The sequence below is a fragment of the Myxine glutinosa genome, chromosome 7 (assembly GCF_964187855.1).
Source record: "Myxine glutinosa chromosome 7, kmMyxGlut1.1, whole genome shotgun sequence".
Taxonomy (NCBI): domain Eukaryota; kingdom Metazoa; phylum Chordata; class Myxini; order Myxiniformes; family Myxinidae; genus Myxine; species Myxine glutinosa.
Window position 1 is genome coordinate 21,331,721 of NC_136267.1, and position 72,089 is coordinate 21,403,809.

Genomic DNA, 72,089 nt, shown 5'->3' on the forward strand with positions numbered 1-72,089 from the left:
GCCTCTTTCATTGAATTGGCAACGGATGGTGCGAGTTGAGACTGTTATACCTTGTGTCTGAAGGTCAGCTTGAATCCTTGATCGAGGGTGCTTTCTCCACCATTCGAACAATCCCTTCGCTGCAATCTCCAATCAAGTTTTCTCTTGTAGCCACATCCAGGAAGGTTGGCTACAGTGCCATGGGCCTTAAAGGGCCACAGACACAGAAAATCATGTTTGGTTTAATTAATAGATATTGCTTCACTTAACACTTAATCGTCCTTTTTTTTGAATAAATATCACTCGATTGGCCCCCGCCACCCAAAAAACGGCGATTTGATTGCTCATGTGACTGGCTACGTCATCGAGGGAATTTTTGTTGCTGCTGGTAGTTTTTAATAATGATTTTGACTATCAGAAGATTCTTGGTCAGGCAGTTATCATTGCGTGCTGAGAAACCTTTCCCTCGATTACATCACACAGGTGACATCATGAATGAACATCACGATTTTAGGGGAAGTCCACTCCACTCTACCAGCTAAAAACTACCAGCAGCAACAAAAATTCCCTCGATGACGTAGCCAGTCACATGAGCAATCAAATCGCCGTTTTTTGGGTGGCGGGGGCCAATCGAGTGATATTTATTCAAAAAAAAGGACGATTAAGTGTTAAGTGAAGCAATATCTATTAATTAAACCAAACATGATTTTCTGTGTCTGTGGTCCTTTAAACTTCCTGATAACATTGCGTATGGTGTACACAGGAACATCAAGGCCTCTGGAGATGGACTTGTAGCCTTGAGATTGTCCATGCTCGGCTACAGTCTTGTGTCTGACCTCCTCAGACAATTCTCTGGCTTTCTTTTTTTTCTCAATGCTCATTGGGGTACACACAGTGACACAAAACAGCAGAATGACTCCTATTCTCCATTGAAACTGGTTGAATGAATGATTTTTATATTGCAGGCACCTGCAACTCACCATAGGTGAGTTCAATTCCAAAGTAGAGGACAATCACATGCTTGAAATCTAATTATTTCTAACAACTTCTAAAAGGTGCCAATAATATTGTCCGGGCTATTTTAGAATTCCTGTGTGGAATAAGCTAGGATATAGTAATTTTTTTCACCTTTTTTGTTTTCATCCACTGCAAACAAAAGAAATAAAGATGTGGATACCAAAATATTTTTTAATTTCAACAATTTTCTGGAAGAAATGGTGCATTATTTGAAAAAGGTGCATGGGTGCCAATATTTTTGGCCACGACGGTATCTAATAAGTAACCCTACCCTACCCTCTCCCCTTCATCCCCCACCCACAACATGAAAAATGATTATGCTTGTGAAATATAAATAATTTAATGGCACAAGACAACAGATACAGGAATCCCGCATGAAAGCGCACACTACATCTGGCAAATAAAATACTGTTATGTCTGTGGGGTAGGCAGTAATATGTAGTCAGGTAGATTTGTATAAATTAACATGCTGCAGATGTCGGGTAAGAACCATCACAATGTAATAAGTTCTGTTTAGCCGGTTGTCGGATAAGTGTATATCTGTCCCCGTCACGAGGGGGCGGGGCATGTTAACTAACTTCGGGCATAAGGATAAATTATCCCTTGTACGTCTTACCCTTGGTGATTTATCCTTTGTCCCTTATGGCACCGCAATAGACACGAGCACAGGAATTGGCCATTAAACCACACATAATAAGAAAACCAACCGGAAGCCAGGCATCGGGCACTGGGGCTGACAATCCCGCCTGGCAGGCACACATCGCTCGGGCAGGCCGAGAGCCACGCCCAGAAGGACGGTGATTGGGCGGGAGTTGACCAACAGGAAGGCCGGGGTAAGAAAGGACTCGCTGATTGGCCAGGGCGGAGCAAGAAGGCACTCATCGATTGGTGAAAGAAGGGCGAGCAAGAAGCGGGGCACTGATTGGTGGAGAGCTGGGCAGGCAGTGGTGGCCTGTGGGCTGATTGGTGGAAAAGCGCCGATGAAGTCACGACCCGACGTTAAAAGAACTCTCGGACTGTCATTTTCTCTCTTGCCCTGCTCTTGCCCTCCTCTGGTTCCCTTGTTCTTCTCCCTCACGCTCTTGTGCCCGTTTTCGTTCTGGACCTCGGGACGATTGTGCTTGGACCGGCCATGTTCAGAGACACCACTGGGAGATGTGCAGAGTTTTGCAGGTGGAAACGACGTGCAGCTTGCCGCTGCAGCGCGAACGGGCATAACGTGGCCTAGTTCCCACCTACGAGCGCGCCCCGCCGGCCGGACCCATTCGCAGACCCTGACAAGACCTCACCAGTGATCAGAGCTTAGCGCACACACAAACACACACACACACACACACACACACACACACACACACACACACACACACAATTTATTTTCCAGTTCTTTCACCTCTTTTGTCTGTGTTTGGTTCTGTGTGCGGGAGCGCTCCATATCGGACTTTAGTTTACCATCGCGTTTCTTGTTATCGGCATTTCTTTTAATAAACCCTTTTGTTATTTTTGTACATTTCTCAATCCATGTTTGTTTGAGTTTATTTTCCGCAGGTTTGAGGACTGCGGCGGGACCACAGGTAAGCACTTCAGCTTCCTTTTCTTCTCTTTCTTCCTCCCACGCATATATAGTAAAATCCGCATTTGATCATCGCCTTTGGAGTTAAAGCTCGCTATTGGTCATTTGTGATCCCTGTGGTGTTCACCTGGGGAATCACACGACAATACATTCATGTCTTCATGCAGCTGTATGAATCAAATTGGCGCCCCTTTTATGAAATTTTCTAGAGCATTATTTGGTTCCTCCTAAGAACAAAAGGGTAGTCCAGCATGCACACCAGATTTTTTTAATGTCCCTTCTTTTCTATAGTTTGCCACATGGCACATTCCATATAAAGGGGCCTTTTCTATGCCCCTGGCATTTTTCCCAAGAGTGTCCCTTCTTTTCTATAGTTTGCCACATGGCACATACCATATAAAGGGGCCGTCTATATGCTCCTGCATTTTTCCCAATTATTACTACCGGGGTCGAAATTTTTCTATGTCCAACTTTTGGGGATCGCCTCTACAAGGTAATCAAATAGGATCGCAGGTCTTGAAGCTCATCTGGATCAGAAGCACCAATCCACCAATCACTCAAACCCCCACAGAGCACGATATTTTTAATGCCATGAACAACCTTTGGTATATCATGGGCGATGTAGGTTGTGATCAAGTTTCATCAAAATTGTGTGTGTAGTTTCGGAGAAGAGAGCAAATACCTATTTGAAGGGAGGGAGTCAAAACCCCCCATATACCCCTCACAATGAGCGCAGATTTAGATGCGGTCAATACACCTTTGTTAGGCATCAGATGTGCAGCTTGTGGCCAAGTTCCATCAAAATCGTGTGTGTAGTTTCAGAGAAGAGAGCAAATTACTATTTTGGGTGGGGTCAACCTCCCCCTCGCCCCCCCCCCCCCCCCTTCCCTGTAGACCCTCTTAATGAGTGCAGATTTTGAATTCGTTTTGAAAGCCATTGATTAGACATATCGGCCGATGTATATTCCAGGTTTCAGCTAGTTTAAATGTATAGCCTTTGAGATATATGAGCGCAAACACATTTCGGGCAGACAGATGGACGGACTGACAGACACCAACGTTGACTTCGAGGGTTTTCGTCAATAACTCAGGAATGCAAAACAGACGTTAATGAAATTTGGACATATTACTTCGACGTACAAAGCATTTACTTTTGAAATTTGCAGCCGATTTCGTCCAGTAGAAACCGAGAAACGAATTTTCAGTCCCTGTATTAAAGTTGCATACAGAGAGATCGTTCCATATAAAGGGAGGAGCGCTTTGCGCCTCCCTTGATTGATTAGTGCTCCAACATATGATGAACGCCGTGATGTCACCGTCACAACGTCCGCACTGTCTGCGAAGCTCCTGAAGAGCCATCCCGCAGAGACAAACATAAAGATGTTATTTCAGATACTGTCACAAGTGCATGGAAAACCCACAGTTACCGACCTGGCACAATTACTGGTTTTTAGCCGAAACGTTTTCAGTCACAAGTGTGTGGAAGCAAGCTATATGTTGCCCTGATGATGCCCCAATAAGGGCGAAACGAGAAGGCAAAATTTTTGGTCTGGGGTCGCCCAGATAATTCGGATGGCAGAGCACTGGTAAGGTTCACCAGAAGTCCTGGATTCAGTTCTCGGTCTGGGTGTGTAATTTTCTCTCACTCACACTCCACACACAGAAACACACACACACACACACACACACACACACACACACACACACACACACACACACACACACACACACACACACACACACACACACACACTAGCTTGGCGTCGATACTGAGGAACGGGCTTATTTTAGCTGAGGATAATGACTGTACCTGAGTTGCTGTGTTGTCATGATTTACACCAATCATAATACAAACAATTATTTTGCACAAATGTATTTGTTGTGTTTGTGATATTACATTTTTATAGGCAATTTAGGTTGAAGATTTAGGTTGAATGTTTTTTTTTCAAGAAAGAACCCCTCAGCACACACCTAGGGGAGGGGTAGGTGCAGACTGGAAGTTTGGGACGATTACACCTCACCACCAAGTAATTCAAAACACCTCACCACCACGTAATTCAAAACACCTCACCACCACGTAATTCAAAACACCTCACCACCAAGTAATTCAAAACACCTCACCACCACGTATTTCAAAACACCTCACCACCACGTAATTCAAAACACCTCACCACCAAGTAATTCAAAACACCGCACCACCACGTAATTCAAAACACCTCACCACCAAGTAATTCAAAACACCTCACCACCAAGTATTTCAAAACACCTCACCACCAAGTATTTCAAAACACCTCACCACCACGTAATTCAAAACACCTCACCACCAAGTAATTCAAAACACCTCACCACCAAGTATTTCAAAACACCTGACCACCAAGTAATTCAAAACACCGCACCACCAAGTAATTCAAAACACCTCACCACCAAGTAATTCAAAACACCTCACCACCAAGTATTTCAAAACACCTGACCACCAAGTAATTCAAAACACCTCACCACCAAGTAATTCAAAACACCTCACCACCAAGTAATTCAAAACACCTCACCACCACGTAATTCAAAACACCTCACCACCAAGTAATTCAAAACACCTCACCACCACGTAATTCAAAACACCTCACCACCAAGTAATTCAAAACACCTCACCACCAAGTATTTCAAAACACCTGACCACCAAGTAATTCAAAACACCTCACCACCAAGTAATTCAAAACACCTCACCACCAAGTATTTCAAAACACCTGACCACCAAGTAATTCAAAACACCTCACCACCAAGTATTTCAAAACACCTGACCACCACGTAATTCAAAACACCTCACCACCAAGTAATTCAAAAGACCTCACCACCAAGTAATTCAAAACACCGCACCACCACGTAATTCAAAACACCTCACCACCAAGTAATTCAAAAGACCTCACCACCACGTAATTCAAAACACCTCACCACCAAGTAATTCAAAACACCTGACCACCAAGTAATTCAAAACACCTCACCACCAAGTATTTCAAAACACCTGACCACCACGTAATTCAAAACACCTCACCACCAAGTAATTCAAAACACCTGACCACCAAGTAATTCAAAAGACCTCACCACCAAGTAATTCAAAACACCGCACCACCACGTAATTCAAAACACCTCACCACCAAGTAATTCAAAACACCTCACCACCAAGTAATTCAAAACACCTCACCACCAAGTAATTCAAAACACCTGACCACCAAGTAATTCAAAACACCTCACCACCAAGTAATTCAAAACACCGCACCACCACGTAATTCAAAACACCTCACCACCAAGTAATTCAAAACACCTCACCACCAAGTAATTCAAAACACCGCACCACCACGTAATTCAAAACACCTCACCACCACGTAATTCAAAACACCTCACCACCATAAAACACGTAATAAAAACACCTCACCACCACGAAATTAAACACCTCACCACCACGAAATTGAAAACACCTCACAGCCATCAAGCACGTAATAAAAACACCTCACAGCCATAAAACACGTAATAAAAACACCTCACTACAACGAAATTAAAAACACCTCACAGCCATAAAACACGTAATAAAAACACCTCACAGCCATAAAACACGTAATAAAAACACCTCACAGCCATAAAACACGTAATAAAAACACCTCACCACCACGAAATTAAAACACCTCACAGCCATAAAACACATAATAAAAACACCCCACAGCCATAAAACACGTAATAAAAACACCTCACAGCCACGAAATTAAAAACACCTCACCACCACGTCATTTAAAAACACCTCACCACCAAGTAATTCAAAACACCTCACCACCAAGTAATTCAAAACACCTCACCACCACATAATTCAAAACACCTCATCACCAACTAATTCAAAACACCTCACCACCACCTAATTAAAAACACCTCACCACCACGTAATTATAAATACCTCACCACCACGTAATTCAAAACACCTCACCACCACCTAATTAAAAACACCTCACCACCACGTAATTATAAATACCTCACCACCACGTAATTCAAAACACCTCACCACAATGTGATTTAAAAACACCTCACCACCATGTGATATTAAAACACCTCACCACCACATAATTCAAAATACCTCACCACCACGTGATTCAAAACCACCACAACGTTTTTAAAAACACTTCACAACCACGGAAACAAAAGTTTGAGGGAGTCTTTAAGTGACAACACAGACACTGCCCAGATGTGTCAATATATAGATAAATGACTATACCCGAGTTGCCATTTTTTCATGGTTTAAACCAATCATAATTCAAACAATTATTCTGCACAAATGTATTTGTAATATACGTGATATCACATTTTATAAACAATTGAAGTTGGAAAAAAAAGAATTCCTGAAAAAATTCCCAAAAAAATAAAAATAATAATTGCAATTTTTTTTTTTTAAATACCCTTAGGACATACCGACGGGAGAGATATGTGCATACCAGAAGTTTGGTACGATTTCACAAAAGTTTGAGAAAGTAGTTCGGTGACAACACAACACAACACAGGACAGGACAGACGCTGCACAAATATATATATATATATATATATATATATATATATATATATATATATATATATATATATATATATATATACATATATACTAGTGGGGTATGCTTACATAAGGTGCTTCATACATAATAAATATAAGCTTTATGATTATAGGCAAGCATCACCGACCTGCTGCTAGATATAAATTTAGATTTTTTATTATTATTATATTTGGGTATGTAATTTTCCCACATATATACATATATATATATATATATATATATATATATATATATATATATATATATATATAAGTTCAAAACACACCTGGTCACAAGTGTGCCGCACTGACCGGGTCCTCAGTCGACGTCCTCAGCATCATCCTGCTTCGGCCCTTCAACCTCACACACATAAAGCCTGGTGTTGGGCTAGCGGCTGGGGTGCCAGATTAGGATCCAAGGATCCTGGGTTCGAATCCCGGTCGATCGCTGAATTAACGCCAGGGGGGGTTGACTCAGCCTGTCATCCTTCCGAGGTCGGCAAATTGAGTACCAGTTCACTGGTAATTCCCTGTGTGTCGTAAAAAGGCGACAAACAGGGTTGGCGGCAGGAAGGGCATCCGGCCTTAAAACATTGCTTCAAAAAGGGGAAAAAAAACAACAACAACCACGGTCCCCGAAAAAGGCCAACCCCCGCTTTGTGGGGGAAAATGGCCTCTAAACGGTGGTTATGGTATGTAACCTCGATACGGTCAGCTAAGGTGGGCCAGCAGGGGCACATACACATCCACATGCAGTAACTACACCTGGATGCGTACATACCCCCACCCCCAGCCAGGGCGAACGCAGAATACAACAACAACAACACCTCCGCATCCAGAATCCACAGCACCAAACAAACATGGTGGAACACTCAAACACCCACCTTTATACCCTTCACCACTCACCAACAAAACACACTAGATCATTCATACACACACACACCACCACCACCACCAACCCTTACAACATACACCACTCAACATGCAAAAACACAAAGATGCAAAAATTAATTCATGCAAAAACACACACCCTCACCCACTCACTCATAAACACAAAATGAGAAATAATAGTCATAACAAAAAAAAAAAAAAAAACCGACGTGGTACTTCCTCCATATCCAAAATGAGCCTTTCAGGGCAACCTGGGCCACCTTGTCACACATCCTCCTTCTTTCTGTCTCACACACTCCCAGCCGAGCAAGAAATGCAGAAGAGGAATTGCCAATATACCCTCTGCACCCCACCTCAAATGGCTGACACGAAACTCGCCAACCCTTCTCCCGGCACTCTGCCTCCAGCTCAGTGTACTTTCCTCTCTTCCTCTCGTGCACCTCCTCCATGTTCTCTTCCCAAGGTACCGACAATTCCCCTAAGATGACCTGTCTTGTTGCACCTGACCAAATGACAATGTCAGGCCGCAACCTTGTCACACAGATCTCCTCTGGGAATACCAACATTGGCTTCAGGTCTGCCACCACCTGCCAATCACAAGCATGTGACAGCCCTCTTGCTTTCCACCTCCTCCTCTTTCCACCTCTTACCACTTGGTCCTCTTTGACAAACCACACCTCTCCCCCATCAGTCTCCTTCTCCACTCTTCTTTCTCTCGACCTCAGCACCTCTTGTTGCACCATCTGCACCACCACTGCCAGCACCTGATCATGTCGCCACCTGTATTGTCCTGCTGCCAATGCTACTGAACATGCACTCAGTGCATGCTGCACCCTTCCCACACCTCCACACAAATAACATCTGTCCTCCGACAACAACCCCCACAATCTCAAGTTTACTGGTGACGGAAGCACATCATATGTTGCCCGCAACAGGAAATTCAACAATATTGGCTCCATCCTCCAAATCTCTTGCCACTTCAACATCCTCACCCGCACACCTTCCCACCTAGTCCAAGCACCTTGCTGTGCCTGTGTGACTGCTTTCACATATCTCTCCTCCTCTTCCTTTCTTCTCACCTCCCTCTCAACGATCTTCCTCCTCTCTTTCACACATGCCTTTCCCCATCGCTGATGCTCTATCCACCCCCAAGCCATGCTTCCCATGCTGGACCATCCCCATGACCTCCTCCTGTTGCAACCGCTCCTCCATCTCGTCCACCTCTGCTCTTGCAATCCACTTCCGACTTCCCTTCATATATATATATATATACTAGTGGGGTGTCCTTACATAATGTGCTTCGTACATAATAAATATAAGCTTTATGATTATAGGCAAGCATCACCGACCTGCTGCTAGATATCAATTTAGGTTTTTTATTGTTATTATATTTTACGGACACATTTTCTAGCTGTTTTTACATAAATTTTCATTGAGATTTTTATTTCACAGTTTACCGTTATAGAAATTGCAATTTCAAATGGTAGATATTGATTGAGGTTTTTTGTTTTGTTTTTTACATATGCGTTTACGGAAAGGTTGGGGAAGGGTTTGCTCCACCCAGAGATTGAGCATGGGCCAATGGTGGCCATGCGGGGAGGGGTTAAATGTGTTATGGATGAAGGTGGAGGCCATACCTATAAAAGGGTGTAAAACAAATGGCAGGAAGCCTGATGCACACAGATCCTACGGCGAAGCCTGCGAGTGAGTTGCCACAGGGTGTCTTCCCAAATTGAGGCCTTGTTTGTTACTGCCTCCAGCCATGCCCCCACTACTTAGGCAAAACCATTGCTCAAAGAGCTAAAAGTAGGGATGGTTTCACATGATAATCTCTTGTGACCATCCTTACCTTGTTTACACAATTTTGGCATACCATTGGGTACATCCTATTACATTAAAAAAACACTTGTTATAATAATAATTAATAATAATACAAAAAATAATTAATTAAATTAAATTAATAATTAATAATAAATAATCTATATAATTATAAAATTGAAATCTTGCGTGTTTGTATGTAACATTCGATCGGTCCGGGGGCGTGGCTTACCCCTTTGAGAGAGTAGTAATATCCACCATTTTATTAACTCGCATAGCTTTGAGGCCTGTTTTGTAGGCCCGTGGTGTCTTGCGCTCTGTTTTATTTCAAATCAAATTCGATATATCATTTCATTTTTCACAGTCGCTAACATAGTTTTAGACTCAGTTGAAAAAAAACGGGAAGAAAATCCGATGAAAGTTTCCGTTTATAGAACGAAATGAATTCTGAAAGGCTTGTATCTTCAAGGCCATTGAGTCTGTTTCACGCCTTTATCTTCAATCTAAGTCGCCATCCGATTTCATTTTTATTGATGGTTTTAGACTCGGTAAAAGACATAATTGAGAACATTCATGCACACACGGGAAATTGCAGAGATATATTTTAAAAATCGCGCCACGTTGATATACGAAAATACACCGCCTAAAATAACAGGCATACAGTATATATCTTCGTCATTTCATTCCACATTATTACCCGGAAGTAAAATATGTTTCAGGAAATTACCGAGAGATATTTCTTCGATTTTTTTTATTATTTATATGTGCATACACTTTAAATAGGTTTATTTGAAATCTTTAATTTTCGCAATGTAATTTATTTGTCATTTGATGATCGGCAAAACGATAGCACAAACACAATACTATTTGCAGGAAGAATGTCGTATCAACCCTCCGACGGCGCTACGGACGCGGACAACGAATCACACCTCACGTCTATGGACGCGAATAGCAACATCCGCACGAATCAGTCATCAATGATTTTCATTGACGCGCCTGGAGGCACAGGGAAGACGTTTCTTATTAACCTGATTCTCTCTAAAGTGAGAGCGAGTGGAGAAGTTGCCCCCTGCGGTGGCCTCATCTGGCATAGCTGCTACCCTCAAGCCTGGTGGAAGAACAGCGCACTCAAGGTTCCAAATCCCTCTGACACCGAGGGAAGATGGCGTATGCAACATCGATAAAAATTCCACTATCGCAGACCTCTTTCGAAGTACAAAACTCATCGTGTGGGATGAGTGTCCTATGATCAGGAGAGAGAGTTTCGAGGCTGTGGATCGCACGTTGCATGATGTATGTGACAAAGACGAGCCTTTTGGAGGGATCTTGACGATATGCTGTGGTGATTTCCGTCAACGTGATCGGAGATAAGGGCCGAAATCACGTGTCACAGGTAAGTGATTTAGAACGCTGGAGAGGTGAGCCTTATGGCTTGCTGGCTCAAATAATCTCCCTGATGATGTCCAGCGTTCGCTTTAATTCTATTCTCATATCTATTCAAACTGACATTGACCCAACGGGTCATGGGTCGTCTAGGGGTAGCATCATCATCATCATTGGTTGAGGGGTAGCATCATTGGCTGAGGTGTAGCATCATTGGCTGAGGGGTAGCATCATTGGCTGAGGGGTAGCATCATTGGCTGAGGGGTAGCATCATTGGCTGAGGGGTAGCATCATTGGCTGAGGTGTAGCATCATTGGCTGAGGGGTAGCATCATTGGCTGAGGGGTAGCATCATTGGCTGAGGGGTAGCATCATTGGCTGAGGGGTAGCATCATTGGCTGAGGGGTAGCATCATTGGCTGAGGGGTGGCATCATTGGCTGAGGGGTGGCATCATTGGCTGAGGAGTAGCATCATTGGCTGAAGGGTAGCATCATTGGCTGAGGGGTAGCATCATTGGCTGAGGGGTAGCATCATTGGCTGAGGGGTAGCATCATTGGCTGAGGTGTAGCATCATTGGCTGAGGGGTGACATCATTGGCTGAGGGGCGACATCATTGGCTGAGGGGCGACATCATTGGCTGAGGGGCGACATCATTGGCTGAGGGGCGACATCATTGGCTGAGGGGCGACATCATTGGCTGAGGGGCGACATCATTGGCTGAGGGGCGACATCATTGGCTGAGGGGCGACATCATTGGCTGAGGGGCGGCATCATTGGCTGAGGGGCGACATCATTGGCGGAGGGGCGACATCATTGGCTGAGGGGCGGCATCATTGGCTGAGGGGTGGCATCATTGGCTGAGGGGCGACATCATTGGCTGAGGGGCGACATCATTGGCTGAGGGGCGACATCATTGGCTGAGGGGTCTTCTCCTCACTGCTCATTACTAAAAACTACTCTTCTATGTGAGGATTGATAAATAAAAGCAATTAGAACCAGTAAATTTAGTTTTATATGGCATTTTGCCTCTCTATTAGAAAGTGTGAGAAAATTATATATCTTCGCCATAGGTTGACCTTTGACCCCCACTGTAACCATGGTAACCCCTTAATTATATATAATAACATTGACCCAACGGGTCATGGGTTGTCTAGTAAATAATAAACAAACATATACAATGGATGTAGTCTCCATGGGAGTGGTCGCAGGCTCCTGTATGAGGTCACACAAGGAAATGAGGCCAGTTGGCCTGTCATTGCCGTGTTGCACTCCCGAGTTCATTTTTATTTGCTGCAGTTTTAAACAACAATCTTCTTGATATTTTACTAAAGTCTAAATAACCCGATCTTCATCGAGTGACCCAACTTGTAGGTTATATGCATCAGGTGAACATGCCATTATTCCCCACTCCCGTGATAACCTTGACGTGGAGGACATTTATGTCAGAAAAGGTGTAATAAACAGGTTTTCTGAAAGAAATAAATAGCATTGCCCCGAAGACTGAACCTATGATTGAGTGTTATCGCTTTCAAGCGAGTGTATTCCTGATGTTGCATGTGATTTAACGTGTTGTGATGGCATCCCGCAGAACATTAAACAGCACTCCTTGAAGGCACTCAAACCACAACCATTATGAGAAATACGTCTGTGTTTGCTTCAAATGTGTCCAAAAGTAAATGTTCAATGCCATTCATCTTGTATTTCGAGGTGTCGTTTTGCACTTTAATAGTGCGATGATCAAAAACGTTACATGCACAATTGGAACGACCCTCCTTGATGTTTGAAGCCTATGACATCCAACTGGATTTGATGATTTAATGACCATTTGCACTTTTCGGGAGCAGTTGTACGCAGTGTGCTGGCTGCGGTGATGGTATCGGTAAATGAGTCGTCTGTTATGAATGAAGTTATTTTGGGTAACATCATAGAAATGAGCTAATAACAGCCGAGTCTGAGGTTATCTTGGTTCTGTTATCGAACATTTATTTCGTTGCTCATTTTTTTGGGAAATAATGTTGCTTTGGAAAAAAGAAAGTGAGCACTTCTCATGAAGGAGAGTTTTCGGAGAGCATACCAGTGCCATTCAGAGCCTGGTGTTGGCTTAGCGGTTAAGGTGCCGGCTTGGGATCCGAGGATCCTGGGTTCGAATCCCGGTCGATCGCTGAATTAACGCCAGGGGGGTTGACTCAGTCTGTCATCCTTCTGAGGTCGGCAAATTGAGTACCAGTTCACTGGTAATTCCCTGTGTGTGGCAAGAGGCGACTAACAGGGTTGGTGGCAGGAAGGGCATCCAGCCATAAAACATTGCCTCAAAACAGGTGGCAGGAAGGGCATCCAGCCATAAAACATTGCCTCAAAACAGGAAGGGCATCCAGCCATAAAACATTGCCTCAAAAAGAGGACCACGGTGCCCAAAAAAGGCCAACCCCTGCTCTGCAGGGAAAAATGGCCTCTAAAGGTGGTTTTATACCAGTACCATTCTGGCCCTTTATTACCCTCGCCATTGGAGAAGGGTTGGCGAACCTCAATAACTTTGTCTAATTTCTAAATTCATTACTTTTCATCCGATTGACTTGAAATTTGAAGAGGATTTGCATATTTGATCATTGGATTCAACCACCAACTCTTTTTAAGATCAAATTTGTTTTACGGATTTCACAAGTATCGTGCTATGCACAACATCTTTCTTGGTTCTTTGTCTGACTGTCTGCAGACAAGGTGCTAACGCAGGCCACAAATGCCACCTGGTGGTATCCAGTATTACATGTTCTTTTAAAACCAAGTAACTCTATAAAGTACGTGTTATTCAATATACACTACCGGTCAAAAGTTTTAGAACACCTCAATTTTTCCAGTTTTTATTGAAATTTACGCAGTTTAATGTCTCAATGTACTCTAAAATTAAGCATAGAACAAATAAACAATTGGAGATAAAAAAGAAATCATAGAATCATTTTGTTTAACAAAATTTAATTTCAATTTTTGCCTCAGCAAAGCAGACACCTTTTGCAGATATAACCGCCGAACACACTCGTGGCATTCTTTCTACAATGGAAATCAAATATTGTTCGGGAAGTTCTTCCCAACACTGTTGCAGCAGTTCCCACAAATGTGTTGCACTTTTCTTTCTTTCTTTCTTTTTTTTTTTTCTTTTTTTTTGTATACTGAATCGAGGCTCGTGAAAGAGCTAACATTTATTTCACAAACAAATCAACCAGACAAGCAAAATATATAAAAAGAGGGAGCGGAAGACAAGATGGGGAGAGAAGGGGAAGCACACAAACACAACATTTGAGAGCAGGGAGATGTGTGGAAGGGAGAGGGCTTGGGGGGAGGAGGCGTGGGAAGAGGGGGGGGGGGGAGGTGGGAGAAGTATAAAACATAAGGACACCAAGGACTTCAGGACAGAAGTTGGTATTTCAAAAAAGTGGATTTGGGGTGAAATTAGCGGGGGTAGAAAAGATCAAGGTTTTGGATGAGGGAAGATAAGAGATGGTGGTGAACAGCCGTTTTAAAGACCTGGAGGGTGGAGTGGGATTGAAGAGAGTGAGGGAGTTTGTTCCAGAGGTGGGAGAAAAGAGGATGAGGAGTGAAGGTGAGCAGAGAGTCTTGATTTTGGCAGTTTAACCATAAGAGGGTTGCAGGCAGATCTTGTGCGTCCTGTAGGAATATTTGGGGGACAGAGCCCAGAGAGAGCTGGGGGGGCAAGGCCAGAGAGGAGTCGGTAGAAGACGGAAAGACCACCAACCTGCCTGCGGTGAGTGAGTGAAAGGCCCTTGGAGTTAGCTTCATCGCGGGAGATTCCAATGATTCTGAACGCTTTGGTTTCAACAGCGTGAAGACGAGCTAGGTGTGAGGCAGGAGCACCAGCCCAGAGGGGGAGAACAGTATTCCATTGAGCTGCGGATGAAAGCCTTGTATGTGGTGAGGAGCTCAGGTGTGCCAAGGAAGGACTTTGCACGACGGAGGATGCCCAGTCGGCGACTGGCTTTGGAGGCCAGATTTGAAATGTTGTTTTCCCAGGAAAGATCATGGCAGATAGTGAGACCCAAAAGCTTGAGTGACAGAACTTCTGGGAGAGGATTATTCAGAAAGTGGATGGGAGGGTAGTCCAGTCGGTCTTTTCGGAGAGACATCGTAAGAGTGTGAGATTTGTCAGGATTGAAAGACATGTTCCACTTGTTTGCCCAGTCTGTGATTTTGTCCAGGTCTGCAGAGAGTGAGGAGGCTGCAGACTGAGGAGATCTGAGGGATGAGGAATGGAGCGGCAGAGAGTGGAGTCATCAGCAAAGATATAGAGAGGATTTTCCAGAGTCGGAGAGATCATTGATGAAGCCATAAAAAACACAGGGCCCAGAACACAACCATGGGAAACTCCAGCCAGAACAGGCAGGGGAGATTAGAAAAACCCATTCAGGGCCACACGTTGACTACGACTAGAGAGGAAGTCTGCAAGCCAAGCATGGAGATTTCCATGGATACCATAGGAGAAGAGTTTGGTGAGCAGAGCGGGGTGCCAGACCGTATCGAAGGCTGCCTCTTCTGGTGAAACGGCCAAACTGGCCAAAATCAAGACTCTCTGCTCACCTTCTCTTTCATTCCTCTTTTCTCCCGCCTCTGAAATAAACTCCCTCACTGTCTTCAATCCCACTCCCCCCCTCCCCCCCCCCCCCCCCCACGTCTTCAAAACTGCTGTTCACCACCATCTCTTATCTTCTCCCATCCAAAACCTTGATCTTTTCTACCCCCGTTAAAACACCCAAAATCCGCCTCTTCCAATCTCCAACTTCTTTCCTGAAATTCCTAGTAGTGTTCATTTGCTTTATACTGTGTACCCCTTCCTCCTCCCCCAGCCCTCCCCCTTCCACAGATCTACCGACATCCCTGTTCTCTAATGTTGTTGTGCTTGTGTGCTTCCCTCTCTCTCCCCCTCCCTTCATTGTATGTTTTATGTGTCTGTGCATGTTTTCATGTTCAATGTGTTAGCTCTTACACGAGCCTTGATACTGTATACAAAAAATAATAATCATAATAATAAAACGCCACATTAATTTTCTTCAAAAGATAATTAAGAATTAAGATATAATATTCAAAAGATAATTAAAAAGGGTGTTTACATTTACCCAGTTTTCATTCATACACTCCCTCAGAGTTCCCTTAATATGCTTACAAGCTTTTGGGCCATGAGATGTCATGGTTTTGGAGTTATGTAGTAGACACACACACTGAGATATATTATGAGAGGAAGGTGAGGGAGTGGAGGGGGGAGGGGGAGGGAGTGGAGGGGGGGAGGGAGAGGAAGGGAGGGAGGGAGGCAGGGCAAGTGGCAGGGACAGAGGGAGGGTGAGGATAAGGGGAGTGGGGGGAGGGGAGGGGCAGAGGGGCATGGAGGAGGAGGTGTGGGGAGAGGTAAGGGTGGGGAGAGGAGGGGAGGGGATATTTTGGTGTTTTTTGTTCTCTTTGTTTGTCTTTTGGGTTGTTTTTTGTTTGTTATATAAACCCTCGAGTAGCCTGAACTTTCCAATTGATAATGTTGAGTACAAACCACTTCAAAGGGACACAGATAAGACTAAATATAACATAAGCAGGGGAAAGAAACATTTCATTTTGGTGTGTTTAAAAAGACAATCAAGGATTCCCAGAGACAAGACGTGGTTGCCTTCACAGAGGTTACTGGGAATTTCACTAAATTGCATTCACTGCTTAATGATACATTTCCTAAGAGCATGTGAAGCGAAACATTCAATAATGAACAGATTTAGCACATCTCAGTTTTTCAAATGTGTTTTGTCTCCAACTAGAGACTAGGTAAGTAACCTCAATGGATGTCTCCAGAGAATTTCAGCAACATAGGAAAAAAATAGATGAGACCTTTAGTGCTAAAAACCCGGACAACAGGCAAAGTCAACAATCTTATGATTTAAAAAAAAAAAAGAGAACAGAAGAAAATGGTATTTAATCTAACTATAATTCACCAAATGTCCGTCCGTCTGTCTGTCTGTCCATCCATCCGTTCCAAGATACCGCAAAAACGGCTGAACCGATCGCAACGATATTTTGGGTGGGTAATCCTGGGATCTCCTGGAGTAAAATAGGGTATATTGTTTTTCCAATTTCAGCTTTGGCCTCCAGCATTCTCAGGTTTGGACTCCCGCATAACGTTATTTTCCCGGGTGCCGCACAAACGGCTGCACCGATCGCTGCATGTCTGCACCAATCGAACTCGGTGACCTCGGACAAAGACCTTTTATAAGGACATGGGTTGAGAATCCCTGCTTGAGAGAATGCCAACCCCCTCCCTGCCATCACTGTCGTCTCTCCAACTCACAATCCCACGAGATATGCGGAAAGGACAACCCAAAACCAATTATCTTCTTTTTGATTCGTATATAAACATCATTAAAAGTAAATAATGACCTCGGCCAAAGTTGAAACGACATTTAGTCTCTACATGAGAGAATTCCACGTAGCTATTTGGGCAGTGAATACGCTAACAGATCGCTGTCTCCATCGATCTTGCCAAGGCCGTAACACCTAACGGCTCAAAATCCTTTTAACTGTTGACTTGGTAGTTTTTACAATGAAGGAAATATTAACAATGTTGTTAAAAGTTTATTTTGTGATTAATTGGAGTTATGTTGTTTGGAATGAAAAAAAAGATATCGAGTTCAAGTAAATGACGACATGCCATGACGGTTTCTACTTTATGAACGTGAACTCCGCGGATCGCCATATGCACATTCGCCACGGACCCACGATCGATGTTTCTGTACGTGAACGTACCCGTTTGTTTGTGAACGGGCACGTTTTTCATGGAAGTCCTTCACGAACTTGCAGTCCATGTCTGATGTGCGACTGAGGGTGCTACACGAATGTGGAATTTATTGGTTTCATGTTTTAGCATTCGCCGTATCTGCATTGTTTGTTTGCTTCTGGCCTCCCACCTGTGCGAAGCAAGGGTACCTCACCCGTTTATTTAATTGGGTGATGCAACCACAGATGTCTGGTGAGCATGTCATCATTTTCTGCAGGTATGGTGGGTGCAGCAGGCAATAGCACATAGCAGCTGTTTAATCAAACATTTCTGAAGAATATTAAACCGTTTCCATTATATAAACTAAGCAGGGTTTTGTGTTGTGTTGTTTGTCTGTGTGCTTGAGTGAAGAAAATGGCAGTCAGGATAAGTGGTATGATGAATCTGACAAAACTAGCCAAGGGGAAAGAAAGCTGTGCAAAGAAAATTTGAAAGAGACCAAAATGGTAGCTGGAACGGAAGACAACACTTGACTTGGTTTATTTGCTGGACACGCGAAGAGCGCACTCAGCACGTCACGAGCCAGAAGCCCACGTGCGTAACAGTTGCCGTTTCCATGAGGTTTGTTTATGACAAAACTCATGAGAGGATTGCCTGGCAACTGGGAGTTTGAGTTCAGATTCATCCAACAGAACGCGAAAAAATGTGTTGTATAATATACAAACAGATTGGAATGATTAATCTAGATGTGGCAAAATGGTTATTACGATCAGCACTTGATTTTAGGCTGGCATCATAGCTGAGCGGAATGTCTACTCCCTTAGAGCTGTCAAGCCTGGGTTCGAATCTCTACCCAGATATAAACTGTCGCCCGATAGTGTTGCGAAGGCAAGGTGATGCATCTTCGTTAGGACTTCAAGGCCAGGGGACCGTCTGCCAGCAATGGGCGATTTGTTTGTGCGCATATCTCTAGGACCAAGATCTCGCCAAGACTAGAGTTATCGCCGGCACCCTCAACAAATTCCAAATTCCTATCCGAATCAGGAATAAGATCCGCAGTTGAACGTCAGGACCGACCAGCTGTTTCCAGAAATCCTTGACCATATCAGTTCCCCTCGGACGACCAAGTAAGAAAGAGGGAATAAATAGGGACGTAATTAAAGAACATCAACAGTGGATGCCAAAGCCAATGCACCAATATCAACACATGTGTTGTTATTGTTAACAAAATGTATTGTTAACCAAAAGTATGAATTGCCTTCCCATCCCAAAGGGGGCAAGCTTCGGCAACAAATTGGCGAGTCCATTTATAGCACACTGTACTTGCATTGGTTTGGTGATTAAACTGGCAATATTTCGACAACAAGAAAAGAATACTATCCGATACCATCACTCCCATGAGAAAACAAGGCTTTTAATACATTTTAAACCAAAACGTGTTCATCAAAGCTGTTACGAATGTACCATTACAACAATAAATGGCACATATTCAAGGTCATACACAAGGTCATCGTCACAATTCGTGTGAACCAGAGTGCTATATGTACAAGAAAAAGAGATAATCGTACAAGACAAAGAGATAATCGTACAAGACAAAGGGATAATCGTGCAAGACAAAGAAATAATCGTGCATGACAAAGAGATAATCGTACAAGACAAATAGATAATCATACAAGACAAAGATAATCGTGCAAGACAAAGAGATAATTGTACAAGACAAAGAGATAATCGTACAAGACAAAATGATAATCGTACAAGAAAAAGAGATAATCGTGCAAGACAAAGAGATAATCGTACAAGACAAAGAGATAATCGTACAAGTCAAAGAGATAATCGTGCAAGACAAATAGATAATCGTACAAGTGTTACGGATTCGTCACTTCCGTTGTTGTGGTTTTCATCCACTGTAACCATTTTTGATTCCATGTACTATTATTGTTGTCGTTTAAGGGAAATAGATATTACTATTTTCAAAAGGTAAAAAAGTTAATGTTTTAAATGAAACCGGAACCGGACGACGACGAAGAGGAAGAGGAGGAAAAAAAGGCGGAGCGAGTGGGTCGGAGAAGAAGCCTAGCTGCTTCGAGGTCTGGAGCGAACGATTGGCGAACGAGAGTCACGAGTGAACTTTGGGTTTCCCAGGAAAGGGATTCCTGCAACAGAGTTGTTATCGCTGAGACAAATCAACCTGCGTGTCAGGTTTTGCGGTTGATTCCGAGGAGAATCATCGTAGTGCCGTTACGCCTCTAGAACGGGCATTTTGACTCGCGCGCTTTGCGCTTCGCTCAAGGTTTTTCACCGCTTCAACCATTTTCACCGCATTTAGACGTTAATCTGGTGTGTGTGTGTGTGTGTGTGTGTGTGTGTGTGTAACGTGGCTTTTGGAGTGGGAAATCTGCGGTTCGCCGATTGAGAGCCGTCAAACGTCCATACCTAAAGGTGTGATTTCCCCGTCGCTTCTCGAGGACACCTTCGCCCATCTTTGGCAGTGTAACTGTCAACCCAACGGGATTCTGGTCTCGATACGACATCGTACGGACGATCACTGGAGTGGATCGACTTTGGCTTGATGCCGGAATACGACTTTGGCTTGATGCCGGAATATGAATTTGGCTTGATGCGGGAATAGAGACATTGGGAATGTTCTTCTTTTCGCTCACTTGGAGCACAGTGAGTTATATTGTACGAACCTGATGGTACCATCATAGGAAATATATATTGGTTGTACAATTGATTACTATTGTTTTTGTGTTGTTATTCTTGTGTGACCGTAATACAATATTTGTTTGTTGGTAACAATTGGTGTGGTTTCACCATTGATCTTTGACACAGAATAACACATCTTTCTGCCGTGACTCCTCTCGGGGCTCGGAGGTACACCGTGACCAGGGGGTTTGGGGAGGAGCACGTAACAGAAATTGGGGGCTCGTCTTTGCTGATTAAATTCCCTAACATCCTCGTCCGGGATTAAATTCGCTAACATTCGTCTGGGATAGAATTCCCTAACATTCCCAAAATTCCCAAATTTGGAATTTTTCTAACATTCCCAAATTTTTCAAAAAAAAAAAAATTTGAAATTTTTTGTGTGAAGGTTAACAGGTGTTAACTGATAGTCACCATGGTGTTTGATGCAGAAAAGTTTGCGGCGTCCCCTAATGAGGCACAGTTCCAAGCGTTAAAAGATCGGAACTCTTGATATTGGCCAAACATTTCAACTTGGAGGTCCGAGTTAATATGAAGAAAGCAGAGATGCAGACATTGGTGGTAGAATCTCTGGTGGGACAAGGAACATGGAAAGAGGTAGCCTTGGATTGGTTACCCGAGGAAAAAGAAAATGTGGAGCTCCGGAAAATGGAGATGCAACTGCAGAGCCAGGAAAGGTTAAAAGCAGAGGAAAGGAGAGCTGAAAAAGAACTCGAGGAAAGAAGAGCAGAGGAAAGGAGAGCCGAAAGGGAGTTAAAGGAACGTGACATGGAGTATCAGAAGGAACTTAAACTCAAGGAGCTGGAATTAATGGGAGAACGGAGAGAAGTAGTATCCATGCCGGCTAGTTCGACAACTAGTCAGAACACTTGGGATGTTGGTAGGCATGTGAGGCTGGTTCCACCCTTCGATGAAAAGGAGTTAGCCAAGTTTTTTTTACACTTTGAGAAAGTGGCTCAAATGCTAAAATGGCCTGTGGGGTCCTGGACTATGTTAGTGCAAAGTGTTCGGGTGGGTAAAGCTCAAGATATCTATTCGGCTTTGCCGATTGACCAATGTGCAAATTATGAGATAGTGAAGAAAACCATTCTCAAAGCCTATGAATTGGTCCCTGAAGCTTACCGGCAAAAATTCAGGAATGCCAGGAAGAGGGAAAGTGAGACCCATGTGGAGTTTGCCAGAATGAAGGAAACCATGTTCGATCGGTGGTGTGACTCGAAGGGGATTGGGAAAGACTTCAACCTGTTGCGACAATTGATCTTGGTGGAGGAATTCAAACAGTGTGTCCACGCGGACATTAAAGTACATCTGGATGAAAAGAAAGTACCAGAGTTGTATGAGGCAGCAACCGTGGCAGATGACTGTGCCTTGACACACAGGATGGGGTTCCACAAACCTAACTTCCCGCCTAGAGTTAGCCAGGGTAGTTATGGTAAATCAGGGGCGGAGAACAAATATTCATGGAGGCGGCCTAGAGATGACTATGGGGGAAAATCTGATACGGCGAATTTTAGGGATCAGAAGACTACAGTTCCAAGACAGACTTATCTTCCGGGGGGCCCGAGGCAGACCATGAGTTTTAACTCCGGGCCTACTTGCGCTTTTTGCAAGAAACCTGGGCATTTGATGTCCCAATGTTACGCCCTGAAAAGGAAAAATCAGGAGCGGAGTCAAACTAGTGCAACTCTGAATGCATTGGCAAATGCGAGAAATCGTCCTTGGAGGACAGTGCCTTGTGAAGGTTCCCATGCCAAAGTTACGGCATCACAGAACGACCTTGTTCAAGAGGGTTACAAACCTTTTATTTCAGAGGGGTTTGTGACACTGGATGGAGACTTAACTAACCCGAGACCGGTTAGGGTATTGAGGGACACAGGAGCACATCAATCTTTGATGCTTGAGGGCATTTTGCCATTGTCAGAGAAGACGGCAACTGGTGTTAGTGTTCTTTTACAGGGGGTTGGTGGCTATGTTAAAGCTCCACTTCATGTCATCCATTCGAAGTCTGATTTGGTGTCAGGACCGGTCACTGTTGGTTTACAAGCCACTCTTCCTGTAGAGGGAATCTTTTGTTTTCGGGAATGATTTGGCCGGTGGTCGAGTTTCTGGTATTCCGATGTTGGTTGAAAGGCCTAGTATGGAAAATAACACCGCACAGTTAGAGCAGGAGATTCCGGGAATCTTTCCATCCTGTGCCGCGACTCGTGCTATGGGTAGGCAAAAGTCAAGAGGGTTTGGCTTTGTCACGTTTGAAAACACAAAGGACGCCAAAGATGCAGAAAATGATTTGAATGGCAAGGATTTGGATGGCCGGACCATAACAGTAGAGAAGGCAGGCCATGGGCGTCGAGGGGGCTACAGAGGAGGAAAACGTGGAGGTAGTTTCAGGGGTGGCTATGGCTCCCGGGGTGGGAGTAGTAGTTTTGGTGGCGGCCGCAGTGTGTTTACTAAGGAGGCTCCCAGCAGCAGCAGCGCAGTTTTGGCAACTCTCGACGGGATGACTATTACGGTGGTAGCCGAGATGGGGACCGCTACTCACGTGACTACAGCACCCGACTCCACAACTGTGATTATGATTTTAATGATCAAGAGAAGAGTTGGAAGCACTGAGTGCTCAGGAGCAGCCGAGCCAAGATTCCTACAGGGATTAACCCGTGAACTCCACGTTCCTAAATGCATCCATGCAGTGAATACTTCCAGGCCTCACCACCCAACCACCATGAAACCTGGCTCTCAGCTCAGCCTCCTTCAAAAAGTGCTATAGATTTGTTTTGCTTTGGATTTCTGATCACAACCCCTTAACCTTCATTCAAAAATGAAAAATGAAAAATCAGAGGTTGATGAGATGGAGTTTGGCTTTGCAGGAAGTCAACTTGGAAATTGAGCATGTAAAGGGCAGGGACAATGTCGTTGCTGATGCTTTGTCCAGAGTGAACTAACTTTGGAAATCTCTGTAGGTTGTTTGGAAGTTTTGTTGCTTTATTTTGGGGAATATTAATTATTGTTGCTCACGTGAATTGATAATTTGGGTGTGAGTTTTACTTTGGTTTGTTAAAAGAGTTTTTGCCTGCAAAGAAAGTTTTCACTATGTTCAAACTTTCTTTCTTGAGGGGGGGAAGTGTTACGGATTCGTCACTTCCGTTGTTGTGGTTTTCATCCACTGTAAACATTTTTGATTCCATGTACTATTATTGTTGTCATTTAAGGGAAATAGATATTACTATTTTCAAAAGGTAAAAAAGTTTGATGTTTTAAATGAAACCGGAACCGGACGACGACGAAGAGGAAGAGGAGGAAAAAAAGGCGGAGCGAGTGGGTCGGAGAAGAAGCCTAGCTGCTTCGAGGTCTGGAGCGAACGATTGGCGAACGAGAGTCACGAGTGAACTTTGGGTTTCCCAGGAAAGGGATTCCTGCGACAGAGTTGTTATCGCTATGACAGATCAACCTGCGTGTCAAATTTTGCGGTTGATTCCGAGGAGAATCATCGTAGTGCCGTTGCGCCTCGAGAATGGGCCGTCAGCCATTTTGACTCGCGCGCTTTGCGCTTCGCTCAAGGTTTTTCACCGCTTCAACCATTTTCACCGCATTCAGACGTTAATCTGGTGTGTGTGTGTGTGTGTGTGTAATGTGGCTTTTGGAGTGGGAAATCTGCGGTTCGCCGATTGAGAGCCGTCAAACATCCATACCTAAAGGTGTGATTTCCCCATTGCTTCTCGAGGACACCTTCGCCCATCTTTGGCAGTGTAACTGTCAACCCAATGGGATTCTGGTCTCGATACGACATCGTACGGACGATCACTGGAGGGGGATTGACTTTGGCGTGATGCCGGAATACGACTTTGGCTTGATGCCGGAATACGACTTTGGCTTGATGCGGGAATAGAGACATTGGGAATGTTCTTCTTTTCACTCACTTGGAGCACAGTGAGTTATATTGTACGAACCTGATGGTACCATCATAGGAAATATATATTGGTTGTACAATTGATTACTATTGTTTTTGTGTTGTTATTCTTGTGTGACCTTAATACAATATTTGTTTGTTGGTAACAATTGGTGTGGTTTCACCATTGATCTTTGACACAGAATAACACATCTTTCTGCCGTGACTCCTCTCGGGGCTCGGGGGTACACCGTGACCAGGGGGTTTGGGGAGGAGCACGTCACACAAGACAAAAAGAAAATCATGCAAGACAAAGAGATAATCGTGCAAGACAAAGAGATAATCGTACAAGACAAAGAGATAATCATACAAGACAAAGAGATAATCGTGCAAGACAAAGAGATAGTCGTGCAAGACAAAGAGATAGTCGTGCAAGACAAAGAGATAATCGCACAAGACAAAGAGATAATCGTGCAAGACAAAGAGATAGTCGTGCAAGACAAAGAGATAATCGCACAAGACAAAGAGATAATCGTGCAAGACAAAGAGATAATCGTACAAGACAAAGAGATAATCGTGCAAGACAAAGAGATAATCGTGCAAGACAGAGATAATCGTGCAAGACAGAGATAATCGTGCAAGACAAAGAGATAATCGTGCAAGACAAAGAGATAATCGTACAAGACAAAGAGTTAATCGTACAAGACAAAGAGATAATCGTGCAAGACAAAAAGATAATCGTACAAGACAAAGAGATAATCATACAAGACAAAGAGATAATCGTGCAAGACAAAAAGATAATCGTACAAGACAAAGAGATAATCATACAAGACAAAGAGATAATGGTGCAAGACAAAGAGATAATGGTGCAAGACAAAGAGATAATGGTGCAAGACAAAGAGATAATCGTACAAGACAAAGAGATAATCGTACAAGACAAAGAGATAATCGTACAAGACAAAGAGATAATCGTACAAGACAAAGAGATAATCGTACAAGACAAAGAGATAATCGTACAAGACAAAGAGATACTCGTACAAGACAAAGAGATAATCGTACAAGACAAAGAGATAATCGTGCAAGACAAAGAGATAATCGTACAAGACAAAGGGATAATCGTACAAGACAAAGAGATAGTCATACAAGACAAAGAGATAATCGTACAAGACAAAGAGATAATCGTATAAGACAAAGAGATAATCGTACAAGACAAAGAGATAATCGTACAAGGGTCGTCCAAACGAGACACTCACAGTAGTCCAAGAATAATCAGTCGACCAGGAACGAATAATCACTTCGGTAAGAGATTTACAAAATGGACGATTTATTGGTGCAATCATCACTAGGCCTTGATAAAGTCTACATGTGCACCTGCACCAGTGTGACCTGTTACTGTATTTTACATCGTGGAGAGGCAACACTGCTTTTGAAGTGGAAGTTTCCTGGGAAATCTTCAGACTCAATTCAGTGCAACCAAGTCATTGCAATGATACCCATTTGAGTCGAGAGCCTAAGGTGGTTTGCACACCGAGCCGAGCTCAACACAAGCTCACACAAACGACCTGTATAATTAGTGGGTTGGAGTCAACGCAGTGTGGTTCCCAGATGTGATGATTAAGAATATTGAATATCATACAAGTAGTAGCACCAGTGGTAGTAGTAATAGTAGCACCAGTGGTAGTAGTAATAGTAGCACCAGTGGTAGTAGTAATAGTAGCACCAGTGGTAGTAGTAATAGTAGCAGTAATAGTAGTAGTAATAGTAGTAGTAATAGTAGTAGTAATAGTAGTAGTAATAGTAGTAGTAATAGTAGTAGTAATAGTAGTAGTAATAGTAGTAGTAATAGTAGTAGTAATAGTAGTAGTAATAGTAGTAGTAATAGTAGTAGTAATAGTAGTAGTAATAGTCGTAGTAATAGTAGTAGTAATAGTAGTAGTAATAGCAGTAGTAATAGCAGTAGTAATAGCAGTAGTAATAGCAGTAGTAGCAGTAGTAGCAGTAGTAGTAGTAGTAGTAGTAGTAGTAGTAGTAGTAGTAGTAGTAGTAGTAGTAGTGTCGCACATCTATTGGGCCTGTTTTGTATGGGAACCCCTCTTTTGAGATCACACCAAAAAATATCTTATTCATGCAAAAACATCAACAGCCCATGTGTGTGTATGTGTGTGTGTGTGTGTGTGTGTGTGTGTGTGTGTGTGTGTGTGTGTGTGTGTGTGTGTGTGTGTGTGTGTGTGTGTGTGTCTTAATCTAATAGGTTTATGCGTTTTTCGTGTCCATTCAATCCCAGCCACCTGCCGATGCTGTCAAATAAATAAATAAAACTACAGCGGTCATAACACACCTTACCCCACGCAGCTTGAGCAAAATAACATGGAAGGGTCTTTTCAACTCTTGCTTTGTGTTTCCAAACACAACCTATATTTGCGAGCATGAGCTGCCATTTTGTCAATCTCGATATCCCCACGCTGGGAGAGCTCAAGCAGCAAATTTGATTGATCATGATGGCGTAAAATGGTGTAATATTTTGTCGAAGTGCTGCAAAACTGTAGGTTTTGAAAGTACCAAAAAGATGATTTGTGTTCTTCGGTGTTCAAGAATATAATTCAATTGAAATAAAATAAAGGTTTTAAAGGTTGCATAAAAATAAACATTCACAAGTTTTCCACCAATCTTTTACACCTCCCTACCTAACACGTTACATTAGTTATTCGTGCCTGTTTGTGTCCTCAGACGTGGCTAAAAACAGTAAGTTTCATGTTTGGAATGATTGTCAATTTTGTTTGACTGCAAGACAGGTCGACAGAGTAAAAAAAATATTATCTTACCCCTCTCTGCTCATGCACTCGGGACGAGATTCTTTACATTTTGCCAAATTCAGAGCCAAAGTACTGCAGTCTACAGGTTTGTTTTCCGATTAATGGACAAAATATGACATTCATTTGATTTAATAGTTCCTCGATCATTGACTGATGTCTGTCAGAAAAACAGTGAACCAATCGCTTAACCCCGCTTATCACTTCGCGTGCGGGGTAATAATCCCTCAACCCAAACCCCATATTCTATGCTGTGAAGTGCATTGGCTTGTTTGTCGAGTACGTCCGTCCTCGCCCTTCCGAACTATTCCCCTTCCATTTTACCATTCTTATATTCTCCTCCCTCTATCTACACGTCACCCTTCCCCCTACCACCTCACAACATGGCACATGCTATATCTACAATGAATTAAAAGGCAGTGTCCGGCCATCCGTCCATCTGTCTGTCTGTCTGTCTGTCTGTCTCCTCCATAACTCCAAAACCATGAAACCTAGCAGCCCCAAACGTTGCATGCATACACCTGGACCTCCAACAGATTGCAAGAATGAAAACTGGGTGTTTGGGTATGTTATAACACCCTTTTTGAAGATGATTAACGAGGTGCATATAAGAAAAAAAACCCGATGTGGTGGCTTACTATGGCGGCCCGCCATCTTGGTCAGCCCACTGCACCTCGATGGGTTCTTAAGCCGCCATTTTGTTTCGGCCTACTCAAACGTGCCTTGCCTTGGAAACAAGATCGATACCATTACATAAATGAAGCATATCATCAAAATCTGGATTCGGATATGAGGATTGGATGCTGTAGACTAAATAATGTCCAAATCTCGAGTTAAATCTGACCAAATTTACCATATCTAGCGATTGGTGAACGCTATTCAGGCTGCTTTTGCAAGTCATGGCGTTACAGTAGACAGAGCTCCCTTTTTGTTTTTTACTCACAAGGCCGGGGAAGTTCAGGTGTATTATAACACCCTTTTTGAATATGCTTGAGGTGAACCACCACTTGGTGAACACTATTCAGGCTGCTTTTGCAAGCCATGGCGTTACAGTAGATGGAGCTGCCTTTTTGTTTTCACTTGCCCATTTTTTCAATGACGAACATTTTTGTGTGATATAGTCACTCTCCCCCTTTCCCCTTCCTCCTTCCTCTCCCCCCCCCCCCCCCCCCCACCTCGCTGCATCCTCCTTTCCCTTCTCTCTCTCCTCCCTGCTCCCCCACCCCTCTTCTAGAGTCCCTTTATAGAGAGAGTAGCGACAACTAACGATTTGACGCCATTTTGAGTCCATTCAGTGCGGAGCCACCGTATGGCGCTAGTGCATTGAACCGTGTATTCCATTATGTTCTCTATGTATGAGAGATGGGAATGGTCTTTTCCATGTTGATAATGAACAAATTATGTGAAGATGACAAAATAGAAGATTTATGACAACTAAGAGCCATATGATAAAGAAGAAAATCACAGAGCTGGTTGTGATTTAACAGTCACAGACATTTAGAACCATGACAAAGAAGGAATGAACTAGACAGGTACACGTGCTGCTTATTTCAGCCTCATTTTAATTTCAGGGAGGCGAGAGCGAGACTCGAACTCTCACCTCCCTACTTATACATGTACATGTACAATACAATACAATGTTAAGAGTTATCTTTGTATTTCTGCAGTTGTTTGACCTTGTTTATCGTGTGTGGGTATATATTTGTGTTTGTTTAATTTTCATATTTAAATTATTAATCTAAACTTTGCTGCATGTTGCCGATCATATATTAATCCCACCAAAAATTGATTAGCCCCCCCTACCCCCGGCCCCCTCTCTCCCTCTATCTCACACACACACACACACACACACACACACACACACACACACACACACACACACACACACACACACACACACACACACACACACACACACACACACACAATCTCTAATACATATACAAATTACATATTTACAATCACACACACACACACATGTGCTAATGCACACACATACAAATTATAAATTGAAAGTCACACACACAAACACAAGTTAATGTCCTCACACATTCAAATCAACAGAGACAAATACATACATTCAATGCATGCCCCCCCCCCCCCCCCCCTTTCTCAGTTGTGGCATACAACTGTATCACTGGCATGAATTGGTTTCTAGCAAATTCTTTCTGAAGCATCATTGAAAATTTTGAATGACAATAATCTTATCTTCCATGTGAAAGTACAAAAAATAAAACTTATTTTATTATTTGTTTTACAAAAGTCTCAGAGACCATTGTGAAAGGCTTTGAACTCATTTATGATTAATACTCAAACCGAGAACAAATATACGCATATGGGACCATTACCACCATCACACTGACCTGGCAGAGAACTGACGAAGAAGTTACTTTCCATCCAACACGACTGACTCTGTTCTCCCAGATTTTCCGTCTTTTAGCATCTGATGGAAATCTATACATCTTGAATCCCTTCTCCGTTCTATTTGTGCACCCACAGGTGCTACAACCTGTCATTTTGTCGTAAAATCGATGTAAAACACGAATGAGAACGCTGCGTACAGCGGGAACGTTAAAACGCTGACCGATATGCGTCCGATCCTGATCCTGTCCGCGATGGACTCAAAATGGCTCCACGCAATCACGTGACTAGATTTTTCCGGACCCTCTATGTCGCAACTCTGTATATAAAGGGACTCTACCCTCTTCGCCCCCTCCCTCCTCTCTCCCCTCCATCCTCCCTCTGTCCTCTCCCCTCTCTCTCCCCCTACCACTCCACTCCCTTTCCTTCCCCCTCCCTTCCCTTCTCCCCACCATTTCCCTCCCTCCATCCCCACCCTCCCTCTCTACCCCCTCCCCTCCCCCTTCCCCCACCCTCATTTCCCCCCTCCCCCTTTTCTCCCTTCACTTCCCCCTCCCCCCCCCATTCTCCTTTTCCACCCTCTCCACCCCCTCCCCTCTCCCTTCCCCCCACCCTCCTAATTTTCCCCTCCCCCTTTCCTCCCTTCACTCCCCCCCCCCTTCTTATTTTCCACCCTCTCCTCCCCCTTTCCCTTCCCCCTTCCTTTCCCACCCTTCGCCTCCCTCACCCCTTTCCTCCCGGCCCCTCCCCTCCTCATCATCGTCCCTCCTTTCCTCCCCTCCTCATTCATATTCCCGTCAGGAAGCGACTCATTGTTACCCGGCAACGCCGGGTACTTTTGCTCGTATCTAATAAATAAAGAAGATATAAGCACATCTGACACTAGGCTCAGGCTTGAGACTTTGGCACGCTCACGCGGCTGCACCGTCAAATAAACTGTACCAACCCGTCATTTTTGACGGGCTTTATACTCGTGTGTATATATATATATATATATATATATATATATATATATATCACATCTTCGGTATGAAGATTGCAGCCGGGACAGGGTTGAGCACGGGTGAGATGGGCTGAATGTCCATTTTCTGTACTCATTTAACTCGTATATTAATCACTTTGTAATTTGCTTTTTCCTATTTGCAATCCAATCCCTATTTGCTTTTTTATCCAACTCTTCAAAAGCCACTATCAGCGACTGACATGATCAATACTCATTCGTCTTAATTTTCCGAAACAGACTAATTATTTCCACCTTCTTGTGGTCGTCCTCGGAACGTTTTTAGCGGGTCTTTCACAAACCAGCTGTCGAGACGAACCAGCGTTTGACTGAAGGTGGCAGGAATATTTAATTTAGCCAGGGTGCTGGCGATAACTTGCCTACTCTTCGCAAACGATACAGTGGGATCTTAAATGTCTACCAAGGACCAGTTCTGGGTAGTCGGGGTGCACGGGTTAGCATCCCTCCAATGAACAATGCATGCGTAGATGTATCGCCCAATATGCGAGACACCAGGATGACGGTTTATAGCTCAGTCGGGATTTGAACCCAGGCTGGACATCTCAAAGGTGAGTGCATACACATCTAGATTCTAGGCCATCCTGCAAAATCTTGTGGTTAAATTTCAAAAATCCAAGACGACAGCACATCTCAACTATTTCATCCCTCGCTTCTCCTATACATCTTCTCCTATACAGACCTGTGATGAGGAGCTATCTTTTGATCTCACATGCTCAAATACGCCAGAAATTCTGACCCCAACTCACTCTTTGAAGTACACATTGGAATTTCGTTTTGACGATTTAACAAGAATAAGACATAAAATGTCACGGCCCCCGTGGCTAAAGATGGTGGAAGAAGAAATGCGGGCAAGGGGGTTAACAAGGAGAGATGCAGAAAATAGGCCAAAATGGAGAAGATCGTCATGGGGTCATCGTCAAGATCGTCATCAAGATCAAGATCGTCATCGTCAAGGCTAACCTCCGCTCTAGCAGGGAAAATGGCCTTAAAATGCATGTTGTTGTTGTGTGTTGTTGCTTCTCCTATCTATGGAACCACCTTCCAGAGGCCATTGTGTCTCACTCTTCCCTCCATAAGGACTTCAAGCAAGCACTGCACCATCACCTCTTGGCATCCCCAATTGTGACCCATGATCTTCATTACCCCCAAAAACCTTAACTAACCCAACCGACTTGCACGTTTCAGTGCTCATTCATTCCCTTAATGTTTGCCACAATGTCACTTCATTTTTCCTTTGTATACTATACATGGTAGACGCCCGTGGAAAGGGGGAAACAGGCAATGGAAAGGGGGAAACACCAACCAACAGCAGAGTAGAAGTGAGAGTGAGATCAAGGGGGGGAGGGAGGGGGGAGAGAAGGACACATGGGGGGAACAAGCGACACACAAGCTGAATGGAACATGACGAGAAGAGGAAAGCGGGGATAAAACAGAAAAAGGAACAAATCAACTGACAACTAACAAACGAAGTGGAGGGAGATGGAGGAGAATCACAATAACCTGGAAAAAGGGAGTGCTTGGGAATGGGGTCATTCGGGGTAGAAGATTATGAGTACAGATGGGGGGGGGGGGGTGACCCGACATAGTGGTGAATGGCTGTCTTGAAGCCTTGGAGGTAAGAATGGGACGATGGTTCGACAGGTGAAAAAAAAGAGGAACAAATGAGTGGAGGTAAGCAGTGAGCCTGCATGTTGGGAGTGTTACGGATTCGGCCCTTCCGTGGTGGTGGTTTTCATCCACGTGAAACATTTCTGGTTAGGCATTATTATTCTTATCGGGGTTGGAAGGAAACGGCGATTATTGTTGTTTAAAGGAAATGGTTATTGTGATTAAAAGGTTAAAAGCGCTCATGGTAAAAATCAAACAGGAAATCGGATCGTGCACCGGAAGGCGTCGAGCGAAGAAGAAGAGGTCATGAGGCAAAGGTCGGGGAAGACGCGTGTCGAAGCTCCGTTACGGGTGTGGTCGAGCGAACGTCGCGAGTGAACTTTGAGACCTTGAAAGGAAGTTCGTGCGATAGGTGTTATCGCCGGAGTATTGAGGAACCTGCGTAGTCTGGTATCGGCATTGAGGTTCCGGAGAATCCTTGCCTAGAGGCTCCGGCTCGAGTGAGAGCCGTCCTCCATTTTGCCCCGCGCGCTGCGTTCATCGGAAAAGGTTTTTGTCGCGTCGGCTGTGTAGTGAAATCGTATTCGTATTAATGCTGAACCCAGGTGATGCTCGTTGCTCGTTGACACCGCTAGGGGCGTGGCTATAAGACCCGCTGCGGCCGGTGCTCAGGGGACTTCTCCTGTGACATGTTACACCTCGTAGACTCGCTAACGGTACGCCTGCATAGAATATTAAGCTTGCTTGCATTGAATGTTATGGATTGACCTATGTGATGCCAAACCTTATTCCTATTGCATTTCCTGTATTTACAGAATTATGTCAAAGGTCTTAATGGAATTAAACCAACAGATGGACTAATGTTGTGAACTCGATTGGTTTTTCACAACACTTAATTCCATTAAAGATCTACGGACATGGCTGGCAACAAGACGCTGTTGGTCACACAATTCTGCGCCGACCCGCAAGCCTCGGATGGTGGATTGCAACTGAAGCACTGGCTGAAAACGTTGGAGAACCATTTCGCTGAGCCTGAGACCGAGCCGACGGCTGCCTCGAAGCTAGCAACGCTGCACTCCAAAGTCGACTACAAGGTGTACAACAGTATTGCACAATGTGCAACGTACGACCTCGCTATTGCGGAGCTCAAATGATTGTACATAAAGGAAAAGCGCCCGGTGTATGCTCAGCATTTGCTCTTATCACGACGCCAGCAACCCTACGAGCCGAGCTCGGAACGCGGCGCCTTACCCGGCTTTGATGGACAGGGTCCCTCCTCGTGGGCCCCTGGTCGCTCAATCGACCTTGGCGAGAGACACCGAACAGCCACAACAGTCTCATCCTCAATCGGGCACGGCACATGCGTCCTTGACCAGACTCCGGGCCACGCGAGGGGCTTTGGAGCCTCGCCAAGCCCCAGCGGTACGTTCTCGTCGTGTCTCTCAAGAGCGTACAGCGTCCACTGGCGGCGACACGGGTTCGGTACCAACTACGGTGGCCCACACTCGTCAAACGGCGATTTCGAATACTACGGCGGCCCATACTCATTAAACGGCGATTTTGAATCGTCAAACGGCGATTTCGAATACTACGGAGGCCCATACTCATCAAACGGCGATTTTGAATCGCAAAGCAACGGAATGCATGGGAAAGCTCTCTGATGGCTTTAACGGATTCCCCATGAACAACGAATACTCCGGCAACGACCGCAAAACTGCAGATTGCATGGGAACACACCCTGACAACTCATACGAGACTCCACGGGCACCCTCTGATGCCCGGACAACTGCCGCTGGCATAGGATCCACCCGCGAGGCGAGGCCGACCCACTCGGGAGGTTCGGTCCCACTCCCAGCAGGCTCGTCCGGCCTGGCTCAAGCCCTTATTCCCCTCATGGTCGAGGGCCATTGTGTGCGTGCTTTGGTGGATACAGGGTCTACGGATAGTTTTATCGACCAGCGACTAGTGCACAGGCATGGTTGGCAGGTCTTGAGGTCTACGAGACGGATCTTCATGGTTTCCCAGGGACTTCGACTCAGCACGAAGGGGGGAATGCCGATTGAAACTCATGATAAAGGGACGGGTTTTCCCAGATGTACACCTTATGGTCTTACCTGCTTTATGTGCTGATATTCTGTTAGGACACGATTTTCTTAAGCGACATGGACGTCTGGAAATGGAGTTTGGTGGGCCTGACACGCTTGTTGTGGGGGCTGACGCGCTTGCTGTGTGTGCCCTAGCGAAAATGGAAATCCAGCCGCTTTCGCTGTTCCCCAACCTAACCTCCGACTGTACCCCTGTAGCGGTAAAATCACGGCGCTACCCTCGAGCAGACATGCAATTCATTGCGGACGAAACGGCACAGCTCTTGAAAGACGGTATCATAGAACCTAGCCGGTCGCCGTGGCGAGCCCAGGTCTTGGTGGTGCGAAGCGATGCACACCGCAGACACATGGTAATCGACTATTCCCAAACGATTAACCGCTTTACACAGCTGGATGCCTACCCCCTTCTGGGGATGGACGTGCTGGTGCGACAAGTGGCCCAGTACTCGGTCTACAGCACTCTCGATCTCCGTAGTGCGTACCATCAGATCCCCATCTCGGGCAGTTCGTATCTATACCGCGTTTGAGTCACGGCAACGGTTGTACCAGTTTACTCGATTGCCTTTTGGGGTGACGAACGGGGTCACCCGTTTCCAGAGGGCCATGGATGACCTCATTGCGAGGGAGAACTTAACCGATGTTTTCGTCTACCTAGACAATCTTACGGTTTGTGGGTATGACCAAGGGCACCATGATGCTAATCTGAAGCGCTTCCTCGAGGTCGCGCAGAGGTATCACTTAACCATGAACGAGGCTAAGTGTCAATCCTCTCTACGCAAGATAGATCTTCTGGGGTACACCGTGACCCATGGCTCTGTCGCTCCGGATAAGGAGCGTCTGCGACCTTTGCTCGACATGGCCCCTCCCAGCGATCGGGCGTCCCTGAAGCGCGCCCTCGGGCTATTCGCCCATTACTCAAAATGGGTCCAAAATTTCTCCGCGAAACTTCGCCCCCTTGTGGCCTGCGACACATTCCCTCTGCGTCCGGCCGCATTAGCGGCCTTTGGAGGCCTTAAGGCCGACATCGCCAGTGCCGCTGTGGCGACGATCGACGAGAGCGGATCTTTCGTCCTCGAAAGTGATGCCTCGGATCAGGCCATCACGGCGACCCTCTCCCAAGGAGGGCGTCCGGTGGCTTTTTCACGGACTCTTACCTCCGCTGAGCGGAGCCATTCGTCTGTCGAAAAGGAAGCGTATGCGATCGTCGAGTCTATTCGGCGATGGCGCCCGTACTTACTCGGGCGATGTTTCCAAATCATCACGGACCAGCAAAGTGTTGCGTTCGGGGAAGGATAACCAGGCCGCCGACGCCTTATCGAGACCGGTTACGTGCGCGGGTATCGCCACTTTGGAGGGCCTACGCACGCTGCAAGCCACTGCGGGGCATCCAGGCGTAATGCGTTTCGCTCATTTTGTGCGGCGCGGCAATCTACCATACTCGATTGACGATATCCGCCGTATCTGTCGCGACTGTGCTATATGCGCGGAAATCAAACCGCGTTTCTATAACCCTCCCATGGGGACTCTGGTTAGGGCTACGAGGCCGTGGGAACGCTTGGCGATGGATTTCAAGGGCCCATTGCCGGTGTCGAGTAACTCTCGCTATCTGCTCACTATCGTCGATGAGTACTCGCGATTTCCCTTCGCTTATACGTGCGTGGACATGACTGCTGCCACGGTAATGCGATGCTTACAGAATTTGTTCTCTATGTTCGGGTACCCGGCCTATGTGCATACTGATCGGGGTGCGGTCTTCTTGTCTCAGGAAGTGCGAGGCTATCTGCTCCAAAATAACATCGCTTTTAGTTACACCACGCCGTACAGACCCCAGGCAAATGGGCAGATCGAACGCTTCAACGGGATTATATGGAGGGCCGTCATGCTCAACCTCCGGACCCTCGGCCGGGGCCTCGATAAATGGGCTTGGTCACTACCTGCGGCGTTGAACTCGATCAGGGCTCTACTGTGTACGGCCACCAACCAGACTCCCCACGAGAGACTTTTCCACCATCCAAGGAGCACGGGGTGTATACTGTCTTTACCCAGTTGGCTCGCTGAGCCCGGGCCGGCCTACCTCAAACGGGCGGTTCGCACGAGCAAGTACGACCCCTTAGTGGACAAAGTGCAGATACTCCAGGCTAATCCTGAGCATGCTCGTGTGATGACGGCTGATGGACGTGAGACCACTGTCTCCGTACGTCATCTTGCCCCATGTGGGGTCGCCGACCCTTGTAGGGAATCGGATGCACCGATCGAACCAATCTATGAGACTATGGACTCTTCCGTCGCTGACAGTCTGCCGACCCTCCCTTCGCCACATCTACCCGTGCCCGAAGGCTTGGCGGTACCCCCTTCGTCCCCTGACTCCGGTAGCTCCTCCGACGCCGGGGTCTCTGGGATACGTGATGCCGTACCCGGGGAATTTCGGACGCGTGCTGGCAGAGAAATTCGCCGCCCGGACCGGTACGGTTGGGTCGACTGATACCATATTCCGCACCCTGTTAATGCTGACGCTCGCTCGATTCTAGCCGCTCTGCAGTGTAATTCTAACGGTGGGGAGAATGTCGTGAAATCGTATTCGTATTAATGCTGAACCCAGGTGATGCTCGTTGCTCGCTGACACCGCTAGGGGCGCGGCTATAAGACCCGCTGCGGCCGGTGCTCAGGGGACTTCTCCTGTGACATGTTACACCTCGTAGACTCGCTAACGGTACGCCTGCATAGAATATTAAGCTTGCTTGCATTGAATGTTATGGATTGACCTATGTGATGCCAAACCTTATTCCTATTGCATTTCCTGTATTTACAGAATTATGTCAAAGGTCTTAATGGAATTAAACCAACAGATGGACTAATGTTGTGAACTCGATTGGTTTTTCACAACAGGCTGGTCTTACCCTCTGGTGGTCTGCCGGGGAGGGCTGTGCACTAAAGCGGCGTTTGAAGATTACACGGCGGTTTGCTGATTGAACGGCACGTCTTTGGGGATTGTCCATTCTACCGCGAGTTTGCTGGGTGTTGGAGCACGTGACTTCTGTGTCGCTTCGACCGCCTACGCCTCGATTGATCTTGATCGGATATTGTTCCAACGATCGCTGGAGCGAATCAACTTCGCCTTGGAGAGTTATAGAGACATTGAGGACTGCTCGGTTCCATTCCCTGGGAGTGCCGTGAGTTTGAGTTAAGTTACTAGATAAGATGGTACCATCTTAAGATATGGATTGTATGGTTGATTGCTAGCTTTGTTGTATCATGATTCCTGTGTACCCTTTAATATATTCTTTGGTTGTGGATAACTCTTGGTGTGGTTTCCATATTGATTTCGACACGGAATAACATATATTTTTCTGCCGTGGCTCCTCCCGGGCTTCGGAGGTATGGGGTCGGGGAGGAGGAGAGGAGGTCGGAGGAGGAGGTCGGAGAGGAGGAGGAGGAGGTCGGAGACCAGGAGGTCGGGGAGGAACACGTAACAGGAGGTTAACAAGAGCGTTACCGGCAGACCGTGTGCACCTTGTAATAACCTGTGAGGGATAGAGCCCGTTTTACCTTCTTCTTTTTTTGTACGCAAAGTCGAGGCTCATGTTTGAGCTAACACATTGGACACAAAAACAAACGGACACATAAAACGTATAATAAAGGGAGCGGGAGAGAAGAGGGGGGGAGAGAGAGGGAAGCACACAAGCACAACAACAGTAGAGAGCAGGGACATCGAGAGATCTGCGGGAGGGAGAGGGCTGGGACAGCAGAGGAGTGGGGGGGGGGGGCGAAGGGGTACATGGTACAAAACAAGTGGACACTACTATGAATTTCGGGAATGAAGTCGGAGATTGAAAAAGGTGGATTTGGGGTGTATTAACGGGGGTAGAAAATATAAAGGTTTTGGAAGGGGAAAGATAAGAGATGGTGGTGAACAGCTCTTTTAAAGACCTGGAGGGAGGAGTGGGATTGAAGAGAGTGAGGGAGTTTGTTCCAGAGGTGGGAGAAAAGAGGAATGAAGGAGTGAAGGTGGGCAGAGAGTCTTGATTTTGGCAGTTTAACCATAAGAGGGTTTCTGGCAGATCTTGTGTGACCTGTAGGAATAGTTGGGGGACAGAGCACAGAGAGAGCTGGGGGAGCTTGGTCGGAGAGGAGTCGGTAGAAGATAGAAAGACCATCAACCTGCCTGTGGTGAGTAAGTGAAAGGCCCTCATAGTTAGCTTCATCGCGGGAGATTCCAATGATTCTGAAAGCTTTGGTTTCAACAGCATGAAGCCGAGCTAGGTGTGAGGCAGGAGCACCGGCCCATAGGGTAGAACAGTATTCCATTGAGCTGCAGATGAAAGCTTACCTAGCCCTTCCATGAGCCTCGCTCCTCTAAAGAAAAAGAAAAAAAAAACCCTAAGCAAGTTGATAACAAGAGGGAGAATTGCTTTGCAATACATGTCCCAATAAAGGTTATTTATTGTTCCAAGCAAAAAGGGAATAACTACGTGAAAAATTGACAAAATGCTCTGAAACTCAAACTTGTTCTGCAACTTATCATAATGAAGCCATGTACCGAGTTTCCGTTGAATATGTTAAGGGATAAGGGGATAAAGTTCAGATACAACAGGTGTGACGGATGGACCGACAGACAGACAGAAGACGGAGAGCAAAGTCCCTTCCAGGTAGGGGACTAATTAGATAGATATATATATATATATATATACATATATATATATATATATATATATATATATATATATATATATATATATATATACAGTGGAACCTTGACTTACGAGTTTAATTCGTTCTGTGACCGAGCTCGTAACTCAATTTGCTCGTTTCTCAAATCAAATTTCCCCATTAAAATGCATTGAAATGCTATTAATCCGTTCCAGCCCGCCAAAAACCACACCAATTTTTTTTTTAATATACAGTATTTATAAAAATATCTCGCGCTTTATATTTCACCTGTATGCAGCATACAAGTTGGCAGGATGGCCTGGACTGGAGGTACGCACACTTGACTCTAAACTGTCCAGCCTGGGTTTGAATCCCGACCCAGCTATAACCTGTCATGGGTGAATCACAGGCAGGGTGATTCATCAATGTGTGTACCGCTAAACTGGGCGCCCCGTTTGCGTCCCATTAGTTGTTGGATGTTAAGGATCTCACCGTGTTTTCCACAAAGAGAAGGCGAGCTATCGCCGGCACTCTGAACAAGTTGTGGCCTGGCATGCTCTTCTCCTCTGCCGTTATATACGTCCTCCTCGGCATCTTTTTCCAGAAGAGCCCTGTCTCGTCACAGTTGAAGATTTGCTGGGGGATGTATCGTTCGGCTTCTATCAGTTCGGCAAAAGTTATAATAAAATCTTCAGCTGCCTTCACATCCGCCTCACCAAGTCGACAACACGCACACCTCGTTCATGTTTTTCGACGATTGCGTGTTTTATATCCAAGCACATCATCCTCTTCTTCTTCTCAGTTATAATAAAATCTTCAGCTGCCTTCACATCCGCCTCACCAAATCGACAACACGCACACCTCGCTCATGTTTTTCGACGATTGCGTGTTTTATATCCAAGCACATCATCCTCTTCTTCTTCTCAGTACCGTGTTTTCCACAAAGAGAAGGCGAGCTATCGCCGGCACTCTGAACATGTTGTGGCCTGGCATGCTCTTCTCCTCTGCCGTTATATACGTCCTCCTCGGCATCTTTTTCCAGAAGAGCCCTGTCTCGTCACAGTTGAAGATTTGCTGGGGGATGTATCGTTCGGCTTCTATCAGTTCGGCAAAAGTTATAATAAAATCTTCAGCTGCCTTCACATCCGCCTCACCAAGTCGACAACACGCACACCTCGCTCATGTTTTTCGACGATTGCGTGTTTTATATCCAAGCACATCATCCTCTTCTTCTTCTCAGTTATAATAAAATCTTCAGCTGCCTTCACATCCGCCTCACCAAATCGACAACACGCACACCTCGCTCATGTTTTTCGACGATTGCGTGTTTTATATCCAAGCACATCATCCTCTCTTCCCTTGGCACTCAATTTCTTAGGACCCATGGTTAAAACTAAGAAATTTTCCAAAATAACCAAAATGCGAAAACAAAGCAGCAGCGATATACGGCAGAGATACTTGCACGGCAAGATAACCACGTGACCGGAACCCACCTGGTGGCGGGTGGCGAAAGCTCGTAACTCAAATCTCGGCTCGCATCTCAAAGCAATAAACCGCCCAAGCGACGGCTCGTATCTCGGAAAACTCGTAAGTTGGTGCACTCGTAAGTCAAGGTTCCACTGTGTATATATATATATATATATATATATATATATATATATATATATATATATATCTATCTATATATATAAAGTAGAGTTGGCCTCTGTGTCTGTATCCTGATCTATGTATGTATCTACAATCTCTAAGATCTCGAGAACCCGTGGACGGATTTGCGAGCGGAAAGTACTGTTCGACTCGGGATGGTCCCAGGAATGTCACGGAGACATAAAATTTAAAAAATTTCGGGTTTTAAAATTAGCGTATTACGCATAATTAGCACTAGCAGAAGAGAGAGGGATTCGAAGGGAGGGAGCGCAGCGCTTCTAGCGCTTCTGACTACAGCACACCTTAAAATTAAAAAAACTTCGGGTTTTAAAATTAGTGTGTTACGCGTAATTAGCGCTAGCAGAAGAGGGAGGGAATCTAAGGGAGGGAGCGCAGTGCTCCCTCCAGCGCTTCTGTTGGCGTAATTAGCGTATTTCGGAACGTTAATTTTTCAACTTCATTATTCGGAATCAGTACGTCCCAGAGAACCTTCGTAACGTTAATTTTTCAACTTCATCCGATTGACATGGGACCAACGGCATGTGACAAAGAGTGAAACATACAGGCTACATTTATTTGACGACAATGAGTTCCGACTTCCGACCTCGGTGGGATGACAGGCTGAGTCAACCCCCCTGGTGTGAAGGGGGAGGAGGAGGGGAGGGGGAAGAGAAGGGGAGGGGAACGAGGGGGAAGGGGATGGGAGGGGGGGAGGGGGAGGGGGAGAAGGGGAGGGGGGAGGGGGAAGGGGGAGGGGAGAGGGGGGAGGGGAAAGGGGGGGGAGGGGGAGGGGAGGGGCCCTTCTTCCCCTGGGCACCCCCGCACCCTTCCCTCCCCCCTTCCCCTCCCCCCCCCCTCCCCCCCCTTCCCCCTCCCCTCCATTCCCCCTCCCCTCCTCTTCCCCCTCCCTCCTCCTCCCCCGCTTCCCCCTCCCCCCCTCCCCCCCCGTTCCCCTCACCCTCCTCTTCCCCCTCCCCTCCTCCTCCCCCGCCCGGCAATGCCGGGTACTTCTGCTGCTAGTATATCTATCTTATAATTCCAGTAATCTCTGTACGTTTGTACGTTTGTTTGTCTGTGACCGCTGTTTCTCGACAACCACGGGTCCGATATACTTTTAACTTGCCAGGTATATTGCTGGGGACCCGAGGATGTGCCTTTTCAAGGTTTCATATTAATCGGACAATTACTTACCGAGCTATGTCCAAAAAACGATTCAACCAATCAGAGAGCAGCGAACTATCGCGTGTGCCGAACGTGGCGGACACACTCTGCCTCGGATGGCACATTTGAGAGCGTATTCATTTATTTCACGTTTGCAAACTATGTTGGCGCTATGTTGGCGTTAAACTATGTTTTAAAACTAATAAAAACGAATTTGCGATTCATTCGCTTTCCTGCGCGTTTGTGCACGCGATGGCGATTTCTTTACCAACTCCGGAAGCCGTTCGCTTTGGACCAAACCATTTCATGTAAATAGAGGGGGGGGGATATAATTTTAGATATAGATATAGTACGGGCAATGCCCTAGTACATATAAATATCTATAAAGCTCAGTTGACTTCTTGCTCCACCAAATAACAGCGAAACGGAGTTGAGTAAAAGGGTGAAAATTCTACAGATGCTGTGATAAATAACTACCTCTGTCGGTTTGAATGTTTGAAAGAGAATAGACGTCTGGATCAATTTTTTGAATTAAATTTAAATCCCGATTTATTTATATATATATATATATATATATATATATATATATATATATATATATATATATATATATATATATATATTATATATATATATAAACGCGAGTTGTCTGTGTGTTCTGTGTTTTATTCAGAGATGGCTGAACGAATCTTTCAAACTTTCAGAGGTTCATCAGTGAGGGAGTGTTATAGGGGGAAAAAAAAGAAGAAGCTTTTTTTGGAGTAAAAAAAAAAAAAAAACGTTCGTTTTTTTGGAGTTAAAAAATAATAATAATAAATTAATTAATAAATTTAAAAAATAAAAAAAATCGCTCGATAGTGCCGAAGCCTTTTAAAATGAATGACAGTTATATACAAGTGCACATTCGCATAAATAAATACAAAATAATTCCAGGCATTTGAATACAAATAAATCAAAATTCCGGAAGTGTACGAATTTGGTAGTATGGCTTCTTCTTCTTCCATATCGGCATCACACTTAACTCAGAAACGTGAGCCACATTCACTCAGAAACGTGAGCCACATTCACTCAAACGTGAGCCACATTCACTCAGAAAGGTGAGTCACTCCCCTTCCTCTCCCCTTCCCACCCTCCCCCGGTTCTCCCCCACCATCCCTCCCCCCCCCTTCCCTCTCTCCCCCTTCCCCCCTTCCCTCCCCCCCCTTCCCCTCCCCCCTAAGATATAAATTCTCTGCAAAAGAGCTTCCACTTCTGACTGCTTCCCTTCCCCCCCCCCCCCCTTCTGGTCCCCTTCCCCCCCTCTGCTCCTTCCCCCCCTCCCCTCCCCCTCCCCCATCCCCTTCCCCTCCCCCTCCACTTCCCCCCTCCTCCCCCCTCCACTTCCCCCCCTCCCCCTCCTCCTCCCCCTCCACTTCCCCCCCTCCCCCTCCTCCCCCCCCCTCTCCCCTGTTCCCCTCCTCCTCCTCCTCCCCCCCTCTCCCCTGTTCCCCTCCTCCTCACCCCCCTCCTCTTCCCTCCCCCTCCCCCCTCCCCCCCCTGCCCCCGCCCGGCAACGCCGGGTACTTCTGGTAGTATATATATATATATATATAATCGAATTGGCGCACCTCTCAAGGTGCTGTTCACACACCGCATTGCTGAATCCTGATGCGGTGCTGTCCACACCGGTGGGGTGCTGAAAGCTACACGGACGCTGTGCACATTTCACATACACGGTCAATGGCGCGCGACTTACCCGCTGACGTGCCAGGATGGATTCACACCTGTATGACGTCAACACGTTGCTCGTTTCACAGATAAAAGCGTTCTCCGCGGTTTCCAATCAGGTGAACCTGATCCGGTTTCGGATGCTTTAGCTCCCTGGTGTTAAATGCGTTAGATGAACGACAAACTCACCATTGGCCAAGACACACCTAAAGGTAAGTATGACGAGGTGTACTTTTACAATGAATAAATACGTTTATATACTTTGTTGCAAACTATGTCGACAAATATACTGCATTGAAAATTCTTTAAATATTTATGTTTCTTGGACTATTGAGTACGTATTTTGTAGACCTGAACAATCGGAGGCTTAGCGTTGGGAAGAGAGCTGGCAGTGAGGGAGGGGTGGTGTGCCAACGTGGAGGGATTCACATGGTTTTCCCCAGCAGGAATCCCTTGGAGGAGGGAGTGGGAGTGTCAGGGAGAAAACCTGAACTCACCGAGCTGTGACTTGTCCGTTCCACCGGAGGTATACAGGGGGCACCAAGAGGGCTGCTGCCACCGACTCGTGTACCGGCCGAGCTCGCAGTCCAAAAAAGGCGGGAACCATTCATGCTCGACACGAGAGGATTGGCTCGCGTTCCCGGCACGCCGGCCGCGGGTTTCCCGCTCTCTTAGGTGCACGAGGCCTTTGTACCAAGAGCGGTAGCCCTGTGGAAGAGGCTCGTCGACCTGGGTGGTCCCTTCGCTTCGAATGGCCTGCAGCAGAGCGGGCGGGCTACCCATTGCGAGGACGGCCCTGCGCAAGCTCGGTTCACTCTCCAGAACGCCGGCGAGCAACGAGAGCTGCCAGTCGCGGTCTCGCCTCGTCGACCGGCTGCCCGTTTCAGAGATCCGTGCGAGCGTTTTCGCAGCCACAGTCAAGGAGTCGAGCACCCCGCGCAACGCCGGCTTCAGTTCCCCCCGCGGGTCCCCGGCTTCCCCAGAGTTTCAGTTCAAAGCGTTTGCTGCAGTTGACCATGGCCAGCCAGGAGGCGTTTCCTGAGCGCAGGTACATCAGGGCGGGTTCCAGGGGCACAGAAGACCCACGGTCTGGGAACGGCGGGACGGACCCCGAGCCGAAGGCCGAGATGGTGGCCGCGGCCAGGATGAGCCTCTGCATCCCCGCGAACGTTCCAAACGGACACCGGGCCGGTCCCCCTCACGGTCCCCTCACGGTCCCTCTCACGGTCCCTCACACGACGAGCCACCGACACATCGCCCTTTGAGGAATTTTGCGCCGACGACCTGGATGGTGGAGGGAAGCAGATTGTTCAAGAGCAGCAGCGCATCTAATGACTGGTGGAGCGAACGATGAGCGCACAGGTCCCGTCTCATCGGCGGTGCTCGGCTTCCATGGATCGACCGGAGGCTCGAACCCTGGACTCCCGCTCCCCAGGAAACACGGGCGACGCTCTACTCCAGCCGCCTCGTAGCGCCATTGCTCAGCAGCACCTTCGCGCCGGGGCTCTTCTCGCAGCTGCGCACGTTCATCTGCGAGGAGCGCTCCTCTTGATATCCCGGAAAATCCTTCTCCCACATCCGTCCCTGTCCCTCCTCCCTCTCCTCCCACCTTCCTCCGATTCCCATCCCTACCGGTCGTCCCCTCCCCTTTCCCCTCGGTTCGGTCTCACCGTCCGCCTGAAGCGCGTGCATTTTAGGCGCGAAAAGAGCGGTTTGTGCTCGGCCCTCACGGTCCCGGAAACCCGACGTGCATGTGCATACAGTGTCAGCACGTTTACAGTACGCACATCGTGCTCGCTCGACCAACGGACGTTACACTCGCCCTCCCTCGGATTAAACCCATTCGCCTCGTTTGTGCAATCGTCTTGATAAGCTCACACGACGCGAATCACCTGCTTTCGTTGAACACGCGATCCCATGGGAACGAACAACAGGGAATCCGATGCCTCGTTCGGGTCATTGAACCAGTAATCTTATTATTCCTCCAAAACTAATTATTATATCGATGAACGATGCAAGCAGTGAGCACGGTGAGAGGACTCGGTGTGAAATATGGCACACGGACTTCGTGAGCAAATAACACCTGTTCAGCTTCCCGTGAACGAGGCCTGCCAACCTGTCATGGGCATAAATACACAACGTGGCGCACCTGCGCACCGGGACATGGTCTAAACTACCTTCTCAGTGGTCAAACTGTGTGCCAGGTAGTGAACAAGGTCGAAACCATGTTTTACTCTTCAACATGCACTTTTATGAATATTCATATACAGACTTGGCATTTAATATGGAATATTTTTTTTGTGGGGGTGAACTTACTTTTCAAGATGTCTTCGAACCAAAAGTTCATTGGAATTATGTTGAAATTATTCTAGATTTTGTTAATGTGACCTTTAAAAGAAACAAAAACCATATATTTGACATTCATGGACAGTCCTGTGTTAAACTTCTGTACGTTTTCCAGAAGTATCTCTTTATTTTGCACATTACCCAAAAAAATTTTTCACAAAAACAAAAGTTAAATTACGACTGGGATTACGGACAGTAAAATTACAGTTCAGTACTTCGTGTAACCCCCACGAGCATTCAGGAGAGCACGTACACGTTGAGGCATGCTGTTCACGAGATTTGCCAAGGTTTGGAGAGGAATCGCTTGCCATGCAGTGACAATAGCCTGCTGCAATTCACGCACAGAGGTCGGCCGCTGGTCCATGTGGTCGATTTGACGCGTTAATTCTGCCCACAAGTTCTCTATCGGATTCATATCCGGGGACATGGCAGGCCACTCCGTATGCTCTACACCACGGTCAGCAAGAAAGTGTTGGATCATGCGAGCACGATGAGGCCGTGCATTGTCATCTTGGAAGACAAAGTTTCCTCGAAAGGCTGCACGAGCAAATGGAAGCAATGTTTCTTCCAGAATGGCCCTATACTTCAACTGGTTCAGGTTTCCATTCAGAACAACCAAGTCAGTTTTGCCACCTGCATGAAAAACAGCCCAAACGGTCACCCCACCACCTCCAGCTTGGACTCTTGGCACTATACAATCTTCGGTGTAGGATTCATGCACTTGTCTGCGCACTCAGACGCGGCCATCTTGACGATAGACCAGAAATCTAGACTCGTCACTGATGATCACGTGATTCCAGTGTCCTGGCTGCCATTGACGGTGCTCTCTGGCCCACTGCAATCGGCGCTGGCGGTGTTGTCTGGTCAGGCGTGGCTTTCTCAGGGGACGCCTGGCACGATAGCCTGCTTGAACCAGTCGTTGGTTGACTAGCCTTCTGGATACAGGCACATTTGTCAGTTGCTGCCACTCAGCCCTAAGCCGATTAGCTGACTTGGTACGGCCATTGTGGACTAACCGGTGCAGCTGGCGATCATCCCTCCTTGTGGTTCTGCGGGGACGTCCTGGCCTCGGTATTGGAGTCGGGACACCCCTCTGAGCATTTCGTTTCAGGATCTTTGACACCTGACCTTGAGTGATGCCATACTGCCGAGCAATAGCACGCTGTTTCTTGCCGTAATTTCGTAAAGCCACCACTCCATGACAAACAGCATTGTCGAGTTGACGGACCATCTCCAGAGGAAGCGGCAATAACTTTTGGAGATGTGCAGCAGTTGTTTTCCACTAATACAGAACGCCACAACCCTTGTATACCCGACTGTGAAGCCAATCATCAAATGCACCTGTCCGTACATTTTGCCACGCCACCTGTGATATAATCCTGTTGTTGACTTCTTGCTGCGACAGACAATCAGTGACATGGTTCTTTTAACAAATAAATCACCAAAGTGTAAAAGAAACTCACCAGATTGATATACTGAGTTAAGAAAGTAAACCCAAGTCAAGAAAAATATATATATTCCATATTAAATGCCAAGTCTGTATATATACTATAATTATGACGAAAACAGAGTCCGAGAGGTCGTCGGTTCAAATACCGGCCAAGTCATACCAAGGACTTCGAAAATGGTTCGTGTTGTTCCATCCCTTGCTTGACATTCAGCACTCAAAAAGGATTAGAGGTGGGAAACCCGACAGGTTGGCATCCATGGGGATGAAGTAAGTGAAGCCTTCGATCCGAAGCATGGCTTTATAAACTGAATGAAGGAGTGCTGAAAGAGAGGAAACAAAAGCACAAAATTACAAAATTAAGGATAAGTTATAATAAAACCTTTAAACAAGAGATATGGAACAACAAGCGCTCTTTGGATGTCTAGTAAGAGTTCAGATATTGCAAATGTATCAAATTCACGACAATGGACGAGGAACTTCCTCAGGAAATGCCCCGCTGAGTGAGGTGACAAAAACGGCGCCATTGTTGTGACGTCACTTCCTCCAAGCTAAGTGGCTGTGTTCGTCTCGTGTATTTGTCTGTATGTCCATGTGCGTGTGTGACAGATCTACCCCGAGCCTTAGATACTGCAAAAAATTCAAAATATATACTGTATATCAAAGTTGGAGGTGGCCATGGCCATCCGAGCTCAGCAGAATATTCTCATGTACACCCAGAGTACAACCAACACTTTTGGTTCACGAGTTATCAAACAGAGTGACCACTATATTCGTCATGGGTGTGTGTCTGTCTGTCTGCAGCATAACTACCCGAGGATATCATCTGATCTTGATGAAACTTGGGTGGGAGGTTGATATCATGATCTAGTTGTGTCCTGCCTGGAGTGGGCGTATTGCGCCCATTGTGGGCGGAGCCACGCCCGGAAAAGATGTCTTTTTAGGGGGTAATCGAGTTCAAGCTACATCTTCTCCGAGGGAGTTGGTGGAATCTGACAGGGGTTTCGGTATTTGGTTAGGCCAATGTTGTGTGTCTAGCCCCACGGAGCTCGATTTTTCATTTTCGCCCAAGGTCAAGGTCACAAGGTCACGAAATTTAGAAAAGTCGATTTTTGATGGTTTTATTACATTGTTCGCTTCCTCATTGATTGAAATGTCGTACATGATCTTATATTATCACATACATCATGAAATACAAGTTTTCCAACAAATTTCAGAATCTTCGACCTTTGAAGGTCACAAAGGTCAAATTTTCAAAGTTGTCGGAATCAAACCGAATTTTCGGTATTGTGTAGGTAACTAACCTCATAACTGATTATACATTATTTTCTATCTCATTTCAAGGTCAGTAACCTTCATTTTGACATTTCCGGGCCTGGCCTGTCCGGGCCTGTTTCGGTTATAGTCCATCCTTTGTCATTGAATACCGCTCGCTCGTGAACCATCGTCGTCTCCTGGCTTGTTGAACTTATTTCGTCCAGTGGTTTAGGAGTGCAGAAAATGCAAATCACATCGGAAATCGCCCAATTATAAAAGCTTTTCAATTCTACAAGCTTTTCATACATAAATACTATAATAATACTGGAAACTGCTGGTACGGTACTTGTAATACACTCTCCCACCAGGAGTGGCGCTCGACAATACACATTTACAAAGAAAAATGGCATCGTCCTCCAGAATCCCCCCTCCCGAAGATGAAATGGTGAAGGATGAAAAGGGATGTGGTGATGGCACGTTGGATGAAGAGGGAGGGTTTTTGAGTGGAGCGCAGGAAGCAGAAGTTGGGAGGGATTTGAGATTGATGGATGCACAGGTGGAATGGTTTTTAAATGGGAAGAGGGAAGCCTCCAGTGGGGGGTTATGAGATTCGGAAGGCAAAGGGTGGGGGTTTTGGGGAGTTCCGGAGTATGGCGGGTTGGAAGCGAGAGTGTGAGTGACTCGTGATTAACGGCTTGGGAGGAATGAAAGGATGGATTGAAAGTTGGATTGATGCATTGAAAGTAGATAGTTGGGAAAATCACACGAGGGATGAAACATGCTAATCTCACAGCACATTTACGCCCAATTCCCTGCACAAAAGCCAGGAATATATCCAAGCACGTATTCTAATGAAATAGCTAATGTTAGTAATTAATTTGCGAGCCTCCCAGGTGAAAGTGATTCTTCTGCATTACACTAACTCAGGGTTTCCCTACGTGTTCATGGATGCTCTCCCTGAGGTCCATTTCCACAACCGTAACAATATATACAGCATGGTTCCTACCCAAATCAGCTCCGATCAAATTGTGTACAGTTTTTTATTTGTTGTGGAATTGAGACATAAAATTGTCAAGGGATGTCGTGATGGCAATCCGTAAAAGGGTTGTGGTTTCATATTGCCAGGAAAAAGTGTTGAGTATTTTGTGGCACTCACACTCACAAACTTTTAATTTAATACTGATCTCTTCAAACCAGATGAATTGTGGCTAACGAGAGCACATCACTTTTCATAACAAGAAAAAGAGCAATCCGAGATTGCAAACCCTCGCCAGGATATATTTTCAGTCATTTTTAAGGCTTTTGTGTTAAAACAAATATTGCGGCCATACCACGTGACCGATGACGTCATGGTTAATTTTTTTTCTCCACTAATTTATTCCTAGATTAGGCTCAATAATTTTCATCTTAATCGGATAAAGTATTGTACTTGTCAAATTATGATGTCATAATGGAGGCACCTATGACATCAGCATTCACAGATGTTATTTCACAGATGTTATTCCACATGGAGAGTTCTTTACAATGAGCCATGTCTCTATTTTTTCTATTCAGCGTTTGAGATATCGAGGTGCAAAGTTTTTCGGTTTTTCCAAGATGGCGGCCAAACCACGTGACATATGACGTCATAATTATCATTACAAAAATTATACAGGTGGAGTTGCACCTATGGAGAAAATTTCCTGTCAATCGGACCAATAGTTGCAGAGAAAATCATATTTATTCTGTGCGGACAAACAGACAGACAAACGGAGTCAAATGCAATACCCTCTCCTCTGGCGAGGGTAAAAATCATTCCATAGTCTGGGAGTCTGGGACATTCCATAGTCTGGGTTTGCCTAACTGTGAATTCTCAACTACACTAGTTCCTTCCATTGCAAAGATTCTTCACTCTGATGAACGTGTAATTAATTGGGTGTTGTGGTAAACACTATTCTGACAGGTGTGGTTCCGTTATTACCTTTGGATACAATGGAACTCTTTCTTCTCCTTTCCCTGTCAAGGCTGGAGTATCCCAAGGTGGTGCTCCAGGCCCCATCCTATTCCTAATCTTCATAAATGATCTCACTGACTCTCTGGAAAATCCTCTTTCTATTTTTGCTGATGACTTCACTCTCCGCCGTGACATCCCTCATACTTCTGACAGACAGGCAGCAACCTCTTCCCTCTTCTCAGACCTTGACTAAATCACAATCTTGTCAAATACTTGGAAATTGTCTTTCAATCCTGAGGTGTCTCTCTCTCTGTGCCTCTCTCTGTTCCTCGCTCTCTGTCCCTCGCTCTCTGTCCCTCGCTCTCTGTCCCTCGCTCTCTGTCCCTCGCTCTCTGTCCCTCGCTCTCTGTTCCTCGCTCTCTGTTCCTCGCTCTCTGTTCCTCGCTCTCTGTTCCTCGCTCTCTGTTCCTCGCTCTCTGTTCCTCGCTCTCTGTTCCTCGCTCTCTGTTCCTCGCTCTCTGTTCCTCGCTCTCTGTTCCTCGCTCTCTGTTCCTCGCTCTCTGTTCCTCGCTCTCTGTTCCTCGCTCTCTGTTCCTCGCTCTCTGTGCCTCGCTCTCTGTGCCTCTCTCTCTGTGCCTCTCTCTCTGTGCCTCTCTCTGTCTCTCTCTCTGAAATGACTGTTCCGCAAAGCCTCACATCTACTTTCTCAACAACTGTCTGAAAGAGGTTCTGTCACTCAAACTCTTGTGTCTCACTCTCAGCCATGATGTCTCTCGGCCGAGCCACATTTCAAAGTTGGTCTCCAAAGCCAGACGACAAACTTGGCATCCTCCATTGTGCAAAGTCCTTCCATGGCATACCTGAGGTTCTATCCACAAACAAGGCCTTCATCCACAACTTGATGGAGTACTGCTCTCCCTTCTGGTCCGGCTCCGCTGCCTCACATCTTGCTCAGCTTGACGCAATGGAAACTAAGGAGTTCAAGATCATTTGAATCTATCGTGATGAATCAGAGTCTATGGGTCTATCACTTCATCATCGCTGACAGGTTGATGGTTTCTCTGTCTTCTGCAGTCTCATTTCTGGTCTTGCGCCCTCTGCTTTATCCCGCCTCCCTCCCCCAGGTATCCACAGGACACAAGTTGTCCACCAACAACCCCCTCCTTGTGGAACTGTCTAAATTGAGAACCACTGCTCACCACCACCACTCGATTGTTCATATTTTTCCTCACCTGTCACATTCTCTTCGATGTTATTCTTCCATCCAGGTCTTCAAGAAAACAGTTCACCATCTCGAGTCATCCCCAATCCAAAGCCATGACCTTTTCCACGCCCATTAAACCACCCCACCACGACAAAGTATAAGCAGTAGTTAGGGCAGGGCAGGAATTGTGCAAAGTAAACCTAAGTTAGGGCAGGAATTTGCAATTTCTTAATGGTGCCGGCGATAGCTCGCCTACACTTCATGAAGGACACTGTGGGGATCTTTAATGTCCACCAAGTAATGCCGGCATATGTGACGCCTGTTTAACGTCCATCCGAGGGACGGACCATCCATTGATGAATCACCCTACACCGTGATGGCAGTTTATAGTCGAGTCGGAATCGAACCCAACACAAGACAGCTTCAAGGTGAGGGTGCGAATACTGCCACCCCAGGAGACTGGTATGAGGGGGTTAACAAGGAAAGAGTAGGTCACGACCAGCAATGGAGGATTGCATGTCGAAATGGCGGTGTAAATGGAATGTCAACTTCAAGTCCTGGAGAGAAGAGTGGGATAGAAAAAAACCACCTTTGGAGGCCATTCTTCCCTGCAGAGCAGGGGTTGGCCAAGAGTGGGATAGAACAGATAAAGAAAAAGCATGTACAAGATCGGGATAAGAATGGAACAACAAAGGAGTGCAAGTGAGTGTTAGTAAGCCTGGAATATGACGTGTCAGACTTGCAGATAAGTCTCAACAACTGCCTTTAATCTGTGCAGTCGATTACAAAATGACTCCCTTAAAACAGGAGTCCCTCTGGAGCACTTTACTTTCGATTTGACGATTCTCATGCAATCTGATCTGATGTGCAGAGATTCCAGCGAGCTGTGTACGAGAGTAAAACAAAGTATTAATATTCACCAGTTCCTTTCAACATCATCGGACAAGTGTTTGCCAGCATTGTGTGTTTGATGAGCATAACAATTAACCCAATTACCAAGATCAATACGTGCGGTAATGAGCTTCGGAGCATGATGCGCTGCCTACAATGTTCAATGCTGCACACAAAATATAGATGGCAACTGCGCGCAATACAAACAGCAACTGCACACAATACAGACAACCGCACGCAATGTATACGGCAACTGCACGCAATATACACGGCAACTGCACGCAATATATACGGCAACTGCATGCGGTATATACAACTGCACGCAATATATACGGCAACTGCATGCAATATATACGGCAACTGCACGTAATATAGATAACTGCACGCAATATGTACAACTGCATGCAATATATACGGCAACTGCACGCAATATATACGGCAACTGCACGTAATATAGATAACTGCACGCAATATATACGGCAACTGCACGTAATATAGATAACTGCACGCAATATGTACAACTGCACGCAATATGTACAACTGCACGCAATATATACGGCAACTGCATGCAGTATATACAACTGCACGCAATATATACGGCAACTGCATGCAATATATACAACTGCACGCAATATATACGGCAACTGCATGCAATATATACGGCAACTGCATGCAATATATACGGCAACTGCATGCGGTATATACAACTGCACGCAATATATACGGCAACTGCATGCAATATATACAACTGCACGCAATATATACGGCAACTGCGTGCGGTATATGCAACTGCACGCAATATATACGGCAACTGCATGCAATATATACAACTGCACGCAATATATACGGCAACTGCATGCAATATATACAACTGCACACAATATATACGGCAACTGCATGCAATATATACGGCAACTGCATGCAGTATATACAACTGCACGCAATATATACGGCAACTGCATGCAGTATATACAACTGCACGCAATATATACGGCAACTGCATGCAGTATATACAACTGCACGCAATATATACAACTGCACACAATATATACGGCAAATGCATGCAATATATACAACTGCACACAATACATACGGCAACTGCATGCAATATATACAACTGCACACAATATATACGGCAAATGCATGCAATATATACAACTGCACGCAATACATACGGCAACTGCATGCAATATATACAACTGCACGCAATATATACGGCAACTGCACGCAATATAGACAATTGCACGCAATATATATGGCAACTGCATGCAATATATACAGCTGCACACAATATAGACAACTGCACGAAATATATACGGCAACTGCACGCAATATATATGGCAACTGCACGCAATATATACGGCAACTGCACGCAATATATACGGCGACTGCACGCAAAATATACAGCAACTGCATGCAATATATACGGCACCCGCATTATAGACAACTGCACGCAATATATACGGTAACTGCACACAATATATACGGCACCCGCAATATAGACAACTGCACACAATATATACGGCAACTGCATGCAATATATACGGCAACTGCACGCAATATAGATGGTAACTGCACGCAATATATATGGCGCACACAATATATACAGCAACTGCATGCAATATATATGGCAACTGCACGCAATATAGACGGTAACTGCACACAATATAGACGGTAACTGCACACAATATATACGGTAACTGCACACAATATATACGGCAACTGCATGCAATATGTACGGCAACTGCACGCAATAGACGGTAACTGCACACAATATATACGGCAACTGCACGCAATATATACAGCAACTGCACGCAATATAGACGGTAACTGCACACAATATAGACGGTAACTGCACACAATATATACGGCAACTGCATGCAATATATACGGCAACTGCATGCAATATAGACAACTGCACATAATATAGACGGTAACTGCACGCAATATAGACGGTAACTGCACACAATATATACGGCAACTGCACGCAATATGTACGGCAACTGCATGCAATATGTACGGCAACTGCACGCAATATAGACGGTAACTGCACACAATATATACGGCAACTGCACGCAATATATACAGCAACTGCACGCAATATAGACGGTAACTGCACACAATACATACGGCAACTGCATGCAATATATACGGCAACTGCATGCAATATAGACAGTAACTGCACACAATATAGACAACTGCACATAATATAGACGGTAACTGCACGCAATATAGACGGTAACTGCACACAATAGAGACAGCAACTGCACCCAATATAAACAGCAACTGCACCTAATACACATGGCAACTGCACACATGCAACAATATGGCAACTGCACACAATAGAGACAGCAACTGCACCCAATATAAACATCAACTGCACCCAATATAAACAGCAACTGCACCCAATATCGATGACAACTGCATGCAATATAGACGGCAACTGCACACAATAGAGACAGCAACTGCACCCAATATAAACATCAACTGCACCCAATATAAACATCAACTGCACCCAATATAAACAGCAACTGCACCTAATATCGATGACAACTGCACGCAATATTGATGGCAACTGCACACAATGGAGACAGCCACTGCACCCAATATAAACAGCAACTGCACCTAATATCGATTACAACTGCACGCAATATATATGGCAACTGCACACAATAGAGACAGCCACTGCACCCAGTATAAACAGTAACTGCACCTAATATCGATGACAACTGCACGCAATATAGACGGCAACTGCACACAATAGACAGCAACTGCACCCAATATAAACGGCAACTGCACCAAATATCGATGGCAACTGCACGCAATATATATGGCAACTGCACACAATATAGACGGTAGCTGCACACAATATAGACGGAAACTGCACACAATAGAGACAGCAACTGCACCTAATATCGATGACAACTGCACGCAATATAGACGGCAACTGCACACAATAGAGACAGCCACTGCACCTAATATCGATGACAACTGCACGCAATATAGACGGCAACTGCACACAATAGAGGCAGCAACTGCACCGAATATAAACGGCAACTGCACCTAAATATCGATGGCAACTACACTCAATATATATATGGCAACTGCACGCAATATAGACGGTAACTGCACACAATATAGACGGTAACTGCACACAATATAGACGGCAACTGCACACAATAGAGACAGCAACTGCACCAAATATAAACGGCAACTGCACCTAATATCGATGGCAACTGCATGCAATATACTGTATATGGCAACTGTAAGTAATATAGATGGCAACTGCACACAATAGAGACAGCAATTGCACCCAATATAAATGGCAACTGCACCTAATATCGATGGCAACTGCACCTAATATCGATGGCAACTGCACCTAATATCGATGGCAACTGCACACAATATACTGTATATGGCAACTGTATTCAATATAGATTGCTACTGCACGCAATATAGACGGCAACTGTAAGCAATATAGACGGCAACTGTAAGCAATATAGACTACTACTGCACACAATATAGATGGCCACTGCACCTAATATCGATGGCAACTGCATGCAATATACTGTATATGGCAACTGTAAGTAATATAGACGGCAACTGCACACAATAGAGACAGCAATTGCACCCAATATAAATGGCAACTGCACCTAATATCGATGGCAACTGCACCTAATATCGATGGCAACTGCACCTAATATCGATGGCAACTGCACACAATATACTGTATATGGCAACTGTATTCAATATAGATTGCTACTGCACACAATATAGACGGCAACTGTAAGCAATATAGACGGCAACTGTAAGCAATATAGACTACTACTGCACACAATATAGACGGCAACTGCACACAATAAAGACAGCAATTGCACCCAATATAAATGGCAACTGCACCTAATATCGATGGCAACTGCACCTAATATCGATGGCAACTGCACACAATATACTGTATATGGCAACTGTATTCAATATAGATTGCTACTGCACGCAATATAGACGGCAACTGTAAGCAATATAGACGGCAACTGTAAGCAATATAGACTACTACTGCTCACAATATAGATGGCAAATGCACCCAAGAATGTTCTTTTCTTTCGTTTGCCACAAGGCACATCCCATTTAAAGGGGCCTTTTCTATGCCGCTGGCATTTTTCACAAGATACATTTAAAATACAAACAAAATGCATTTGTTCATCATACAAGACTTTATTGAGGACGAGAAAAAGACTTGAAAAAGTAAGGGGAAAAATATTCAACCAAGACAGGACTTGAACCCACAATTCCCAGCTTGTGACTATGATGCTTTATCCATGAAGCCATTGAGCCAGCACATTAGAAATTTTGAAAAATATTTTAAAGGGTATACAACAACAACAACAACATGCATTTTAAGGCCATTTGCCCTGCTAGAGCGGGGGTTAGCCTTGCGGTCCCCATGACAATCTTCTCCATTTTGCCCTATTTTCTGCATCTCTCCTTGTTAACATCCTTGCCCGCATTTCTTCTTCCACCATCTTTAGCCAAGTCGTTCTCGGTCTTCCCCGTCCTCTACTTCCTTCTACATTCATTTCCATCACTCTTCTCAACCAGTCACTTTCATCCTTCCTCAACACATGACCAAACCATCTCAACCTGTTCCTCTTCACAGCATCCGTCACAGGCTCTATTCCCATCATCTTTCGCAATTCATCATTTGTCTTCCTCGCTCTCAATGATACTTCGCACATCCATCGAACCATTCGCATTTCCACCCTTTCCAGCCTTCGTTGCTGCTCTACATTCATTACCCATGTCTCACTCCCATAAATCATAACACTTCTCACACATGCAGCATACACCTTTCCCTTCAGCTTCAACGATACTCCCCTCATCATCAGCACGCCACTCAGTTCCCGAAACTTCTTCCATGCACATCTCACTCGAGCAACCGTTGCCGAGTCTGATCCACCTTCTCCATCCAGCATGTCTCCAAGGTAACAAAATGTTTTCACACCTTCCAGCTTCACGCCGTCTCCAAGATCCAACTCAACATTTCCTCCATCTGCAGCTCCCTCTGTGCACAACTTACATTTGAATGTAGCTGCCACACTGGTTAATGACCCTCTCAAACCAGTGTGTATTGTAATATATAATATGTAATATAATATGTAGTATATAATATACCAGTGCCAAATAAAGTGTGTATATAATATACCAGTAGAAGTAGACAAACAAATTTTCAGTCCCCAAGTTAAGGTTGCATACAGAGAAACGATCCCATATAAAGGGAGGGGTACTTTGCACCTCCTTTTGATTGGTGGGTGGTTCGTGTGCAGCCACCCAGCTGCTGGTTGCATCATTTGTCTGTGGGTGCATCTGCTGCTGATGCAATGCTCCCTTTAACCAGTTATCTGGTGCTCATTTTGCTGACCTCGGAAGGATGACAGATTGACAGGCTGAGTCAACCCTATCTGGCGCGAATTCAACGGGATTCAAACACTGGACCTTAGGATCCTAAGCCCGCCACCTTAACCATTAGGCCAACAACACCAGGTGATGTCCCTCAGATTATTCAAGACGATCTAATGTCCCGAACCTACACTCCACAGCTTGGGAATCTGATGCCTTACCCATTACGCCATTAAGCCAGCACATTAGATTTGGGTAATAACATTTTGAAGAGTTATAAAGTATGTATATATTTTTATATATTTACTCATGTATATATATATATATTTAATTTTAAAGCAAAAACTATAGCACTTAGGTAGAATTTGTTTCGAAAGCCATTAACTGGACCTATTAGTCGATGTATATTCCACGTTTCAGCTAGTTTCAATGTATACTCAAAGACAAAAGTTATTGTGACACACAAACAACAAACAGAATCAGTGTTAAACTTTTACTGCCGCGAATGAAATGTTATTACATGGAAAGACAAATGTTTCAAGGTATGGTAACGATCAACAGTCCATAAGAACAGCGCACCTGGCATATGCAAATGAGCCACAACACAAGAGGGGGTTCACAAGCAAGTTCACACGGTCAGTAGCGAGTGTGTCCACCTTGTGCATTGATGCAGGCCTGGCACCTTCGCCTCATTGAGGCCGCTAAACGTCGATGAAAGTCCTGGGGAAGATCATTCCATATCCGAGGAAGGATTTGGCGGAGTTCCTGCAGCGTTGTTGGAGGATTCGGATGACGTCGGAAACGTCGCTCCATTTCATCCCAGACGTGTTCAATGGGTGACAAATCAGGGGATCTTGCAGGCCAGGGTAACACATTAACATTGTTCTGATTAAGATACTGCTGTACAACTCGAGCAACGTGTGGTCTGGCGTTATCGTGTTGAAACGTCACTCCAGGGCCGTTCTGTTGCAAAAATGGTAAAGCGGCCATTTGCAAAATCTCGTCTCGGTACGTCACAGCATTCAAGTTCCCCTCAATCACAATCATTGGCGTCCTTGGTGCAGCTGTTATCCCACCCCAGATCATAACGCCCCCACCTCCAAAACGATCCCCTTCCAGAACACGTGGCCTGATGTAACGTTCACCTATGCGCCTGTAGGCACGTGTCCTGCCGTCAGCTCGGTGAAGAAGGAAACGTGACTCATCGGTGAAGAGAACTCTTCTCCACTCACGTGCTCCCCATTTCAAGTGTTGTCTGCTCCACTGGAGACGTCGACGTCGATGTTCTGGCGTCAGAATTGGCCGTCAGGCTGGGTTCCAGAACGATGAATGGACGTGTTTTTCTGACTTCTGCACTTCTTAAGACTGCATTGAGTGGAAATGATAAGCGTCTGGTTGTCTGGCCTTTTGAAGTGAACATTGCTGGCCATTTTTCTCGAATATGTCATGCTTCTTGCAAATTTCGTGCAATTCGAACAACTGCTTCGTTGTGTTTCTTCGACCATTTTAACACACTCTTTCTCTGGTTCAAATCCAAAAATTCATTCACAAGATTACCAATGAAAAAATTCCATGTCACAATAACTTTTGCCTCCGAGTATATATCCCTTGAGATATGAGCGCAAACACATTTTGGGCGGACAGACACCAATGTGATTTTGAGGGTTTCTAAATAAAACTCAAGAATGCATAAACGGACGTTGCTGAAATTTGGATCATATTACCTCAACGTACAAAGAATTTACTTCTGAAATTTGCAGCCGATTTCGTCCAGTAGAAGCCAATAAATTTTTCAGTCCCCATGTTAAAGCTGCATACAGAGAAACGATCCCTTATATAAAGGGAGGGGCACTTTGCGCCTCCCTTTGATCTAGGACGAATATACAGTGCGTATCAAAAAAAAGGTAATCCGAATTCAAGGGGTTAATATGCAAAGACTATTTAGTTTGACAATTTCCATGTGGTTTACCAATTATGAGGAGATCCTCAGCTTTCCATTGATGCCTTTCATGCATCATTGCGGTCACACATGACCGAGTACATGTTCATTGAAAATGACAAGTTCAAATCGCATTTTTACAAGTTTGGCTAATCGGTGCAAGACAGTTTTAAATGGACGCATTACTTGTCACTGCCAAGTTGATTATGTAAAATTGTTAAGCTGGTCTGGTAATCGTCGGGTGCGTCATCCTTTGTTTAAGATTGGTATTTAAGATCGGCCTACAGTGTATGGATTTAGAGACAGTCTGAGTCATTGAAAAGATGGTTCAACTTACAACTGAACAGCGGACCTTCGTGGTTACAACCTTTCATCAAACTGGAAGTTTGCAGCAAACTTGTGATGCGTTCAGGGAACGTGTCCCAGAACAGGAGCCTCCAGCAGCCAAAACCATCTGGGCGAATGTTAGAAAATACCAAGAGCATGGCACTAGCCTCAACTGCAACAAGAATTCTGGTAGGAGGCGCACTGGGCGATCGGAAATGAACATTGCAGCAGTAAGGCAGCAGGTTTTGGAGCATCCTAGGGATACCAGCGCAAGACGAAATGGGACGGGATTGCCTTGGGCAACATTCAACCAAATCACAAGACTGGACCTCCACCAACATCCATATCGGATTCACATCCGGCATCAACTTACGCCAGGGGATTTTGCCAGGAGGCTGGTGCTTGCCGGATGGTTGATAGCACGTTGCGAAGCAGATGTCAATTTACTGCGGTATCTCGTTATCGGCGACGAAGCTGCTTTCGCCATGGACGGCAAGGTCAATACCCATAATGTTATTGAATATGCACCGACAGGACAGCCCCCGGAATTTAATTTTGACACCAACATGAATCGACAAAAGTGGACTGTTTGGTTGGGACTTTGTGGAAGTGGTCAGGTGATCGGACCATTTTTCTTTCAAAGGAATGTCAATGGTAACAGGTATCTGCAGATGATCAATGATGAAGTTTTACCGCAGCTGGAGGAGAACTTTGAGCGACAGGTTTGTGGTGTCTTCAGATATCTCTGGTGCGGTGGGTCCCAGCACATTGTCTTATCGCTGTCCGAGATCGACTGAGGGAACTCTTTGGAGACCGAGTCATCGCCCTCAACCATGCAGTGGAATGGCCACCAAGATCACCTGACCTCACACCATGTGATTATTTCATTTGGGGGACATTTAAAGAACAAGGTGTTCGTAACTCCTCCCCGTGATCTTGACGAATTGCAGGGCCGTATTCGACATGAAGTGGATGCTTTGCGCAATGACCCGGCTATGGTGAGACGAGCAGTTCAGGGCATGCTCCGCCGCTGTGAGCTTTGTGTTGAAAGGGGAGGTGGACATGTTGAAGGTGTGGGTGCATAAAGGCCAATCATTCCTGAGAAAAGTTCACATCTGACGTTCATTTTGCACCAATTATCCTGACTTGCATCGATTAGCCAAACTTGTAAAAATGCGATTTGAACTTGTCATTTTCAATGAACATGTACTCGGTCATGTGACAGCAATGATGCATGGAAGGTATCAATGGAAAGCTGAGGATCTCCTCTTAATTAGTAAACCACATGTAAATTGTCAAAATAAATAACCTTTGCATATTAACCCCTTGAATTCGGATTACCTTTTTTTGATACGTACTGTATAACTTGGAGGACAAAGAAGCTCGAGTTGTGATTGGAGGAAGATGTATCAACAATCTAAGGCAGGGGCGGGCAACCCCCGGCCCGCGGGCCACATCCGGCCCGCGAAGGCTTAGCGTCCGGCCCGCCACCCTGCTAGGCTTTATTATTGCAATCCGGCCCGCGGACCTCCCAGTAAAACTCATATCATTTGTAAATGTAAGAGTTTATATTTAGCCGGTCTGAATTCAAGAAAGGGACATTTTGTCTTCAGCACCGTCCTCTTCCGGAAGACATGCGCACGGGGAACTGTCTTGCCTAGACACCGCCTGCTTGCTGATAGGCGGTCTTTTCAAATCAGCCGGCATGTGATACGGACGTCCTTCCGATTCAGTCAGCTTGCGACAAACGTTGGTGTCTGGGCCAAATAACTTGCAACAGAGGTAAGCGACGCAGAGTTCTCTAAACCTATTTCAATTTTCACTTTCTTTCAATTTGCTTTGTTTTGTTTGTTAGAACATGTTATTATCTTTCATTTGCTGCATTTAAATAATTTTATTCTCCCTTTTTATTTGTAAAAATAAAAATATAACGAACTTTCTATTTGTAAAGAAAAAATATATATAACGAACTTTCTGTTTGTAAAAGAAAAAAGAAATTGACGAACTTTTGTTTAAAAGGAAAACGAAATTGACGAACTTTTGTTTAAAAGGAAAACGAACTCTTTAAAAAAAAAAGTATGCAGACTGATTCATTTCCTGTATTTCAGTTTTACGGTGAAACTGTGTCATATTCAGCGTTGGCCACGTGCGCGCAAAATAAATACATTCATCTGTACAATTCGTCTTCCGAGATTTTTTGTGCCCCAGATTGCTTGCTGTTACATCATTTATTCATTGCTGATATACCTAATTTTCTTCCTTTTCAGCTCATCATGTCTGCGACCCAGCGTGTTAAGAAGAGGAAAGTGGACCTCGAGCGTCGGATCTTCAACCCTGAGTGGGAGAAGTACTTCTTCATCGAGCGCTTTGGACAGGCCCAGTGCCTCATATGCTTGAAGACTTTGGCTGTCCTAAAAGAGTACAACGTGCGCCGCCACTGGGAGACAGAGCACCGCTCGTCAAACTTCGCGTCGGTGTCTGCCACCGAAAGGAAGGACGCCATGGTTAGACTATCAGGCAACTTGGAGAAACAAACTTCACTCTTCCGCAAGCAGAATACTGAGGCCGAAAAGGTGACGCGCGCCAGTTATGAAGTCTCCCGCATCCTTGCTCGCCGAATGAAGCCATTCGCGGATGGGGACTTCATCAAGGAATGCCTCCTCGCTGTAGTGGACTCCGTCTGTCCAGAGCAGTGTTCCGCCTTTGAGAACGTGAGCCTTTCGTCCCGCACCGTTCGTCGCCGCATCGAGGATATGTCGGAAAACGTGCACGACTCACTCAAAACACGCAGCTCAAATTTCGTCGCCTTTTCCCTCGCTCTGGATGAGAGCACCGACACAAAGGACACGGCCCAGCTGTCCGTTTTCATCCGTGGCGTCACCGCTGACTTTCAAGTGTGTGAGGAATTCCTCCAGCTTGTCCCGCTGCGCGACACCACCACTGGGAAAGACATCTGCGACGCCGTGCTTCTGTGTGTTGATCAGCACTCCCTGGACCTCTCCCGTCTTGTGTGTGTGACGACCGACGGTGCCCCGGCGATGGTTGGTGAGAAGAAGGGCGCCGCTTCGCTGCTAGTGCGTCACTGTGCAGCCGCCGGATACACTCAGCCCATTAACAAGATGCACTGCATCATCCACCAAGAGTCCCTGTGCGCTAAGTCTGCCAACCTCGTTGGTGTCATGTCTGTCGTGGTGAAGGTCGTCAACTCCATCCTCTCCCGCAGCCTTAACCATCGTCAGTTCCAGGCACTGATGGACGAGGTGAACGTGCACTACAACGACCTGCTCTACTTCTGTGAGGTACGCTGGCTGAGTCGTGGGGCCATGCTGTCTCGGGTGTGCGACCTACAGCAGGAGATTGCCACCTTTCTACGTCAGAAGAAACTTCCCCACGCTGATCAATTCTCTGATCCGCGGTGGCTAGCTCGCCTGGCCCTGCTCACGGACATCACGGCGCACCTGAACACCCTCAACATAAAGCTGCAAGGCAAAGACATTCTCGTGACAGACATGTACGCGCACATCACTGCCTTCGAGGTTAAACTGCGCTTGTGGGAGGCTCAATTGGCTTCTGGTCAGTTTGTGCATTTTCCTCGCCTTGCTGCATGTGCCCCTGACGATGTGGACCTGGGCACTTGCGTTAGTGTCGTCAACTCTCTACGTGAGGAATTTGCTTCCCGTTTTGCAGGAGTCAGGGTGCTGGCTGCGGACTTCAAGCTTTTCACTGCTCCCTTTGACTTCCCCGTGGAAGACGCCCCTGCCTCCTTACAGATGGAGTTGGTGGAGCTGCAGTGCAACGATGAAATGAAGGCGAAGTTCCGCACCTCTTCTCCATTGTCCTTCTTCCGCGACACCGTTCTCCCTTCTAACAATTTTCAAAAATACATTGCCCATGTCCAACGCATTGTGGCCATGTTCGGCAGCACCTACTGCTGTGAACAGCTCTTCTCGAAAATGAAGTACACGAAGTCTCACCTTCGCTCCCAACTCTCGGACCGCCACCTCAATGACATTCTTCTGTTGTCTACCTCAACCATCGAGCCAGACATGGAAATACTTCTTCATGGCAAACAGCACCAGCAGTCTCATTGATTTGTAGAGTGTTCAATGCAATTTTTGTACAATCTATTCATGTAAACAAAATATAGTAATTCTGAGATTTCGTTTTTCACTCCGGCCCGCGATCTCCTTCCAAAAGTCTCATCTGGCCCTCACTCTGAAAAGGTTGCCCGCCCCTGATCTAAGGTATGTTTATAAACCTATTCTGTTGGCAGAAAGTGAAGAGGACTTGATGAAACTACCGCCGACATTGAAGAAGGAAAGTGAAAAAGCTGATCAAGATTGAATTAAACCCCAAAAAAAAGATTAAAATCGTATTAAAGCGCGGCGTTACGCGCGCTGCTTGTGAGCAAGGAGGAAGCGGACAAGCGGTAACATATAAACGTCTTTATTGTAAGACTACACTGTAACACTGAACTCCTCCGGGCTGGTCGCCCGGTGTATATCATGAGGCCACGCCTACCCCTCGGGCGTGGCCACCGCCCACTTGGTGCGTGGAATGATGTCACCACGCCAGTGGGCTTTTGTGTCCGCCACACGCGCCCCCCCAGAATTCCCGCGCACCTGGAGGGCCAGTTTGCGGGGCAGACGAATGACCCGGCCGAAGCGCCCCCTGGCGATCGGCGGCGTCCGGGGTGCAGGGATACCAGGTGGGATGCCCCTGGCTGCCCCTGGGATGGGTGCAGGACCGGGGGGCGCCGTGGCGGCGGGGCTGGGCGGTGCCGGGGGTCCGCCCGCAGGAGGGCGGCCCCGACGTGGGGGTCGGGCCACTGGCGGTGGATGGTCCACATCGAGGTGGGCCGGCTTGAGGCGGTCTACCGAAACGCGGTCAGGAGTACCGCCGATGTCCAGGGTGAAGTGCTTCGCCCCGGTCTCCAGCACGCGGAAAGGCCCGTCGTACGGGGGCCGCAGTGGTGTCCGATGGGCATCGTGGCGGACGAAGACGTACTCCGCCGTGCGAAGCTCCGGGGCGACGTGCGTCGGTGGGTGCCCGTGGCATGCCGTTGGCACCGGGGCGAACCTCTGGGCGGTCTCTTGCAGAGCGGAGCGCTGCTGTGCCGCGGACCATGGTGCCGTGGAGTCGGGGAGGAACTCGCCCGGCACCCGCAGCGGTTGCCCGAAGACCAACTCCGCCGCGGATGCGCGCAGGTCCTCCTTGGGCGCCGTCCGGAGGCCCAGCAGGACCCAGGGGAGCCTGTCGACCCAGCCGCCGTCGCGGAGGGTGGCCCGGAGCGCGGCCTTCAATGAGCGGTGAAATCGCTCACACAGGCCGTTAGCCTGGGGGTGGTAGGCCGTGGTTCGGTGCAGCCGGACCCCGAGCCCCTGCGCAACCGCCCCCCAGAGCTCCGAGGTGAACTGGGGGCCGCGGTCGGATGAGATGTCTGAGGGGGCGCCGAACCGGGCGACCCAGGTGGCGATGAAAGCCTGCGCGACATCGGCCGCCGTTGTCGACGCCAAGGGCACGGCCTCCGGCCACCGGGTGGTGCGGTCCACCATGGTGAGGACGTAGGTGAAACCCCGCGAGGGGGGCAGAGGTCCCACCAGGTCCACGTGGACGTGGTCAAACCGGCGTTCCGGCACTGTGAACGGGGCCAACGGGGCCTGGGTGTGCCGGTGCACCTTGGCGCGCTGGCACGCGAGGCACGTCCTGGCCCAGCCGCGGACGGCCTTCCGGAGGCCATGCCAGACGAACTTGTCGGCGATCAGCCTTTGGGAGGCCCTCGCGCCCGGGTGGGACAGGCCGTGGATGGCGTCAAACACCTGGCGCTGCCAGCCCACGGGCACAATGGGGCGAGGACGCCCGAGGGAGACGTCGCACAAGAGGGCCGCGCCCGCGCCGTCGAACGGCACCTCGGTGACGCGGAGGCCCGTGACGGCGGTCCGCAAGGCCTGGACGTCGGGGTCAGCGGCCTGGTCCGCTGCCATCCGGGCATAGTCGATGCCGAGGTGGACTGCGTGGGCGACGGCCCGGGAAAGGCAATCCGCCACCGGGTTGTCCTTGCCCGCGACGTGCTGGATGTCCGTCGTGTACTCGGACACGGCCGAGAGGTGACGCTGCTGCCGGGCCGACCACGGCTCGGTGACCTTGCCCATCGCGAAGATCAGCGGCTTGTGGTCGACGAAGGCAGTGAACGCCCGGCCCTCGAGCAGATGGCGGAAGTGCCTGACCGCCAAGTGAAGTCCGAGCAACTCGCGGTCGAAGGTACTGTAACGGCGTTCGGGCGGGCGAAGCTGCCGGCTAAAGAACGCCAGCGGTTGCCAAGCTCCACGCACCCATTGCTCGTGCACCGCGCCCACCGCGTAGTCCGAGGCATCGGTGGTGAGGGCGATCGGTGCATCGGGCGCCGGGTGCGCGAGCATGGTGGCGTTAGCCAAGGCGAGCTTCGCGCCCGTGAACGCCGTGTCCATCTGCTCGGTCCAGGTAACGTCGCCTTTGCCCGGCTTACCTCGGAGAGCTTCGTGCAGGGGGCGCAGGAGCTGGGCGATACGGGGCAGGAACCGATGGTAAAAGTTCACCATGCCCAGGAACTCCTGCAGCCCTCTGATCGTGCGGGGGCGCGGAAACCCCTTCACCGCCTCCACCTTGGCCGGCAGGGGGACGGCGCCGTGCCTGGTGACACGGTGCCCCAGAAAATCGATTGTGGCGGCGCCGAACCGGCACTTTGCGGGGTTCACAATCAGGCCATGCTGGCCCAGGCGTTCGAAGAGCGTGCGGAGGTGGCGTAGGTGCTCTTCGCGGGACGCGCTGGTGACGAGGATATTGTCCAGGTAGACGTAGACAAAATCCAAGTCGCGCAGGACGCTGTCCATCAGTCGCTGGAACGCCTGAGCCGCATTCTTCAGACCGAAGGGCATGCGCAGGAACTCGAAGAGTCCGAATGGCGTGATGACCGCCGTCTTCGGGACGTCCTCCGGCCTGAAGGGGACCTGATGGTAGCCGCGTATGAGGTCCACCTTCGAGAAGAAGGACCTGCCCGCCAAACGGGCGGAAAAGTCCTGAATGTGGGGGACGGGGTAGCGGTCGGGAGTCGTGGCGTCATTGAGACGGCGATAGTCCCCGCACGGTCGCCATCCCCCGCCGGGCTTCGGCACGATGTGCAGCGGCGACGCCCAAGCGCTCTCTGAGCGCCGAACGATGCCGAGTCGCTCCAGGGTAGCGAACTCCGCTTTTGCCACCGCCAGCTTCGTCGGCTCGAGGCGGCGTGCCCGGGCGTAGACCGGTGGCCCGACGGTGGGGATGTGATGGGCCACCCCGTGCTTGACGGCCCCCGCCGAGAAGGTGGGCCGCGTGAGGGCCGGGAAGCCGGCGAGGAGGCGGGTGAATGCGTCCGCTGCCGGAAGCGTACAGACCAACGTGGCCGGAACCGAATCGTTCGGCAAGCCGCTTGGCAAGCCGCTCGTTGAGCTAGGCAACGCACAAGCGAGCGAGCTGAACGTCTCGGCCTGGACAAGCCGTCTGCGCTTGACGTCGACCAGGAGCCCATTAGCGCACAGGAAGTCCGCGCCAAGCAGTGCCATGGGCACGTCGGCGGTGACGAATGTCCATCGGAAAACCTGCCCTCCAAACCGCAGAGAGAGGCAGTGTTTTCCGTACGTACGGATGGGCGTCCCGTTCGCAGCAAGCAGCGCGGGGCCCCCACCCGCGGCGTGCTTGTCTGACGTGCCGGCGGGAATGACACTCACCTGCGCTCCCGTGTCGCACAGGTAACGGCGCCCGGAGAAGGTGTCCGTTATGAACAGCAGGCTGCTCGAACGGCCGGCGCTCATCGCCACAATTGAGCGCCGGCCCGGGCATTTCCCGACCCGTTGAAGGAGCACGGCGGATGACACCGCCGAGCTTCGTGGCCGAACTTGGCGTGGAACCAGCACCAGGTGGTGGAGCTGGAGGAGCGCGGCTGGCTCCGCCAGGCCGGTGGAGTCGACGGGTTTCCCCGCGGTGGCGGTTTTCGCCGCGGCGGTGGGCGGGGCGTGGCAGCGTTCACGAGGTGCGTATCAGCATGCTGCTGAACCTCAGCGTGCTGTAGGAGATGATGCTGTGGAACATCAGCGTCGAAAGCCGTGACGGCCACGCCGACGCTCGCCCGCGTGTCCGAAGCGGCGAAGTACTTGTCCGCCTCGGCCGCCAATGCTCGGGTTCCGTTAGCCCGGTCCCGGCCAACGCGAGGCGAACCTGCGCTGGAAGTTGGCGACGGAAAAGCGCCCGGAATAGCGAACCGGGGGCTTCGTCGCCCAACAGTGACAGCATATGGTCCATTCGGACCGACGGGCGCGTCTCACCGAGCTCGGGGAGATCCAGGAGGCGGTCGGCCCGTGCGTCGTCCGTGAGGCTGAACGTGGCTAGGAGTAGCCGCTTGAGTGCCTCGTACTTGTGGCCGTCCGGTGGGTGGCGAAGGACGGACACAACTCGAGCGGCCGTGCCGGGCCCGAGGGAGGCGACGACGTGGCAGTAGCGCGTGTCATCGCCGGTGAGGTGCCGAAGCTGAAATTGGGCTTCGGCCTGGACGAACCAGACTTCGGCCTGAGCCTCCCAAAATTCCGGAAGTTTGACGAAGGCGGCCATGGCGATGGCGTCGCGTGTGGATCGCTCCGGCAGATCCAACGTCGAGGGTCACCAGTAAAGCGCGGCGTTACGCGCGCTGCTTGTGAGCAAGGAGGAAGCGGACAAGCGGTAACATATAAACGTCTTTATTGTAAGACTACACTGTAACACTGAACTCCTCCGGGCTGGTCGCCCGGTGTATATCATGAGGCCACGCCTACCCCTCGGGCGTGGCCACCGCCCACTTGGTGCGTGGAATGATGTCACCACGCCAGTGGGCTTTTGTGTCCGCCACAGTATAAACTGAGACGATCGACGTATTCGTTTTCAGATTCGGATATGGTAAAGTTTCATTCTCCTGGGTTCCAAGATTGAAGTGACAAATTAATAAATGGTTAACATTGGGGTGAACAAGTCGGCCTACGGCTCAGTGTGAAGAAGAAGATTTCGGCATTTAGTCGCAAAATTACCGAATTTATAAATCGGAAAAAGACACAAGAGATAGATTAGCGTCGAGGTCGTTGGTATGAACATTTGGGTTCTTATTTAATCTGTCAGGGGTTTGAAAAATTATACATCAAACATCCAGTCAGAATCAACGTGAAGCCGTGAGGTGAGGGAGGCAGAAAGAAAGCGCCATTTGCATTTATCAAAGTAAATTAATCATTTACACAGTTACACAACTAACGATATTTGTAAAACCATACATCCTCAAGGGAAGGCAATGGCGAATAGTTACATACTGTACATCGCTTACCAGTTACCTCAGCACGAAAATGGCGAACGTGCCGTTGTTATTTATTTAGTTACGTTCCAATTGTGGGTGGAGTCCGGTCAGGCGAGCTGTGCAGCGAGCCAATGGGTGGACGACACAGCTCGGCTAATTAGATATGCTGACCTTTGCCCGTGCTATGTGTCACGTGATAGCTGTTAACCAATGAGATAGTATATAAATGAAAAAGCCGGAAATGGCTTTTCAAAGCTGAGGTGGTAGGTGAAAATACCCTCGGGACAATCCCTGGGTCCGACTTGGGTCTGTGTGCCACATTTGGTGGTTGTCAGCCCAGCGGTCGTTGCAAAAAACGCAAAATATTAATAAAATTTATTTATTACATGAGAACATAATGTGAAGGCCACCTGACCGTTCTTCGCGCCCGATTTTAATTGACCAATCATCCAGCTCGATTAGAATGTTGGGGAGAGGTCGCCACACCTGACAGTGGTCTATTAAGATCCACACACGTCACGGTACATTTCTTTCAATCCCTATAACCAGTAGTCAGGTTATTTTACAGGAAAGTCATGGAATTGACACTACACATTAAATGTTCTCGATAACAATGATAAATGCTTGAATTGGCACTCCACATTAAATGTTCTCGGTAACAATGATAAATGCTTGAATTGGCACTCCACATTAAATGTTCTCGGTAACAATGATAAATGCTTGAATTGGCACTCTACATCGAATGTTCTCTATAACAATGACAAATGCTTGAATTGGCACTCCACATTAAATGTTCTCGGTAACAATGATAAATGCTTGAATTGGCACTCCACATTAAATGTTCTCTATAACAATGATAAATGCTTGAATTGGCACTCCACATTAAATGTTCTCTATAACAATGATAAATGCTTGAATTGGCACTCCACATTAAATGTTCTCGGTAACAATGATAAATGCTTGAATTGGCACTCCACATTAAATGTTCTCTATAACAATGATAAATGCTTCAATTGGCACTCCACATTAAATGTTCTCTATAACAATGATAAATGCTTGAATTGACACTCCACATTAAATGTTCTCTATAACAATGATAAATGCTTGAATTGACACTCCACATTAAATGTTCTCTACAACAATGATAAATGCTTGAATTGGCACTCCACATTAAATGTTCTCTCTAACAATGATAAATGCTTGAATTGACACTCCACATTAAATGTTCTCTATAACAATGATAAATGCTTGAATTGACACTCCACATTAAATGTTCTCTATAATAATGATAAATGCTTGAATTGGCACTCGACATCGAATGTTCTCAATAACAATGATAAATGCTTGAATTGACACTCCACATTAAATGTTCTCGGTAACAATGATAAATGCTTGAATTGGCACTCCACGTTAAATGTTCTCGGTAACAATGATAAATGCTTGAATTGGCACTCTACATCGAATGTTCTCTATAACAATGACAAATGCTTGAATTGGCACTCCACATTAAATGTTCTCGGTAACAATGATAAATGCTTGAATTGGCACTCCACATTAAATGTTCTCTATAACAATGATAAATGCTTGAATTGGCACTCCACATTAAATGTTCTCTATAACAATGATAAATGCTTGAATTGGCACTCCACATTAAATGTTCTCGGTAACAATGATAAATGCTTGAATTGGCACTCCACATTAAATGTTCTCTATAACAATGATAAATGCTTCAATTGGCACTCCACATTAAATGTTCTCTATAACAATGATAAATGCTTGAATTGACACTCCACATTAAATGTTCTCTATAACAATGATAAATGCTTGAATTGACACTCCACATTAAATGTTCTCTACAACAATGATAAATGCTTGAATTGGCACTCCACATTAAATGTTCTCTCTAACAATGATAAATGCTTGAATTGACACTCCACATTAAATGTTCTCTATAACAATGATAAATGCTTGAATTGACACTCCACATTAAATGTTCTCTATAATAATGATAAATGCTTGAATTGGCACTCGACATCGAATGTTCTCTATCACAATGATAAATGCTTGAATTGACACTCCACATTAAATGTTCTCTATAACAATGATAAATGCTTGAATTGGCACTCCACATTAAATGTTCTCTATAACAATGATAAATGCTTGAATTGACACTCCACATTATAAATGTTCTCTATAACAATGATAAATGCTTGAATTGACACTCCACATTAAATGTTCTCTATAACAATGATAAATGCTTGAATTGGCACTCCACATTAAATGTTCTCGATAACAATGATAAATGCTTGAATTGGCACTCTACATCGAATGTTCTCTATAACAATGATAAATGCTTGAATTGGCACTCTACATCGAATGTTCTCTATAACAATGATAAAT